The 66407-nt window shown below is 38.7% G+C and overlaps 2 long non-coding RNA genes and 1 pseudogene across 5 annotated transcripts; 2 read left to right on the forward strand and 1 right to left on the reverse strand.

Annotated features, from left to right (window-relative positions):
• The first annotated feature begins 3530 nt into the window (after window positions 1–3530).
• Window positions 3531–44971, forward strand: LOC102024562. 4 transcript variants are annotated; one of them, XR_001233368.1, is made up of 9 exons: window positions 3531–5532; window positions 7003–7141; window positions 11903–11990; window positions 12848–12957; window positions 13400–13460; window positions 14435–14742; window positions 15909–16025; window positions 20801–20841; window positions 44888–44971. It is a non-coding gene; the product is annotated as an uncharacterized LOC102024562 (long non-coding RNA). The 4 variants fall into 4 exon arrangements; XR_260450.2 differs by lacking the exon at window positions 44888–44971 and adding an exon at window positions 21469–23075; XR_001233366.1 differs by lacking the exons at window positions 15909–16025; window positions 20801–20841; window positions 44888–44971 and having other exon boundaries at window positions 14435–15433.
• A 15527-nt stretch (window positions 44972–60498) lies between these two features.
• On the reverse strand, window positions 60499–63807 carry LOC102022595 (annotated as a pseudogene).
• A 1064-nt stretch (window positions 63808–64871) lies between these two features.
• Window positions 64872–65979, forward strand: LOC102024903. The gene is made up of 3 exons (XR_260452.2): window positions 64872–64942; window positions 65433–65755; window positions 65874–65979. It is a non-coding gene; the product is annotated as an uncharacterized LOC102024903 (long non-coding RNA).
• The last annotated feature ends 428 nt before the right edge of the window (window positions 65980–66407 follow it).

The raw sequence follows: 66407 nt of genomic DNA on the forward strand, positions 1-66407 counted from the left end.
TTTGTTTACATCTTCTTACTTCTTAAAAACATTTTATATATTTATGTAGAGTCGATCAGTCAGTCCCAGTTTGTTTCAAACTTGTTTACATCTTCCTGCTTCTTAAAATTTATTTATTTATATGTATGTAAAGAGTCGATCAGTCAATCCCAGCTTGTTTCAAATTTGTTTACATCTTCTTACTTCTTAAACACTTTTTATTTATTTATGTAAAGAGTCGATCAGTCCCAGTTTGTTTCAAACTTGTTTACATCATCCTGCTTCTTGAAATTTATTCACTTATTTATGTAAAGAGCCTGTTCAGTTAATCCTAGTTGTTTCAAACTTGTTCACATCTTCCTGCTTAAAATTTATTTATTTATGTATGTATGTGTGTATGTATTTATGTAAAGAGTTGTTCAGTCAATCCCAGTTTGTTTCAAACTTTGCATTTTCCTGCTTCTTAAAATTTATTATTTATGTAAAGAGCCGTTCAGTCAATCCCAGGTTGCTTCCAACTTCTTTACATGTTCCTGCTTCTTAAAATTAATTAATTAATTTATGTATGTATGTATGTAAAGAGCCAGTCAATCCCAGTTTGTTTCAAATTTTACATCTTCCTGCTTCTTAAAATTTATTCATTTGTTTATGTAAATAGCCAGTTCAGTTAATCCTAGTTTGTTTCACACTTGTTTACATCTTCCTGCTTCTTAAAAGTTATGTATGTATGTATGTAAAGAGCTGTTCAGTTAATCCCAGGTTTCAAACTTGTTTACATGTCCCTGCTTCTTAAAATTTATTTTATTTACATATGTATATAAAGAGCCGTTCAATCAATCCAGGTTGTTTCAAATTTGTTTACATTTTCCTACTTCTAAAAAAATTTATTTATGTGAAGAGTCATTAAGTTAATCCCAGTTTGTTTCAAACTTGTTTCCATCTTCCTGCTTCTTAAAAATTTATTTATGAAAAGAGCCATTAAGTTAATGCCAGCTTGCTTCAAAGTTGTTTACATCTTCCTGCTTCTGCTTCTCAGGAGGAAGTGTTATTATATGTATGTGCCTCCATGCTCCTGATAATTGTACATATTAAGATCTTAGTCTCAGGTAGACATCTTAGTGCAGGTGAATGTTACATGTATACGTATAAGTGTATGATTAATAATGAGTGATGTTTGTGTTAATATTGTGGCACATGACAAGTGCCTGTAGTGTCATGAAAACTTTGTGGGGTTCAGAGAAAACATTCATTTAAAAGTTAGGTAGATGACTCTTAATGTTTTTACTATATTGAATCTTCGTTTTTCTGGTAAAAAGTAATGTATGTATAGTTTTCCATGATTGGTTTATTTTAGTGTTTCTGATGCTAGGGTGGCACTGTTTTAGCCAGGATCTCATTACACAATTCATTCATGCTGGGCTTGAGCTCACTATCAAGCCCAATGGCCTCACACGCACAGCAATCTTGTCTCAGCCTTGTGAGTGCCAGGATTACAGGTGTGTGCCACCATGCCCAGCTGCACTGTTTAAACTGAAAAAAGTGAGCCAGCCTTACAGCTAACTGGGTTACATTTAGGAGTGTGCAGCTGTGTGAGAGGAGTTAGGGAACTTCTGATGAACTGTAGTCTTGACATGGATTCTTTGGCTGTGGGACTTTTGTTGGAACCTAGAGAGATTTGTCCATTAGTAGTTGGCTTGTGTTAATTCTTCTTTATGTATTTTATTTTTGAGTCAAAGTCATGTATGCTATGTAGTGTACATTGCAAACCTCTTGCCTTACCATCCTGAGTGCTGAGATTACAGATGTGCACCACCACACCTGGCTGATAATTCTTCAAAGATAATTTGAAATGTCCCCTGTTAATAAAAATCTTCAAAGAGATAAGCAGTTGCTGCCTTGGTGCTGGGACTCAGTGTTTCTTGGGTCTGATGACAATGTCAGTCTTTGGAAAGGGAATTTGCTGAGAGGATTGGAAGGCATCAGTGACAAATAGATTGCTGGATGAGTAGGGAAGGGGAGGCAGAGAAGAAAGAATCTAAGTTCCCAGTAGTTTAACATGCCCTGAAGTTGGTTAAAGAGAGTTACGTTCAGAGGAATGCCAGGAGTGTTCCACTCTTTGGCAGTGACAAAACTTGTACTATTTCTGTTTTGGAACATTTGGGGGTTAGTTGAGTTAGAATTATCATTTGCATCTGCTCATTGATTTTCCTCATGGTATTAGTCTTAGCTGTTTTCTATTTTTAATTTTTATTTTATGATTACATGTTTATAATACAAAATAGTTTGTCTTTGGGAGTTGATAAATGTACATATCTTACATCTGTTACCTTTCCTATCTCAGCTTCTGTGCCCAGTCTAGTGCTTACCGTATAGATAGTACTATATGTTGTGTTTGTTTTATTATGATGAGCAAACCATTCTGTCAGTTTCTGATCTGGTTGTTACAGTGGTAAAGGGCTATACATTTCTAGGCTACTTCATTGACTTGGTGGTTCTCAGATTTTAAACTACATCCAAATCACATAGGGTTTTGAAAACATTTCTGTGTAGCCTAATCTGAAGAGTAGATTTGGTTGTTACCAGTAGTGAGAGGATTCTTTTGATCATTTTCAGTGGAAATCACAAAAAGGCAAAGTATAACTTTAGCATCTCTTGAGCTGTGCGTGCCAGCAAGTCTTACTTCTTTGTAGTAGCAACTGTGAGCTCTGAGTTCCAGTAGTTTTCAGCCACACTAGGCAGGTCTCTGACCATGAACCAGAGATTGGAGTTCTTCGCAACTCTACCAACTATTCCTGACAGAGCTTAGCTCTTTTTCTTTTTTTTTGAGCTTCGCTCTTTGACAGCTGTCTGCTTGCTCATACTCATTGGCAGCCCTTACCTAGTGCCCTTACCTGCAAGCAGGTCAGTCAGTTCAATTTGAGAGGGAAACTATGGCTAGGCAGAATGAAGCTCTGTGATTGACACTTTGTTTTCTTCCTAATACCTTACATACCTGTATATATTTATTTCTTTCATACAATACTATCTTTAAATTTTTTACGTACTTTAAAAAATGGTTATAATCATAGTATTTATTTTAAACATTTTGATAACTTGTATGTTCTATAATGATTAAGTTAGAATACTTAGGATTTTTTTACCCAATTTATATTTGGGAACCTTTGACCTTCTCTCTTTTTTTTTTTGGTTTGTTTTTTTCTGGTGTCGGCAATCAAACTCGTGACCTTGCGCTTGCCAGGCAGGCGCTGTGTCGCTGAGCTAAATCCCCAGCCCCTGACATTCTCTTGAAGTTCTTTAGTAAGTATATAAACTCTAGACAAACTATATTAACTGTAGAACATGAGTCCGTATTTTGTTACCGGTTATCAATTCTCATTACATCCGCTCATCTCCACCTTGCCTACCCTACAGTGAGCTCTGTTTTTGCTATTGCTATGAAGTGAAAATTAGTTTCCACAGATGAATGACAACATTTAATATTTGTCTGTTTTTACGTATTTTGTCTTTTTTATTTTTACTTATTTTAACTTTTTACTTCAGGCTAGCCTTCAACTCACTATGTAGCCCAGGCTCCCCCTACCTCAGCCTCCCAAGTGCTGGGATTACAGGACTGTGCCATTATGCCCAGCTACTTAAATATCTTGATAAAATTCATCCATGTTGCCACAGGATTTTAATCATATGACAGCAAAATACTCCTTTGTTCTACAAACTCCCTATTTCTTGTATCCATCTCTTTTGATGAATGCCTCAGCTGTAGTAAACAGTGGAGATGTCTTTTTGATACACTGATTTCATTTTTGTTCAGTATGGTTTTAGTAGTAGTTTCTAATAGCTGAGAAAAAGGGGAATACTGTTACAATTGACTGTTTTTACTTAGAAACTTTGTAAAGTTAGCCACTTCATGAGATTTGTCCAAGTTTGCAGGCAATGAAGAATGTGGATATAGCTCCTTCAATCAGCTAATTCTGGTGATCTGCAGCTGAGGAACAAACAAAAACTGCAAATAATGACTTTCTTTGACTTGAAACTGAAGATAAGAAATCAAGGGGAAGGTTAAAAAAATCGTGCCTTAACAATTTTTCTGTTAATGTGTTAGATTAATTAATTTGTAAGTGGACTTTATATTAATTTGTATTTTCCAATGTGTAACCCTCTTTAGTGAGCTTGGCTGGACGTCTAATTTAAATTTTAACTAGATTGGTGATTTATTGCTACTGAGGGTATACTGGCCCTAAGTAATGTCAAGGGTAAACATTAGATAACGTGCATTAGAAATTCTTGAAGCAATAGTGATATCTACATAAAAATCAGATTAAGTAAAACATTTCATTTGACTGAGATAATTACATGGAAAATCTGGTTTAAAAGGCTGAAGTTTTGATATTCTTTATTCAGAGAACAAAATGATGAAAGGATCACCAGGTACATTGGTGTCCTTTCTTACTGCTCTGTCTCCAAAACCTTGCCTAATAACTGACACCTAGCATGTGCTTGATGAATAGTCAGCTTTTCTTGCATTGGCATATTGTTATCAAAACTAGTGATACAATTAACATGAATAAACACTGGGTACAAGAACTCTCACTGTAGTAAATTAGAAGATAAATTTGGGGTCCAATGTTACCCTTGATTTATTTTTATTCCTCATTCGTTGGGGGTTATTCACCAAACAAGGCCATTTTATTATATTGTATCACTTGAAACATAGATTTTAGGGAGAATTAATTTGTTTTAAACTACAGTTATATATTTTGTCAGTTATAAGTACAATGCATTAGCAGGTTTTGGATGGTGTTTGGTTACAAAGGAAAAAAAAAGGATCCTTAAAAGTTGGATGCCCCACTTGCTTCAGGCTAGCTCACTAGAGAATAAACCTAGGTCATGAAAACAAAATCAGCTGGTTTACTTGACCTTTTCTTTTGTGATAAATTCTGAGATGTTAAGAGGGTATTGCTATCGGAAGGGGTAAAACAATTTACATTTTTCTGGATAAGAGTAATTGTACAAAAACAAGTGAATCTAGCATTCTTTGAACTGGAAAATATTGGGTTAATCTTGTGATTATTGTAGTGATTATATGACATGAATATGATCTACATCTCAATCAGAAGAAAAGATTGAAAAATTATTTCTGAAATGGAAAAATATGGACAGATAAGTAAATTAATAATGTAAAATATCATCATGGACTCATTTACATACAGAAAACACTTACTCTAAATATAACATTGTGCTGTGAATTCTAAAGGGATTAAAACAATTTTGCCAGCTAAGAGAAGAAAGAACTTTCTGTCATACTTGTCCTATAATGGAGCCTAGAACGAGATGGATGCAGACATTTCTCCTAGAAACAGCAGGCACTCTTCATGCTCTGGAAGTGACTGTTCTTGTACCATGTCTACATCTGAAAAACAGGTCATCTTTCAAGTGTATTCACCAACTTTCAACCAGTTCGCTTGCTTTTAGCTTCAGGTACTTTCATCCATGCATCTTGTAGAACATCTTTTAAGAAGATGATAAACATCATGAGTTTCTCTTCACAGCTCTGAAGTAAGTCTTTTTTAATAAAATAGAAGACAAATCACACATGTAATATTTAGAGCATCTTTTATGACAGTAAAACTGGAAGTCTCCCACTTTTAGACACTGGACATTTGGATCCATTTGTTTTGTTGCATACCTTCAATCTAATCCTCTGGTCCTTAAAATCGCCAGAAATCTGTACCAATAGGAAAACATTGATTACAGACCAAGGTAATTTAGGGCAGATGTGAAGACATTTGTTCTATCAGTATAGGTCACCTAGAGCTACATCCTGAGTGACTGCCACAGCATTGTTAAAATTGTAGTTTGCAAATTGTTCTGGAACTTTTAGAGGGAGTACTTTCATTTCTGGACTGTTGAGAAGTCTAAACTTTGGCTGGAGAGCTCCTGAAAGGAGTTCCTAGTTTGGAACTTCCTGGAGGGCCATAGAAAATCTGTGTTTATTTGCCTGTTCCAGGAACATCAGGAAAACAACACTGATACCAGCATTCTCCCCAAAATGCACCTTAAATGTAGCGTGTGTCTTACATGGAAAGTATTCGTTGATTTATTTAATAAGCGTCAGAAAATTTGTGCTACTCTGTACAAAAGTAGATAAAACAACTCTGTAGAAATACATAGGAAGAAAAGGGCAACATTCATTGAATTCAGCTGAAAGCTTCAGTTGCAGAACTTCATAGGAAATAGAGATCAGTACTGCTGGAAAATGCATTTTGCCTTTTGATTATTTATATTTCATTGAATAAGGTAAATAGAGAAAAAACAATATGGGATTTTAAAGGTATGGGATATCCACCTGCTTTTGTAAGATTGAGCTCTAAAATTCTTGTATGTGTGATTTGTATGCATATGCAAAATTGTGTTTCAGGTAGAATTGTAAAACATCTCTGAACCTTTATAGTCTTATCAGTTTTCTGAATGTTATTAGTTTATTTCAGTATGTGAGAAAAATGATTGCAACATGGTATTTAGTTAGAAATCCAAGATGATCGTTGATGATGCATAACAAAATGAAATTATTTTACTGTATTCATTTATTTTTATTAACTTAATATTTCCAGAAATCAAGCTAGTAAAACCTACTAATATCTCTGGATTTTAAAAATGAATGTATGAAGATAGTAGTTTTTTAGGAAGATTTATAAAAATATCTTGGATAAAAAATGCCTTAAGTAGATTTTATAAGGGAATTTAGATGTTACCTTCATTTTTTTGAGTAGGTAAGGGCCATAGAATGGGACATGAGAAGTACTCTGTTTAATGTGTAAAAAAGCATTATTTTATGACATTTGAGAATCCATTCTATGAAGTATACATATATAATTACCTTGTGCCGTGGAGATTGCTGAACATTAATTTGCTAAAGTATGTTTCTAACATTAGTTTCCTAAAGTACATGGAAAATATGTGAATACATGAATATTTCTGAATGACATGTTAAATGGTTTTTTCATTGTATTGTTATTTCTTTTCCAGGGATGCTCTAAGTATACAGTTCTCTAATGTGGAGTTAAGACAGTATATGTGCAAGTGCGGTATACATAGTCAAAGGACTTTACATTCAATTTTGATGTCAAAAGATTGTTTGTGATAAAATTGAAGAAGACATGTACAGGTAGGAAAAGTAACCTTCAGGTTTGGGTGGGCCTTAGGATTGTCTTGTCTATATTAGACAAGAAGACTGTTAGTAAATATTACAGTGAAAATAATAGGTATTATTTTGCACTTGGGGTGATTCACTTATTAAAGTATGATATTGTCAGTTGCTTAAAAGAATACCTAAACTACTTTAGACTATGGGCAGGGTATTTTTACATTACTTTTTGATTTACTTCTTAGACAAAGGTTGGGATAAGCATGTCCTTTGTGAGTAGATACTGGATTGTAAAGTGCTGCTATTTTCTTGTGGTGTTGAGATAGAAAGACTTGCCAGTAAACATTGATTCCTTAAATAATTTCTCAAAATTAAACTACTGATAAATGTTGTTAGTTCTGTTACTAAAATATTATAACATTAAACATCTTAGTTTAATTGGTTATAGAATTTTATAATTGTACATACCTGTAAAACTACAAAGATAGAGCTATTATTCTTTGTTGAAAGCAAAGTGTTAATTGGATAATAGGGCTCAATTTTTAGGTGGTGGTGTATATTATAGAAATATGTATGGAAGTACTACATAGTCATGTAAAATATCTGTTTAAATATTGCATATGATAGAATGTTAATATATCTCTGACAGATAAAATATGTTGGAAATGGCATTCTAAATTTTGGTTAATACTTTCTGTGATTTCCAGATGTGTTTGTATATATAAGTATACTTGGTTCACTGTATCTCCACATTTTTCAGTGATGTATTAAATTTGATCATGGGTTGCTCACTGTCATACTTAATGCTATAGGTAACTATCCAAAGTAGCTACATTTCTCTAAATATAAGCAGTGGGAGATTTTATTTCCTTCCCTTTCAGTGTCAGAGGACCTGTGTATAATGTATAGCTCGTGTGAGTATTATTACACTATATACAGGTGTACATTCACATGTACACGTACGTATCATGTACTTACAAGACATGTTGATAGAAATTTTATTTTGCTGGATAATACTATATATAACTGATAGATAATATGGTAGAAAAAGACTAGTTTTTTACAATATTTGCATATAGATCGGAAGTACTCATATTTAGCAAATACTAGGCAAATGCAGAGAAATTTTTAATATGGTAATGGGTGGGCATGTATATTAGGTTTATTTGTGTATCATTTTGTATATATGTACACTGGATAAATATTTTATAAGGTATTTTGTATTCACAAATATCACGTATATTTTTTAAGGAGAATTCTACTAGCCAACCCTCCATTCTTCCATGGGCAATCATAGTTTTGAAGTACATATTTTTATTGAAAAAGTAGAGAATAATTGTTTATAAAATAAGCTTCTTAATGAGTTGTGTGTGTTTTATGGGTTTTGTTTTGTTTGTCTTTTGAAGTTACTTGAAATTCTCTATTCAATGTATAGAGAAATTCAATTTATTTATTTTTTATTTTTATTTTTATTTATTTTTGTCTTTTTGAGACAGGGTCTTGCTATGAAGTTCAGGCTGGCCTTGAGCTCACTTTGTAGCCCAGGCTGGTCTCAAACTCACAACGATCCTCCTGTCTCAGCCTCCCAAGCACTGGGATTACAGGTGTGTGCCGCCATGCTCTCAATTTATATTTGTAAATTTATATAATTTATTTTAATTCCATCCAGTTAATTGCTGACTTGTCCCTGCCAAGGTTAAATTCGTTTTTATTTGGTAGAGTGGATTTGTGTAAAGGGATTGAACAGGTTTCTTGTAGAGAAAGCAAGCTCCCTCATACAGAGTTTTAAGAATGTTGAACTTTTATTAAAATATCTTTTACCAATGTAAGTATTAAAAACAAATGATTAGTTTTTTCTCATTTTGAGGGGCCATGGAGGGGATTACCAGGAGTCGAACTCAGCTTGCCTGGCAAGCTGTTCACCACTGAGGTCAATCCTTGGTCCATCTTACTTGGTTTGTGTAAAGAATTTTCTTTGCCTCTTGGAGGTGTCCACATGTAACAGCTGTGGATTGTTCAGAATTATGTTACTATATTTTAAAATATAGAAAAAGCAGCTTGGTTTTTTTTGGTTTGGTTTTGTTTTCTGAGTAGAAGTTATGTTTGATTTGGATGTATAGTATGTATATTACAGGAAAAGAGCTTCTGTAGACTGAGTTTATAATACTATTACTTATAGTTTATAATACTACTGCTTTTTAATGAGTACATGTAAATTACATGGTTGTGTGTTCAAGTGCTGCATGACAAACCAGTACAGCTTTGTAAATAACGGGCAAATGTAACTTTAAACATCTAGAATTTTAGATGTATCCAGAGTCTCACAAAGTATAATTTTGAAAATATACTATGTTCTTCATACAATTGTGTTTTGCAATTAATATGGCACTGAAATTTATCACTCCGAAATAGTCTCATAGAACCCATACGGTGGTGGCACATGCATGTAATCTCCGCAGTCTGGGAGTCTGAGCCAGGAAGATTGCAAAGTTGGAGCACAGCCTGGCTAACTTAGCAAGACCGTGTCTTTAAAATAAAAGGTAAAAAAGGTTTGGAGATTTAGCCCCAGTACTGCCAAAAAGAAAAACAGACACATGGAGATGTACAAAATTTATCATTTATTACTTTGAGTGTTAGAAGAGAAAATAACAAGGCAATATGCATTTACCCCATTCCCATAAAATAATTTGCATTGTGTCAATTATGAATTGCATTTTTAAAACAAACTGACAAAAATCATTTGGCCTCTCTGGATGTTTGGGGTTTATTAACATACATTTCTATTTGTTTGCTTTGCAATTAACATTCAAGATATAAATGATTCTATCAGAGCAATTTTGTACTACCTCTTGGAACTATACAAAGATCTGTATGTGTTCCCTTAGTTGCATGACAGTATTCAAGACAACTTTGTACATAGTAAAATATAAAAAGTAATTCTAACATCTAGTCTTTCTAGATGAATAGAGTCTCACAAAGTATAATTTTGTAAATAAGTCATTGTAAATTTCTATGTTTTCATTGTTTTATTTTGGATATGAAATTGTTAGGTGCGGGTTATTTCAACTGTGTGTCTCTTTTATTTTTGGTTGTTCAGGGGAAGGAAAGTTTTTAAATTGTATTTTCTACTTTTCTTAGAGTAATGTTTTCCATATTTTCATTGTTACATTAAAACTCAAAATCATCATTTTGTACGTATATCTTTGGGCATTATGTAGATGGTTTTTATAGACATTATAGGCAATGTCCCATAAGGTAAATTTCTTTCTACCTCGTTGAATCAAAATAGTATTATATTTCTTTGGACTTCATGACAGTATTCAAGAGAAATTTGTAAATAACATACTATTTAAAAATACAGATTTTGTAAATGCATGAAGTCTCAACAAGGTATAAATTCCAAATAATTCATTGTAAAATATCATAAAGTGACTCTTACAAATGCTTTTTGCATTTTGTACTTAATTTCCTTTCAAAGTGCTTCTGGGTTTCAGGTGGTATTGATAGATTATTTCTGTACCTTCTGACTGATAGGATTTATTGTATATGATAACAACTAGTTATTGTGTATATTATGTTCTTAAATACATTGGGGTATATTTTTTACCTTTAGAAAGATGATGTAAGAATGGAATTGTTATTCTAAAATCTGAGACAGGTTGAGAGATTTCTAAATCAATGTGACTTTGGTGTGCTGTTTTTAATCTTTCAAAATTTTCATGTATTTGCATTTTTATTACATTCATGTAGATATTAGAAGTGATAGATGAGATACTGCTTTTTAAAAAATATAATTCTCAGTTATTTGCTTATTGCTTTTTACAACTTTTAGTAGTGGTATTTTTATTGCTTGAAGACATTTCTAGATTAAACATACTGATATATCTAAATGTATGGTAGTAGTATCATAGACAGCGACTTTTTAAGTTTAAATATACCTGAAAGAAAGAACTGTAATTACAAGTATATTTTAGAGGCATTTGCTGTCTCTAATGTGAATTAAGAAATGTCTTGTTAAAGATCCCTCTATTGATCAAAGTTTAAATCAGGACATCTTTCTCACAGTAATTTGGGAAAAACCATCATTGTGTGAGTGTGTAAAAGTTTTGAAATTATTGGGCTATTGTTTAATCTTTAAAAAGCTTATTAGGAAGAAAATTTTATGTTCTAATATCGGAAGTATCAATCAGTAAAAAAATCCCACAGAATATAGCATCTTCAGCATGAATGTAACAAAAATACTGAAATATTCTTCCAGTACAGTATAATCATGTAGTATTAAAATTTTAACAAGCATCAACTTCTTGTTTAAAGATGTGTATGCAAAAAAGGGTGTGTATGCATATGCCTCTTGTTTTCAATGGAAGTGTTTAGTTAATTATAACAATAGTTATATATACATAATAACAGTCTAACAAATAGTATTTGGTATTGGCATTTTCTTACTCTTTTTGAGAGTTTATGAGTTAAACACCAAAAGGATTATACAGATTTGCAAAGTACTATATAACATCTAGACTGAGTATATATGTGAATAGAAAATTGTGTGGAAGAATGAGCCTAAGTTTTAACACTCAACTTGTGAAACGAGAAGTACTACTTTTGTCTGCATTTCAGTTTTTATGAGGCTTAGACATAGAGAGTTTTAAAGAACAAAGAAATGTTAAACAGTTTGTCCCTGTTTTCATCATTCCTTGTCAACACTGGGAAAGTTTGGGGTATCACCTCCAACTTTGTATTCATATTGGCTTTTACAAATGAATTTTCAATGGTTTTCTAAAGAGTGTGCAACTCAAGAAAATTGTGCAGCCGAGTCGTACAGTGCAACAAAGAGTACTGGATTACCTGAGGAAAGAAAGGTGAATTTCAGGTGAGTACCAAACAGTTCTGTATTGGGTTGACAAATAAATGAGTTAAAAATATTAATTGAAAATTCTGTACAGTATAAATTTTCTGACTTGAAAGAACATACTTGTGTCTATTGACTAAAAAAATATGTTGTTGAAAGTGCTTCATTTGAGATAAATTGAAAGTTACCTTCACTTTTCATGCTGGGGATTGAAGTCATGCATGCTAAGTATATGTTCTAACCTTGACCTACATTGCTAGCCTCTTTCATTTTTATATAAAGTAGGGATAGATTATTTGCTTCATTTACTATGGTTCATTCTGTTTGAAAGTTTCAAGTAGGGTTTTTAAGTTTCTTTCAATCATATAGACTTACCAGTGAAAAAATTTCAGTATTTTCATCTTTTGTAACAAAAATGTGGTTTAAAGTTGGAAGTATGAGGGCTGGGGATTTAGCTCAGCGGCAAAAGCGCCTGCCTGGCAAGCGCAAGGTCGTGAGTTCGGTTCCCGGTACCGGAGAAAAACCAAAAACAAAAAAAGCAAAAGTTGGAAGTATGAAAAGTATGTGGAAAGCCAGGTGTGTTGGTGCATGCCTGTAATCCCAGCACTTGCACTCCGGAGCCTGAGGCAGGAGGATCGTTGTGAGTTTGAGACCAGCCTGAGCTACAAAGTGAACTCAAGGCCAGCCTGAACTGCACAGCAAGACCCTGCCTCAAAAAAGACAAGGAAAAAAAAAAACAAGAAAAGTATGTGGAAAGGCATATGTATTGTTGAATCTGATCTTTTTATTATCCCCAACCGTGCCATTTAATATGAATTTATACATTCTAGTGATATATTTCATTTAACCATTTTGCTATTGCATTTTTTATTTCTCAGGTGATGAAGATGACAGACATTTGAAGCTAAACTGAGTACAGCTTGTGATATCATCAGTGACCTCTCCTGTTGGTGTCCCTTAATTTATCGGTCTTAACTACGAACCAGAGGTGAGGTAGATTTTATGATTAGTGCTGAGATATTTCCTAGGCACAGGAAATTAATACAGTTACAGAGATTGTCAGTTGGCTCTCCATATATTTCAGACAGTTAGTCCTTTTGTTTCTTTGCAGTGGACCCAATGTTTGAGGCTTGCTAGGCGTATGCTGTACTACTGAGCTACAAAACCAGAACTTCATTAGTTTTTTTCAAAGATGTTTTATTAAGTTAATAATGATGCATAAAACTTTATTTATGACAAACCATGACAGTTTAAATTGTAATAAATCACTTGTCTTATTTTCACATACACTGTTGTAGTGTGAAAAGGTCAATTTTTCATGGAAAATGCAAAATAGCCTGATACTAAAAGATAGTAATTAATGACTAAAGTTGCAATATTGACTGAGCTACAAGATATATTAATGAGGAGTTTTATGTTACTATTAACAGAAATTTCTAAAAACATCCTGGAGAGCCCCTTATGTGCTACCTTAGCTGTTTCATGTGAGTGGTATGTATTTTTCTTTTTTGGTAGATGCTACTCTGATAAGTAAAATTATGTACATTTATTTTAATATATCAGCTGTAAGTTTTCTTACATAGTAGATATGCTTATGTAAATTTGAATTCTTTGGCTGAATTTGATTTTTTTCTGTAATTTAGAATCACCGTGTCAGACTATTTCAGAAGGCACTTTGTTATCTTTATATTTATTTGCAAGAATAACTATTACCAATAATTGACCTGTTGAAGTATTTCTTTTTTTTTTTTTTGGTTTTTCTCCGGTACCGGGAACCGAACTCACGACCTTGCGGTTGTCAGGCAGGCGCTTTTGCCGCTGAGCTAAATCCCCAGCCCCTCTGTTGAAGTATTTCTATTTAAGTGTTCTTCACTCCTTTTTCTTTGTGAAATGCTCCTTTACTGGTATTATCGTAAGGGCTATTGAGTGTCCATTAGATTGGGTAATAGATGATTTATTTGGATAGAAATTTATTGATATTGGCTGTTTTTCATAATCTTGTTGTATGGTGGTGGATAATTTTTTACATACATTATCTTTAATTAGTGACATAAAATACTCATTGTGTTAAGTCCATGGAATCTATGGATTAGTGTTTGTAATATTGACTAGCATGAGTTATTCATCTTACAAGTTGTATCATAATATTTATGTTTTTCATGTAGTCAAGGAATTGGCACGAGCACCTTATGTTATTTGACCTGGATTGTTCATGCATTTTTTTTAGAGTAATGTGTGTAGACTGCAGGTAATTTTGTGTATAAATGAGTGACCCAGAGATACAAACATGGACAGGGAGCATGAGAATAACGTTACAGAAATAAGTCACTATTAATAAGTTTCCAAAAGGAGGGCTAATACCTATCTTGGAGGAATTTCTTAGAATAGAATAAATGCTGCAGTGTCATAGGTGTTACTGTGAATGTTAAGTTAGCTTATAAACTCTTCCCATTGTGTCCTCGCAGGTGATTACTGAGAAGGGGCCCTTGCCATTGCTGCTACCGATCACTTCATCAGAGTCTTCATAATTCTCAGAGACTTCCCACGGTAACATGTTGCCATTGATGGTCATTGCTGCAGAGAAAAATTGGACTGAACTCTACTCTTTGGAAAGACCTAAAAGTTGTCATTGCAGAGTATATTTACTGGTCATAGGAATGATTTTTATTGTTGAGGATGGACTCAATCTTAGGAGTGAGAATGGTGTCTATATTACTACAGAAAGAAGTTTGACGTGATGGAATTCAAGGGCTTCATCTCAACGCTTCCATAAGTATGCAGTTTTATCACTTTTCAACAGCTATATTTGAAACTGAGTTAAACTATCTAAAGAATTGAAGGACGTGGGATTTTTAACAATATTTTTACTTAAATGACTTTTGGACATTTTAATTTAAACTTCAGTGTATTCTATCATTTAAGTGGTTTTGTCACCAACCTTTCTGCACATAAGTGCAATTATACAAATTTATTTTAATATATTAGCTATAAGTTTTCTATGTACTAAATATGCTTATGTAAATTTGAATTCTTTGGCTGGATTTGAATTATTTCTGTGGATTAGAATCACTGTGCTAACTATGCAAAATCTATATTTAGTACATTTCTCTTTAATTTGAATAAATGCTTGAGTGTTTAAATCAAAGTTCCCCATTTCCTAAAACTGACTACTGGATCTCAATAATTGATAATATAATACAACAAAAGTGGTTTTTCATAGTTAAACTATCTCATCTTTATATCATGTAATGTGAAGCCATGTTGTACTTTTTAAAAATATTTCATGTACCCTTGTAGTAATAGTCTGTTATACTGATTTTTAAGAGACCATAATTGATTCAGTATGTAAAGATTTATCATTTGTTGTTATTGTCAAATATTTTGTGTTTCTTATTTACTTTGGTGTTTTATTTGGTTGTGTAGAAGTTATGTTTTATAATACAGTCATTTTCTGTTTAATCATTTTTGAGTTTGTGTTTTTCTTTATAAATGTGTTCAATAGTATTGTAAAGTTTTTAACTTTTTCAGTCAAGTGATTTTTGTCATTTTATTCTTTTTCCATTAATCATTACTGTGATGTTAATATATTAGTCAAATTACTTGTCTTTACTGTTACTAACATTTGCGTTTCTTTCTTGTTTTTTTTTTTTTTGTTTGTTTGTTTGTTTTTTCTTTCTGGTACTGGGAATTGAACTCAGGACCTTGCGCTTGCCAGGCAGCCACTTATGCCACTGAGCTGTATCCCCAGCCCCTACTGTTACTAACATTTGGTCATAACCATATAAAGTATCATGTATATCGTGTATTTTTGTGGCTTGCTTTCCTTCTATTGGCACTTTAATTACTGACAGATGATATATAGTATCTAATCTATTTTACTGAGCACTGTCTCATCTCTTACTTTTTAGGACATTTCCTATGTTTGCATTTTTTCCTCAGGTTGATACAGTTCTTTTTCAAGTGAGAAAAATGCAGCTTTAATTTTACTCGCATGAAATGTAATAAATAATAGTGAGAATAGAGTGCTTTAAATTTGAGTCTTCCTATCCAAACAAGGTATGTCTTTTTTTAAAATGAAATTACATTCAGATACTTCTAGTAGAGTTTTAATATTTTTTATTCTGAGGCATTTAAAAAATTTTATTAACTTAATGATTAGGATTATGAGAATTGTTTATCTTTTCATATGAGCATTTGATGTAACTTTTTTCACAGTTTATCATCATGTGTATTACTTTTGAGAAAATATATCAGTAAGTAGAAATTGCTATTGGCTTTTTGACTTGGTGAGAGGTTCATAGTTTGAGAGTGTTCTTGGTTTTTTTGTTTTGCTTTGGTTTTACTTTCACTTTTGCTTCTTTTATACTGAGGATGGGCACGTTACCACTAGGCTACCACCTAGCACAGTGGTGGCTACCTATGGCACTGGCGCCTCAGCCTCTGTTTGTATCACTGAACACTGTAAAAGGTTTGTCATCACTGCCGTACCATATCAAATTTTAAATTTTGAGATAAGATCTCATTAAATTATCAGCCTTGCCAAAAACTTGATTTTTTTTCTGTCTCAGCCTACTCAGCTGGGACAAAAACATATGTGCAACCCTGCCCATCAGGTACACCTCTTAAATTAAAAGATTTTTGACACTTTGCTTCTTTTTTCCTCCTCTCATTTGGAAGTCTGACTGTATGGTTTAGGCTGCCCTGCAACTCGGTGACCCTCTAGCCTCAACCTCCTGAGTGTTGGGATTCCAGGTGTGCACCACCATGAGTAGCATTTTCAGTCCTAATGTCAGGTCTGATACCTTTGCATGTTACGGTCTCGCACGGATACTGAAACAATACAAAGCAGAGAAAAATAAAATAAAAGTAGTTATTGACATGCAAATATCATTTCAGACATTCCAAATAAAATTTTAAACAACTAAGTTAGGAGTTACATATTGAAAAAATTATAGTTTAGTCACAGGATATAAGAATACTCTATTTTGAAAAATCCAAGTTTTGTACTAACCAATATGTTGAAGGGCATGTTCGAAAAACTATAACACTGACAAGAGGCATGTTGAAGTTGTGCGTTGTTGTCTGGTGAGATTTAGTGCTCTGTTGTGCAATCTTCAGGCTATTCAAATTTGTGCTTTTTAAAAACTTTTCCTACCTACTCTTTTGAATACCCAGGAATCAAACTTGTGTCTGTGCTTTCCAGGCAGGCGCTTGTGCTGCTGAGCCAGATCACCAGACCCCCTACTGACTTCTTCTAGTACAAAGTGCAAATAAAAATTTAAACTGAAGTAATATGTTTCTTAATTTTCCTAGTGAAGTGACTTTGATTTGTTTTGTTTAAGGGTAGGGAATTTTCTTGCAGAAAAGGAACAGGGAATAGTAAGTGAAAATAGCAATAGCTCCTGAGAGGCAGCGGGATTCCAGGTGGTTTGTCTGTTAACTTTTTTTGAGACAGGGTTTTTTTGTGTAATTGAGGGTGGCTCTAATTCACTGTGTAGCCCAGGTTGGCCTCTAACTCACAGCAATCCTCTTAGCTCAGCCTCCCACATACTGTGGTATACATTCAACCCAGTTTCATGGCAAGTTAATTACATTTGTGTTTTTTAGTTTAGCGATGAAAAGCATAGGCTTGGAACCTGACATATATCCTCCTTATTGAGAATGGATTATCTCTTTTATCATTGGTCATGATAATTTCTATTTGTGTAGCCTCAATATCTTAGTCTTGTGAGTTAAACGTTGTAAAGGTAACGTTTGTGTTAAACATCTCAGACTGGCCCTTTGGATGTTGCAGGGTCGAAATCTCACCTTTTAACTCAGGGCAGGTAGGGAGACGACCCGCTGAAAGTTTTATATGCCACCTACATTCTAAACACCTTTGTGTTGGCTTATGCTTAGCTGGTCTACTTGGTGTGAGTCCTGTTCATAGGACAGTTTGCTGCTTCATTGGGACGTCTTAATTGACTTGCTACTTCTCTTCACTTTGCCTTGGGTGGGACCACATAGGCATTGAGCAGTCAGCCATTTGGCAGTCCAGCAACTGAGTAAATTGGTTATTTCCAAGAGGTGTGTTTCCCACAGCAGGGTGATATGAAAGAACCATTTGACAACGGAATGTGTGCTTCTGGGGCTGGATGCCATGTGTAGTGAGTGCTGAAGTTAATAGACTTTTTGTCAAAGGGCATTAAACACTTCCATGATCCTGGGCTTGATCCCCAGCTGTACAAAAGAAACTAAAATTTGTAGTATGTGTGTAATCCATATGTTATCTTTTATGGATAAGACGGATGCCTGTAATCCCCCAACTCTGGGACAAGGAGGCAAGAGGATCCCAAGTTCAGGCTCAGCCTAGGCCACTTAACAACTCTCTCAAAGTAACCACAATTTTAAGAAGGCTCCAGGTACATAGCTAAAAAGACCCGTTTTTGTTTTTGTTTTTGTTTTTTTTCCGGTACCAGGAACTAAACTCACGACATTGCGCTTGCCAGGCAGGCGCTGTGCCGCTGAGCTAAATCCCCAGCCCAAAGACCCTGTTTTGAATCCTCAGAATCAAACATACATACAACACACACTCATACACACAAATAATCTGTGGTGAGCGTAGATTTTCATGAGTGAAAAGTGATCTGTCACTGAGAATTTGAAGTTAGCATGACTTCAAGTGATTGTAGATGGGAAACTAGGAATTTAAGACGAATGCATAGAATTAGGGAGAGTTGAATAGAAGGATAGATTGGTGTAAGGAAAGGTGGAAGATGGTAATGAAATTTGGTATGTGTTGTGTGCTCATGTACTAGTAGATGAAGATATGTAAAATTTTTTGGAATAAGATTCATAAGATGTATATAAGAATAAGACTCTTTTGTGGAATGCAAGATTCAATAGTGGGAAGATGCATGCAAAGTTGGTCAGATGCAATAATGTATGGCTTACACAATTTAGTATTAGAGTGCATTGATCAAAGAATCAAATATGTATAGATGCATAAATGGAATCATTATTGTCTGAAGACATGATAGGTCTAGATGTTGGAATTCCAAGTGAAATACATAGATTCCAAGTGAAATGTGAATGGGTCACATACAGATACATACAGTTTTAAAAGATTGACTAGAAAAATGGATACATGTAGGGATCATTGCATAGAGGAATAGGTTGCATAATTGATCACATCACTGATCACTGATCAGTGGTTTTAGAGTAGCTTGGTAGATGTATTGATGCATTAATAACTTGATCCAAAAATGGATAATTAAGGAAATTCATCAGTATGTGCCTTACACTGCTAGAACAATTCACATGTAAATTTGAAGGCCAGTATTGCAATTAAGGCAGAAAGGTGTGGTCTTTCTTTTGGCTCATTGATTACTAATGAGTTCAGAAATTTGTGTTCATAATCTGAAAATATTGTGATAAATGACACTACCTAATATCTCAAAGTAATTTCATTGTTGAAGTGATTATGGAAAATACTTTCATAATGTGGGGACCTTTACAAGATTAAAGAATGAGCCACCTCTGCCTTTGCGTATGACCATCAAGGTATATCACATTTTTCCATATTTACCATAATTTTACTGAAATACAATTAGTTTAAGAAATTTTGTTTTTTTTGGTTTTTCTCCGGTACCGGGAACCGAACTCACGACCTTGCGCTTGCCAGGCAGGCGCTTTGCCGCTGAGCTAAATCCCCAGCCCCTAGTTTAAGAAATTTATATGCTTTGCCTCATGACATTTCCCTGTCATTGTACAATTTTATTTTTGTGTACTTTCACATGTGTATATGTTGATCATGCTAAATTATGTTTTCCATGGTTTGTAGCAAGGTTCTACTTATTTGAGGAGTTAGAAGTTTTATATTCTTCTCTGCCTAACATCCCTATATAAATCCACATCATTGCATGTACTTTCTTGCTAGCAAGAGACAGGAACTTTCAGTTTGAAAACGAAACCAGCTTGTTTTATAACATTTTAAATGGGTGTGAATGCATATTTATACAGACTAGTGCTGTTCATTTTGCATACTTACGCATGGATATAAAGTACTTTGATAATTTCCATGCCCAGAATTTCCTGTTCTCCTGATACCCCTTTCCATTCTTACGCTCTTCCATCCCCAATTGTCCTCATACCTCCCTCCTTTTTATATTCTACATGAGAGTATGCAATATTTTGAAACCCAGTGAACCCTCTAAGCATTGCATAAAGCATATAAACTGTCACTATGTAGTGTTTATCACTTAGATGCGATAGAGCAGGGTGTTCCTGTTTTATTATGTGTATCATATAGATTTTGATGTATTAGTTGTACTTTCTCTGACCGTAGAACATGTCATGTAAACCAGGCACAATTGCACAGTAGTCCCAGTTATATGGCATACTGTCTCTCAGGGGTAAAAAGTGACATGATAGGAATAGAAACCTTAATCTGTTTTTGCTGTGTACACAGTAAATGTTACATTTTCTGACTTTCATGAATGTATTGTAATAAATGTACCAGTGGTGGATAGTTAGAGGGAGACAACGAAGAAATGCACATTAGAGAACAAGTACAAGTTGTCTAAAGCGATGTCTGAGAGCAGTTAGTAGGAGGCACAACTTGTTGACTGATAATGACTGATAATGACAATGGCAAGTTGAATATTATTTCCAGCTTGATGATTAAAGATAGTGTTACATTATTAGTAGACAGTTGAGGTCAGCATATTGGAGCTGTAGATAATCCAGTGAGAAGATTCTAAGACCATTTCATTTGGTGAGTGTGTGAAGATTCTTTAAATACCATCGAATATTACAGTTTTCTTTTTTTTTTTTTTTTCTCCTTTCACAAGCTTCTTTTACAAGCCAAGGACCAAAAAGATCTTTCTTCGAGGTAAGAGCAGTAAAGCCTCTGTTCTGATTTTGTAAGATACTCTTTTGGCCACCCTGGTTATAGCTTAAATTCTAGTGGAAGTTGTGCAAAATGTTTTTTTTTCATTAAAAATATTATTTTGAGGTTCTTTTAATCAAGGTTTTCACAGTTGTCTCTTACTGTTAGACTTTTAATTAAATTGGATGTTGACTTCTAGTTATGGTGGTGCATGTCTGTAGTAAGCCCAGCAATTGGGAGGCTAAAACAAGAGGACTGGAAATTGGAGATCAAAAATTGCATGTGAAAAATTTAGAAAAGCAGAGAGAAAAGATGTGCACTGTTTTATAATGCACTTTAGCTTTTGAGAAAGACTTCCATGAAGTACTGTGGAATATAGACTGTCATTATTATTTTTCAACCCCTGAATTGGTCTATGAATTAGCACTAGGAAACTGCACAGGAAATGCAGATTGAAAGAATGAATAAATATTTAAAGTAATTTGGAATAGGAGATTATTTAGTGTTAAGATTGCGGGAGTTGTTTTTTGTGGAGAATCAGTAACTTCTCAAGGATAATAGCTGTCTATCTTCAAATGCAGTATGATAACCTGTTATTTCCATTTGCAATCTCCTTCTGTATTCTCCTAGGTGGCGCACGTGTTCAGAAGTGCAGTATCTATATATATATGTGTATATGTGTGTATACCTTCTGCACTGGTTTCATCCACAGCATCACCCAAATATTTCATTATGCCTCCTATCTGGGACCTTTTTGCTGTCACAACTTTTATAGAAGCATGCCAGGAATAGAAGTGACCTGCTTTTTGGCAAACGATTGCCTGGAATACTCAGTACTTGTCTCTGTTCTAAATATGTCTTTATTTCTATCTCTTGTGATACATTAAAATTGTATTTTTATTTTGCAATTGAAAGACAGTTGTTTGTGTGTGGGAATTGTAATTAATGTGACCCCATGGACAATTAAATTATGTCGTGTGTTATAGGTAGGCTTTCTCACTAGCTCAGTGCCTTCTGTATGCCAGTTGTATTTCCATTTGTATGGTACTTTCCTACACATTTACATTAGAAACACAGCTTTTAGGAAGCTGTTAAACTTAATCTGAGGACCTTGATTTATCTAGCCTAGATTGTATTTGCCCTTCTGGTGATTTTTGTGGGTTGGAGTCTGGGTTAGGATCTGAGATTGACTGCCATTCTACTCTGCAGTGCTGAAGGCTAAGATGTGTTGTATGAGCAGTGCAGCTTTAGGGGAAAGCTAGGTCTTTGCACTGATGTGTAGAGCTTGGTGGTATGATTTTGTACAGCATGCGGTGCCATCATTCTTATGAGTACTATAATGTGTTCATTTTTTGAGGTTGGAATAAAAAGCAGCAGTGTACTAAAGAGATTTTAGTATATAACATATTAACTTGATTTCTTTTTTCTTATTTTTTTTCCCTTAACCTAAGTGAGGGTAATATAAATATGCTTATATTAAATTTTATTAAATTTTAATTGTCTACTTCTGGATCATAAATTGCACTTTCCATTACAGAACTAAGTACATTGCCCAGTGTATCTTAATAGACTGGTTTGTACAATGGATTCATCCAAAAATACCACCTCTTGTGCCAGTCTTAGAAATACAAACAAGATTTTAAGATATATGATAATCCTTTAACTTGAAAGGCTGTGGTTGCACAAATTTTATAAATGTGTGGGGATCCCTTGTCTCCTTTCTCATTATATTATTTTGTTCTGCTAGCCTGTATTCCGAGGGATGATTCCATTTCTTTTATAATATTTATTTTACATGCAGTGAAGTTATTTTGTAATGTCAGTATTTCCATTGTTTCTTATGTTCATGTTTTTCAAGATCAAGCGTCATAATCAAATGCCTTCAAGTTGCATGAAATGGAAAGTAGTAGCCAGCAATACCTTATTTTATATTCTATGTTGTGCTTCTGCACTTGTTAACATTGCAGCTAAGCAGATGGGTTATTGTAGTGTGAAAGCAGATCTGACCAGTTAATAAATGGATGTGTATTATGTGTTACAATGAAACTTAACCAAGGGAAAGGAGCAGGTAATGGGCCAGCTTTAAGCCCACAGGCTATAGTTTCATGACTCTTGACCTAAAATGCGCATTTAGGTTTATGTTGATAAGTGCCTAGACTTAGAAAGCAGAGGAAAAAGAAAATCATTCCTTTGTCAGTTTTATGAATCTTAAACATTAATAAAATTGGAGTTAAAATTTTAAAATGAGAGAAATAAAACTTGAATCATTTGAATTGTTGTATCTTAAAGCTGTTTTTTTTTTTTTTGCACTTAACCTTGTAGTATATTGAGACACAGTTACAAAGGATGAATGATGAGGTGCTCACTGGTATAAATCTTCATCCTCCATTTTCCTTCTCTGTTGCTCAAGGATGAGAAGAGTTAGTCATTTGTAATATACATTTATGTAGAATTTACTTACAAATGTATGATCAGTATCATAGGAAGTATTTTGTAACTTTTTGCTTACGTATAGCATTGTTGGATCATCAGTCATGTATGTTTTAGTTATTACATTTTTGGGTGAGTATTTTTTTTTTTTGGACAGGGTCTCACTATGCAATTCAGGCTGACCTTGAGCTCACTTTGTAGCCCAGGCTGGCCTCGAACTCCAAATGATCCTCCTGCCTCAGCCTCCTGAGTGCTGGGATTACAGGCATGCGCCACCATGCCCGGCCTTAGTTATTATTGTTTAATTGCCCTTTAGAATGCCACAAAGACATGATATAATAGCAGTGCTAATTTTCATAAATATGTAAGTTTGAATATTAGCAGCTTTTAAATTTTTGGTAAATCGAATAGTTGAAATGGTATTTTAAAAACTTAAATATAATTTAAGTGATACATGACTGTAGATGAAAGCAAAATAATTATATCATGTATAATAGAAGTAATACTCTACTGATGCTCCAATCCCAAGAAACATCCTATTTGTTAAAGTATAAACTATTTCATAGGTATTTAAAGCAGTTGATTTTTTTTTTTACTTTGTTTTTGAAATCATGTTAGATTTGAAGAATCACTTAGACCAAACTCACAGTATTAACCGAGACAGAATTTTTTTTGTCTGTCCTTTCTCTTCCTCCTTTCTTCTCCCTTTTCCCTTTCCAGCCATCTCATTTTGTATTATGCTGTGGACTGTGTATTTGCAGACATCTTGTCTCTTTAACCAAAAAATCATTCAGCATTTGGTAAGACTCAGCATGTTTCTATATTGACTGTGGTTAAAATTTCAAAACTTTGAATTGCATCACTAGTGTAAAAGTATCACATAATATACAGTGCATATTCACATTTCACATATTGTTGTAATCATATTTTTGACATAATTTCTTCCCCTTATCCAGGGTTCCCTTATTTACATACTGTATTATATTCAGATATAATGGCTTTTTAATCTTAATCAGAAACAGATCCTCTGTTTTCTTCTTTTTATGACATTGGTATTCTTGGAAATATATTACTAGTTTTAACAAGATTCCTCATATTTTGAAATCTGCTTTCTCATGAAGAGTTAGCTTCTGCATTTTGGGAAGGAATTCTTCAGAATTGATGTATTTTTTTCTAAATGAATCAAGTCAAGTGAAGCTTATTTTATCCCATTAATGGATGTCAAAACTTAAATCACTTGGTTTTATTGAATCTGGCTTGATTTCACTTGATAAATATTCTAAAAAAATCATTTCACATTATGTAGATGTTTATTATCTTCCCACTTTTATACTATAGTTTTAGTACTCGTAAGCTTATCTTTCCCATGCAGTTTTTTATTTTGTTGGTATTCTAGAAGGAAGAGTGTGTCATAATTTAATGTATGTCATAACTTATGACAAATATTCAAGAAATTACTTTAAGTAGTGATAGTGTAGGGAAAAATAAATTATCAGGTATGGGGCTCAGAATGAATGGAAGTTGTTAGGTGTAAACTGTAGAATGTGACATGCAGGACTACCGAGGTACCTGATCCAGATTTATTTATATGTTGTAAGAGCAGCCTATTGTTAGTAATAGGCTTAAGGTAGGGAATACAACCTTTTTTGGTAAATTCATTTATTAAAATTTTATTGGTATATTCTAGATAAACAGTGATCACATTCATCACAGGTAATTTTGCATTTTAATTAGAAATAATTACATAGGTAATTTGTACTTACATGATATGTCTTGATTCTTCCTTCAATCCCCTGCCCTGACTTCAACCCCACTTCCCCAGCCTTCCATGCTTTTTCTTCTTCTTTGCTTTTCCTTTCCTTCATTAGCCTCTCTTCCCTCATGTCCTTGCCCATTTGAGCATTTAGTTTGTATTCCCCAATATTTGTTATACATTTTCTCCTTAATTATTCTGAGTTTTTCACATCAGAAACAATGCAGTATTTAAATATGTGTGTTCATTTTATTTCACTTAAGAGTATGGTCTCAAGCTCCAGTTACCTAGAACTGTCTCCAATTTATCTTTTATGGCAGAGTAATACTCCATTATTTAAAACAACGCTTCTTCCATTCATGGGTTGATGAGCATTGGAGCTTTTTCCAAATTTAGCTGTTGTAAACCATGCTTCTGTAAACATGGTTGAACATATATCATTATGTTATGATACTTTTAGTTCTTTTGGAAAGATAGCAAGAATGGGAATAGCTGGGTCAAATGGAACATGTAGTTTTAGTTTCTTGAAGAATATCCACATTGCTTTTCAGAAAGGAACAACATTTTTATTAACAAAAGTGTATTTAGTAAGTTTGGGGACAGTATAAAGCATGCTAGTGTTGTCTGGAAATTCAGTTTCTGGTTTTGCATCTCATTGGAATCCATAGATCTTTTTCGTGGATATGAGGGCAAGGAGATAGCATAACTGGTTCTGTTTCAGTAAGAAAAGAGCTTTCATTTGAGCAATCTATGAACTTGAAATGATGAGCAAAAGGATTGTCATGTTGAAGACTGTGCTGTACAACACAGGAGCTGCCGTGGAGAGTAGTCCAGAGTGGTCTGTGTAATCTTACCAGTGAGCATGCAGCCTTTTCTAGTGGGTGCAGAATGAGACAGACCAAGGAAATTGTGGGGTTTCTGCACTCTGATTTCTGCTTAAATCCTTTGGAGCTTCATTAGTCTCTGATATATTATTTGAATGGAAATGTAGGCCTGTGATGCTTTTTACAATTTGTTTAATTAGGATATGACATTTAGTTAATTTAGTTAGGAGAAATCATATGTTTGGTTAAGAATACTTTCTGCATATTTATATGATACTTAGAATTACTATCCGATAAATTTCCTAGTTTTGCCCATGGGGTTTTTCACACTAGTGAACCCCAGAGGAGCAATCTCCAAAATGTGAGGTAGTTCTTACAGAGAGCTTGTGTCCTTCATAGGGTGGTAAACAGTAGTTGCAAGAATGAGATGAGCTTTTGCTGAACATTGTGGTACAATTGGCACCCTGTGGTAAGCGAAGTTGTATGCAGCAAGTTGTTTTTAGCACGTTCACAGAAGTTTCAGTTTGATAACATCATGTGATTTAGTTGAATTCAGTGGCAGAGAACAAAATGACTAACTTCATTAATCAAAACAGCTGCAATTTGGATTTCTGCTTAATTCCCCCTCTTGATGCTTCTCCCAGCTTCACCATCTGACTCTATTAGGGAGTGTTGTGTAGGCAGGACTTAACTACATCAAATTTTAAACGTAGGAGAGTCTGTCCTAGAGAGCTTTCTCAATTAACCTTTGAGTTAAACTATGCATAGGAAATTGTACATGAACCTATAAAAATTAGAATTTTAATAGTAATGGTCTAGGGGCTGGGGATTTAGCTCAGCGGCAAAAGCGCCTGCCTGGCAAGCGCAAGGTCGTGAGTTCGGTTCCCGGTACCGGAGAAAAACCAAAAAAAAAAAAAAAAAAAAATAGTAATGGTCTAGAAGTACGAATGGAAGCACTTAAGCTCTTCCATTTGTCAAAGCATTGCTTCATTAAACTTGTAAAGGAGTCATTAACTCTAGGATTTTTGGATAGTTTTTCTGCAGGGTTATTAGGCCTTGGAGGGCCTTGGAATTTGTGTCATCAGACCACTGTTGTTTGGGATAAAAGTACAGTAACGGGCTCCTATCATAACACAGACATCACCTTTTTCTGTTAGATTCATATCCAGAGTGAGTCTATTATTTTAGATCATCTGGCTGGTAAGTCTGAGTTGCTCAGCTATTTTCTTAAAAGTATCCTGGGTATTGATAGTGACCCACCAGAACAGTGAACTTTTAAATCCTGCAGCTATTTATTTTCCAGATTTCAATTTGTTGACCTCATATGGGACCCTGATTGCCTCCATGTTGATAGGTAGAGTCAAAAGAATGTGGGGCTGATTTATTGAGCAGCATTTCCTGGATTCATGGGAAGGATCAGGAGGAGAGATGGACCTCTGAGCAATTATGAAGAGAATATCCAACTGGACTAGGGCACAGCTTCCAGTCCAGCCATTGTTAAAGGTCAGGTAAAGAGATTTGTTACATAACGTCCAGGCATCTTTCCATGGAATAGAGAGATCCACAGGCTGCGTTAGGGCTAAGCCAATGAGGTTTCTAGGGTATGTACCTCCTGAAGTGTCACCTACATTGGGGTTCCTGTGATGTGTGTGTTGAACTGGTTTGGGTTGGGTGGCATGACTTAGTGAAGAGGTTGACAAGGGTAGAGTCTGATAGGCCTAGTTTAGATGCCCCATGTTCAGGACTGGAAAACAAAGTAGCAAGGCAAGTCATCCCTTTAGGGTTAGTTGGTTCCTTCTTGCCCCTGGAAATAGCTGAGGATAGCCAATCCCAAGACTGATAATTAAACAGTAAAAACATGCAGTTTTCTAGTTTTCCCCATCAGCAAGTGTGACAGTCCACAGTACTATAGCAAAAAGCAAAGTTAAGAATTTAAGGAGTCCTACGAAGAATCAGGCAGGCAATAAAACATTTTAAGATCAGTGTCTTCAGGCTTCAGCCCTGCATAGACTGTCAGCTTTCAGGTGTGACAGGAGCAGGCTTGGAGTTGTCCAGCGACAGAGGGTGGTCTTAAAGGTGTTGTCAGGATGAGGTGATGCCTCTTAGTTTTCAGTGCAGCATGGTGAGCTCTCTTGATGCAGCTGTGTTTTAGACAAGGCTAAATGGGGGAGAATCCCCTGGGCCCAGGTGAGCATTGAATACCAAGAAGGGCCGTAGGAAGGAGGACAGTCATGGGGCTTTTGTTTCATGGCAGAACGTGGTTAAGGTTGTCTTCAGGTCTGGTTTATCTGTTCCATCTTTCCAGAGCTCTGAAGCAGATGTGCAATATGTAGGTTTCATTTTATTTGGAGCAGTTTATTGAGGTTTTGAATTATTTCTGCCACAAATCCTGGGCCATTGTCACTTCTTATGAACAGAGGAGTTCATATTCAGGAATAATTTCCTTGTGGCAGTGCTCAACTAACCTTGAAGGAATTTTTGTTTGGGTGGGGAAAGCTACCACCTAACCAGAGAAAGTAAAGTTTAGGACCAGAAGATACGTTTATCATTTATGTTTGCCTTCTGTGAAGTCTATTTGCATATCTTTAAAAGCTGATGCTGCAGGCAGTTGTATCCCCAGAGGGGATTTAGATCTCTGAATCTGATTATTTTGAGCACAGATTTGGCATTATTGGCAGACACTGGAGCAGATAGACGCTGACCAGGTGAGGGATGTAATAATAGCAGCCGAGGAGCTCTTCCATTGCTATTTTTCCTTTATGGAGTAGATTGTGGTCTTTATGAACCCAGGCATACACGTCTTTGTGGGACAACAGTTTGTCCATTTAGGAGTGTCTACCAGGGGCTGGGTCCTTTAGTGGCTTGGTCTTGTTTTGCGAAGTCATCTTTTTTCTTTGTTTATGGAGGCACTTGATCTTTGATTAGTCTTAGGAGGGGTCCAATAGAAGTTTAGGTTTGCTTGTATGGTTTTTTTTTTTTGTCCAATTTCATCTGTTTTATTGTTACTAATAAATGACATTTTTGACTTCTTGATGTCTCTGGGCTTAGATGATTGCCACTTTGTGGGTTTTACCACAGAAACAAGAAGCAGAATTTTTTAATGATTTTCATTTTGTTGTGTGTAATCTTTTGTATATATATAATTTTATAAACGTGACCTGTGGCAAAGGCATATGTAGAGTGTAGTGTTGACTTTTTGTTTTTGGATCAAGTGGGATCCTGTATGAGGGTCCATAGTTAAGCTTGCTGTGCCAACCACTCTTGCAGTAGAGCTTTGGCTAAAATAACTTGGTCCAAGGTGACCACAACATATCTAGCCTGTCAAACTCCATTCCTAACAGAGCTACTTCGATGTGTAGACAGGGTGTACTCAGCATCTGTCAGAGAGTCCATCTTTTTAAGTCTGGTCTGCTCAACAACAGCATATCAGTTTTAGTTCCAGGCAGTCATGCTCAGGAGGTCCCTGCTTGGTGGGCAGGTACATGGCAGGACTGAGAGGTTTTATTGTGCCATGATTCAGGTAAGGATGTTTGCATGAGAGTTCTTGGTACTGGGTGCCCTGGTTGTTGGGGAGCCAGTGTCCATGGCTATTCAGGAGGGTTAGTACAGCATGTGGTACCTGACCAGGTAGGCCTTGGCCTAGGCTGAGCTTCTGATCTTTTTTGATCAGAGGGGCAGTGGCTGTTAGAGCATGCAGGTGGGGGTCGGGCAGCCCTTAAGGACTGGATCCAAGTGTTTGGACCCGTAGGCCAGTGGGTGCACCCAGGTCTGACAGTTTGATTAAGGTCTTGTCGTTGTTCATCAACAAACAAGTTGGGGCTGGGGATTTAGCTCAGCAGCAAAAGCACCTGCCTGGCAAGCGCCTGCCTGGCAAGCGCAAGGTCGTGAGTTCAGTTCCCGGTACCGGAGAAAAAACAAAACATCAACAAAAAAGTTGAATGACTGAGTTAGGCCTGGGATTCCCAACATTGAGGCTATAGAGATAACCTTTTTAATGTCATTGAAGCTTTTTTTTATTTGCTCTGGGTTTCAGTTCAAAGTATCAGTGTCTTTTCTAGACAAGGCATTGTGTAGGGGCCTTACTTTCTTCTGCAAACGCAGGTATCCAAATTCTGCAGAAGCCAGCATCTCTAAGGAATTTGAAGAGTTTCTTTCTTGTGCTTGGGATCAGGATGGAACAGATGATCTCTTTTCTTTCACATTGAAGGTCACAGTGTTCCTGATTAAAGTCAAGTCTGAAATACCTGACTTTTTATTTGCAGAGTTGTGCCTTTGCAGAGATTTTGTGCCTTCCCAATAGGCTGCTTTGGTGTCATTAGCCAGAAGATCATCAGTGTATTGTAAGATGGTGCAGTGATATTCTCTGCTGGAGAAACTAGTGAGTTCAGGTGGGAGGGCTTTTCCAAAGATGGTAGGTGAGTTTTTAAATCCCTGGGAAACCAAGTCCAGGTTAGTTGACTTTCAAATCCCAGAACCGGGGTCTTCCCATTTAAAGCAAAGAGTGTTAGCTGAGAGGAGCCAACTGAAGGCCGAAGAAGGCATCCTTTAGTTCCAGCCAGGTAGCAAGCTGTGGGTGGCAGAAGACTTGAGGAGAGTTTAAGGGTTTGTGCCTGCATGATGGAGGGCTATCATGGCAGCAGTGATGGCTCAGAGATTGTATCCTAGATGATATTCCCCTCTAGGTTTCTTTATAGGCAAGAGGAGGAATTCCAGGGTGATTGATGGTCTTGAGTATTTTGTAGTTCTGAGGTTTCTAGTTGAGTGGTTAAATTTCTAAGCCAGCCTCTTGTAGCATGAGGTTCTGTTTGCTGGAGGTGGGATTGTCTTGGGTTGGAGTTTTACAATCAGAGGTGGGAAGTGTATGGCCCAAATTTAGGGAAATAGTCTTGAGAATTTCCAGGTTAGTGTCATCTGTGTGTGTCCATCAATCAGTATTCTTTTCTTGTGGGACTGGGATGGTAAGCAGGAAATGTGGTTATGGAGCTGGAAGGGAGAGAGAAGCAGACTCTCCTAGAGAGAAGGTAGTGGTGGCTTCTAACTTACATAGGATCTCTCCCCAGGATTGGGGTTGCGTACTTCGTTCAGCAAGTAGAGGAACTCATGTGTGAGTCAGTGTCATCCTAGGCTACAAGTTTGTTCCTGCCCAGAAGCGGCAAGAGGCAAGAGTCTCAGTTGCTCTGATATTGGCAACCTTTCTCTCTGACAGGGAAAAAGCAGTAGGTTGGATGTTCTGTTTCACTGTCTTACCAGGAAACTCATAGGTTGCCTCCCATTATGGACATGGGCTGCCAGTGGCGTAGACAAGAAAGAGAACCAAGTTTGGCCTAGTTTAAGCCCATCAGACTGATAAAAGGGTTCCATGTGATCCCGGTTGAAGCTCTTGAGATTTCTTATCTTGTAGTATGAGTGGGCATTTATTTTTGCAGTGTCCAGTGTTACATGTTGCATATTGGCCTTTGACTAGAGGGTATGGTCTCTACCACACTGGATTTTCTTCTGGATGTCAGGTGCTGTTTGTGTAATGAAGGCTGCATCTACCATTTGTAGATTTTCTGGGGCTGGAGGGTCCAAAGGAGTGTAGACCCTGTAGGTTTTATAGAGCCTCTTGTAAAAGTTTGCAGGGCTTTCATTGGGCTTTGCCCCTCTTTGATTCCTTTGTGAAAGGCTTTGTGGGATGTTATAATCCTAGGTGGTGAGAACTTTGAGAAAAGCCATGGCAACCCATCCTTCAGGGCTGACAGTTTTAACCGTTTTTTTTCTGCCTCAGTGAAAATGTGTTCTTTCTGTGTGAGAAGGAGTTTCTGACAGTCATCGCAAGTAGGCACTGGATGACACTACCTGATCAGGGTAGGTGTGTAAGGAAAGCTTAAAGCAGAAGGTGCTGCGGGATGGCCCTGTTGGCCTAACTCAGGCAATGACTGATTGTACTCTCCAGAGTTAGAGGTGCAGAGGCAGGCGGGCATGGTAGCAGAACTAGTAGGGGTGGGGCGGTGCTGAGAACTAGTGGCTGGAATCGGTTCAAGTGGATGGGCTGCAGGCAGGAATAATTGATAAGAGGAGGGATCTTCAGGGAAGATGGGCTTTCTCTTGTCAGGCACTGTAGGTGAACTAGTGGGTCCCTCTTTGTTAGCAGGGACATGACACTTCATCACAAGGATGGCGGCTGATGTGAAGCCTGAACCAGTGCAAGGCTGGAAGTAGACAAGTCGGGAGCAGGAGTAGGAGGGCTGCTTAGTGGAACTGCACGTGTTGGTAGCAGCTGCGCCGGCCACTAAGGGGTAATAAATCTGCCCTGGAGGAATCCTCAGGAAGGAGGGAGTCTGTTCAGGTACAAAGCTGGTTTCATTATAATTATGTAATTATCAGAAAAGCCATTAAAAAAAAATTCTTCAGGAAACATTCCACAGTTGTAAGCTATGACTAATTAGATCCTATTCTGACTACATATGTGTGTTGTTCCCTTGTCCAGTGACACATGAGACAAAGATGGGGCGCCCTCTTTGATAGAGTACCTGTCAGATGCTGGCTTGTCTGCTCCCTCTCGGGGATGAAATTCTATCTTAGCAAGAGGCACACCTGTATCCCTAGGCCAGGTCTGTATGCCAAGCCCACTTGAACGCCGTAGCCAAAGCTGTGGAGCTAGTCAGCCATCTGAAGCAGCTGGATTCACCAGGGGTATCAGCTATTCACTCACATTTGTTCAGAGGTTAAAACATTCCAGCATCTACCCAGGAAACAGAAACTGACTAGATGGTGTTCAAGCTCTGAGTCCATCCATCACCTGGGCCAGGCTGACCACCTAGAAAACTTTTAAAATCCAGAATGACCTTACCACGATTCAGAAAGTCTGGATGGTTTCCTTGTCCTTTAGAGTTGGTGATAGGGGGGATGTGTCCCAGTCCATGTTCCCGAGGCTATGGAAGCGACCCCAGACGTCAGAGGGGCGTCCCTCCTGTCTAAGTGCTGTAGAGAATGCAATGACTTCAACTTTATTAAACAAAATGGCTGCAGTTAGGTCAGGATTTCTCCCTCAGCTTCCCAAGTGCTGTTATTACAGGAGTGAGCCACCTTGCCTGGTTCATTCACTAAATTTTTAATCCTTGCTGTGTCTGTTTAATTTTAACAATAATGAGCTCCTGTTGACAGGGATATTCTCCCATTCATATTTAACTTCATTTCATTACCTTACAGAGCCTGCCATGAATCAGTATCTTGTTTAGACCATGAATAAATTTTTGTTGCACAAGCTCCTGTCACAGTGAGGAAAATGAGGGTTTAGAGACATAATATAAGGTAGCCATATTGTAGAAATATTATGACATCCCCAAAAAATCAGTAATTCTGTAGATCATGTTACATTGAACTGCAAAAGAAACATGGTACTGTGGATGTAAACATCAGATAGATTAGACATCTATGGCAAAAATTAGAGATTTGTTATAAACTCCATTGATAGTTATGAATACCTATAACAACCATTGTTTCGTTTTTTACCTGCTTTTGTGATGGTGTCCCATTTGTTTTATTTTATTTTATTTTTTTGTTTTTTTTCCGGTACCAGGGATCAAACTCATGACCTTGCGCTTGCCACGCAGGTGCTGGGTGTGTCCCATTTGTGTCTTTCATTTTGTAGAGATGCTGTGAAAGGACAGTGATAAGGCTTGCGTTATAGAATATAGTTACTGGTTTTAAATCATTAGAGATGATGATATTGTATAATCTCTGCTGTTGAGTTCACTGACCATGTGTTACTATAATACTGTATGTACTTTACTGTCTTAGACCATTCTAATTTTGAAAAATTATTTCAATTTTGAAAAGTTAATCATCTGGATATCATTCTACCATGCTTAATATGATGGGTATTTCACAAAGGTGTTTTATTTTCATTATTGTGACCTAGATCACAATACTGGTTTTCAAGAAGTGCTAAAGAAATGTATATTGATTCCTGACAGATGTGAAGAGCATGTGTGTTTCTAATAAAAGACCAAAAGAGAGAGACATTGCTTGTGAGCCTTTCATGTTTGTCTTACAATTGCAAAATCCAGAGAAGAAATACTTGCCATTTTGGAACTTTTGAGACCTGAAAACACATAGAAAAATGCCCTATGCACGAACAGCGAACCATATCGTTAGTGTTGACTTTTAAAAGGACATTGAGTGCTTTCTTAAATAAGATATATGCATTTTTTTCTTCCTTTCCTTCTGGGTTCTAATTACTATTTCTCAGTAAGTTAAGCATTTTTTCTCACTTTATTACCTTTAGACTAATGCTTGTTAGTTAACTTTACAGTGGTATATATCAGGTTAAAGAAGAACTTGCTGATGCATAATACACTCATTATTTGGTATCCCCAACCTACGTCCATCTTATAACAATTTTTTTGTTTGTTTGTTTTGTTTTGGTACCGGGAACCGAACTCATGACCTTGCGCTTGCCAGGCAGGCACTGTGCCACTGAGCTAAATCCCCAGTCCCCGTCCATCTTATATTTATTACTAGAGAGCCTGTGATTTGGAAAAAACATACATTTGTGCTCAAGTGGTAATTTTGAAGTGAGACTGTTGTTGAATGACAGACCTGAAGTATCATAGGATTGACCACTGTTCCATGCAGATAGTCCTATTGGCTTTCATTCTCCACTTTACAATCTTTTTTGAATAGGGAATCCCCCTCAGGACCCTGTGCTTGCCAGGCAGGTGTTGGCCACTGCGCTGTCCCTCTGGCCCCCACTGCACAATTTTTTTTTCTGGTACCGGAAATCGAACTCACGACGTCGCACTTGCCAGGCAGGCGCTGTGCCACTGAGCTAAACCCCCAGCCCCTGCACAATTTTTTTTGTTTGGTTTTTGGTTTTTTTTCCATTATCGGGGATCGAACTCATGACCTTGCGCTTGACAGGCAGGTGCTGTGCCGCTGAGCTAAATCCCCAGCCCCTTTTACTTTTTTGTTTGTTTGTTTGTTTTTGCCCACTGCACAATTTAAACGTAGTTTGTACACACCCTTGATTCATGTTTTGTTCAGTGATCTGTCTCCTTTTCACAACATAATGAACTTCTTGACATGGATTTTTTATATCATTTTATAATAGTTTTAAAAAATAATGTTTCATTAAAATTTGTTTGATAACCAAATTTGGAAAGAATGAATAAGAGATACAGAGATTATGAACAGTGAGGGAATATAGCAATAGAGGGCCATATTCTGATAGACATGTCTCTTAGTTACTTTTCTCTGGTTGTGAGACAAAATACCCAACACTGAAAGTTAAGGCAGGAAAGGTGTAGTTAGCACACAGTTCAAGAGAGTTTTCAGTGCATAATCATCTGTCTCTAAGGCAGCGTGGTGTGGCAGAGGGGTAACAGTTCATGGCATCAGAAGACAACAGCAACAAGAGCCAAAAAGGGAGATGCAAGGCCCTTTTTCTTATATTGTATGCAGGCTCCCCACTCTGGCGCTCACACCCCCAATCCCAGCACTAAACAGTGAACCAGTCACAAACTAGATTCAGCCACCTCCAAAAAGTCTGCCCTCCATGACTGAATGAGGCTTTGGGGGGACATCCAGTTACAAACCATAACAACGTGCAGTGTCATTTGAGTTGAAAATGTGGCGTGTGTGTCAGTGTTGCAAAGAGAAACAAAATTTAGTGATGTCCCCCTCCATGGTTTTAGACATACAATAAAGTATGATTTTAAAAAAATACAGCTAATGTTTAAATTTGTAAAATTTATTTTCTTTTTTTTTTTTCTGGTCCCAGGAATGGAACTCACGACCTTATGTGTGCCAGGCAGGTGCTGTGCCGCAGAGCTAAATCCCCAGCCCCCTAAATTTGTAAAATTTATTATAGTGAATATGCTGCCTCATTTCAAGAATAATTGTCTCGTTCTTACCACTTTCTGAAGCACTTCTACAAGTCTTTTTTCATGAATGTCTTTAGTTGTGCTCTGTGGCTGTGTTGTGTCCTGAGTTGATTCAAAACCTCTACCTTTTATGGTCATATTGGAAGAAACACAGATGTTTCATGATGTCTGATACAGTTAATAAAGCGGATAAACAAAAATCAGAGTATTTGTACAAGCCTCTTTCATTTGGATGGCACTTGGTGACAGTATTCACTGAGTTTTTTTATCATACCTTATAAAATACAAAGAAATGCTTAAGAAAGCAAGAATGATTTACATGTGCTTGAGGCAAGTGGGCATATTTTCAGGGAAATTAATGGTAATGTGTCTTGTCTCAGTTACATTTCTTGTTGCGGAGACAAAAATACCCAACACCCAAAATTAGGGAAGGAAAGGTTTATTTAGCACACAGCTTGTGGACGTTTTAGTCGCGTGGCACAAGGCAGAGGGCAACAGTTCATGGTGGCAGAAAACAGCAAAGGCAGGAGAAAAAGGGAGGAGCCACAAAGAGCAAGCCTGTTCCGCTCCCATATGTTGTAGGCAGGCTTTCCACCCCAGGATGGGTGTAGCGCTCACATCCATAATCCCAGCCTTGGCTTTAGGGGGACATGTAGACACAAACCATAACATTTTGCTCCTGGCTCCCGGAAGAGTCATGCACATCCCTGTATGCAAAAGGCATTTGGGCCTTGTGTAAGGGTTGCCAAAGTCCCAACAGTTTCAGCATTGCTGAAAAGTCATTTCTCTGAGATGTAAGGCAAACGCTTAGCTGTGAGCCACTGTACAAATGAAAACTTAAACACTTCCAACATTCAATGGCACAAGGTAAACATAACGGTTCCAAAAGGTGCGAATGGGGGTACAAAGCACTGGCACAAAAGCAAGTCCAAAATCCAGCAGGGCAAACAGTAAGTCCTGTTCTACAGGCAACATCTGAGGTCAGCTGTGGCGAATTGTGAGTTCCATGTGACTCCACCTCTATGGCACTTCTGGTCGTTGTAGCTCCCATGGCTTCTGTCTTAGGCCTGCTTGGCCCCCTCCTTGCACCTTTTCTTAAACGACCCCTGTTCCTAGGTTTTCCAACCTTCTGAGGTCTCCACTGCGCCTTGACTTCTCACTCGTAGATTCACACACTGACCTCGCAGGGGCACACTACTTGGCCTCCCAGGCCTTCTGAAATCGGGGTGGAAGCCTTTTTAACCTCAGAACTCTTGCATTCTGCATGCACCTAAAACCAGCACCAAGTGGATGATGCCAAGGTCTGCTGCCAGCTGGAGCAGTAGCCAGGCTTTCTCTTAGCTGTAGGGGTCGAGTGCCTGTAACGCTGGGCACTCCGAATCCAATTCTGAGGTACAGATTTTCTGTGTTGCCGCCATTCTGGAACATGGTGCGGCCACTGCCGCCATTCTGGAACCTGGCACTCCTGACGCTTTCTTCTCAAAGCAGTCTCTTACCTTTCAGTTTTGAGGCTGTGAAGGGTGGAGACTTGCTGCTGCTTTAGATGCCCTCAGGCCATATTTTTGATTCTCCTTTTCCTCCTCAGCAATCAAGATCTCCTCTGCTCTGTCTTTATAGTCTACAGCTTTATTGGAGCTTCCTTTCTGGCCAAACAACATTTTAAATGATTCTGCTGGGCCCTTTGCTCTTGATGATGAACATAAGTCTGGCTAAAAGCCCCCCCGAAAATAGCTATGCCACAGCCTCAACATTCAACTCACTTGAAATATCTTCTGCCAGGGGCTGGGGATTTAGCTCTGCGGCAAAAGCGCCTGCCTGGCATGCGCAAGGTTCAGTTCCCGGTACCGGAGAAAAACCAAAAAAAAAAAGAAAGAAATATCTTCTGCCAGATTAATGAGTTCACCACCCTTAATCTCAGTCTAAGGCAGTCTCTGGATATGAGCAAAATGCCAAGCTATAACACACATCATCTGGAGTCCAACAGCCATTGAAGTCCTTTCCAGGACAAACCTCCCAAGCACGGTCTTTATCAGCAAGATTTCTCTCAGCCTCCTGGTTTTCTGAGCTCTGACAGGAATCTTCCATACAGAACATGCAAAGACCTTTTAGCACTTCTCTTTCAGGCAAAATCTTCAAACCTTTCCAAACATTTCTCACAGGCCATTTCCAAAGGCTCTTGAATCATAGTTATGATCATCTCTATGGTCATAGTCACAACAATGACCCCACTTCTCTGGTATGAGATTTTGTCTTGGTTATTTTTCTCTCATTGCTGGGACAAAATACCCCACACCTAAAATTAAGGAAGTAAAGGTTTATTTAGCTCACAGGTTGTGGGGGTTTCAGTCCATACTCGGCTGACTTCAAGGCAGAGTGGCACATGGCAGAGGGCAAGAGTTCATGGTGGCGGAAAACAGCACAGGCAGCAAGAATTAAAAGGGAGGAGCCACAGAGAGCAAGCCTCTTTCCCTCCCTTATATTGTATGCAGGCTTTCCACCCCAGGGCAGGTGTAGCACTCACACCCATAATCCCAGCATTGGACCATGGATCACTCATAAACTCTAGAAACCCACACCATTACCGCAAGAGGCTTTGGGGGCACATCCTGACAGAAACCATAACATTACTGTACTACATTTGAAAAAATTAAAAATTCAGAATATATTTTGCCCACCCTTTGTAGCTCTAAGAGTAAAGTGATTTATAATAAGTAATGGGAAATGTCTGAATTTGGAAAGTTAGAAAGGTTTTCTATTGAGTCTGTTGTCTGTGTCTGTTCTCTACCAAGATAAACATTGTATAATCCTCACGTACCCATGGTAACATCTTTGCTGATGCTTCTAATGCTCTGCAGTGACAGAAAAGAGCCCCGCCAACAATACTTGGTGTTTGTCTTCAAATTTTTTGGGAATGTGAGGACCGTTCACACACAGAGTTAAGAAATACTCTCTGTGTCACCACTAGAAATGATGGGAATTGTTTAATGTTTGAGAATTGTACTACGTTTGTTTGTAACTTGACAAATATGAACGTATAGTTATAAAATTTGAAAAAAAAATTTTTATTAAACTTTTAGTACATGTTAAGTACACATAATGATCACTCTTATGGTAGGGACTTTGTACTTGTGCATGACTTCCCTCTTCCCCCCTTGTTCCCTTATGCTCCCGTAAATCTTTCTTCCCCTTATTTACAAAAGCTTTTTTTGCCTGTTCCTTCTTTTCTTGTTTTTTTCTTTCTTTTCCCTTCCTTCATTTCTCCCTCCTCACTCTGTAGTTCCCCTTCTCAATTAAACATTTTCTTCCTTTTTCATGACATCTAGTGTATATTCTTTCTTATTTACACTTTTGATTTCTTACACTAGAGAAATAGTGTGGTATTTATGCATGTATTTGATTTATTTCCCCTAAGTGTATGTTCTTAAGTTCCAAAAGTCTGGTGTTTGTCCTTCTTTATAGCTAAGTAATACTCCATTGTTTAAAAATACCACATCTTTATCCATTCGTCAGTTCATAGGCATTTGTGCTGTTGCCAAGATTTAGCTATTCCAAACTGTGCCAGTATAAACATCACTGTGCATACTGTGATGTGGTATGATGTTTTAAAAGGTGATGCCAAGAAGGGGAATAGCTGGGTCAAATGGAACCTCTAGTCTTAGTTTTTTGAATTATCTTCATTTCCACAGTGGTTGCACCAGTCTGCATTCCCACCAGTGGTGGAGAAGAGTTCCTTTTTCTCCATATCCCCGCCAGCCGTTTGTTTCTTTCTCTCTTTCTTTCCTTCCTTCCTTCCTTCCATCCATCCATCAGGGTCTCACAATGTAGTTCAGGCTGGCCTCGAACTCACAGGGATCCTTTTGCCTCAGCCTCCCAAGTGTTGGGATCACAGGTGTGTGCCACCATGCCTGACACTGGATCATTTCTTGATAAGTGCCATTCTTTCTCAAGTGAGATGGAATGCTAGTAGTTTCTTTTACTTGCATCTCTTGTATAACCAGTGATGCTGAACAAATTTTTTAATATATTTACTTTCAGTTTGTACTTCATTATCTGAGACATATCTTTTCATCACAGATCCCCATTTTTGGATTGGGTCTTTAAATTGTTGAGTCAAAGTGTTTTGAGTTCTTTATATCTTCTAGATATTAATAGTCTCTCTGAGGAACATGTAGCAATTTTTTTCCCACTTAGTGCATGATCTTTTCATGCTGTTGATTTATGCTGCTGTGCAAAACTTTTTAATAAAATAAGATCACAATTGTTGATTTTCTATGATGTTTTCCTTGTGTGGTTTTTGTTGATAAAGTCTCTGCCTGCACCCATGTCTTCAAGAGTTCTACCTACTCTGTCTTCCAGCAGATTTAGTGTTTCTGTTTTAATATTTAGATCGTTGATTCATTTCAATTGTAGTTTAGTGCATGGTGAGACACACGGGTATAATTTTTGTCTTCTGCATGTGCAAAGCCAGTTTTCCCAGCACCATTTATTAAAGAGGCTACTTTTCTTCCAGTGAGGCTTTTGGGCCCCTTGATAGTGTCTGGATTTGTTTCTGCATCTTCTAATCTGTTCCATTTATTCATTGGTCTGGTTTTTGTTTTTGTTTTTGTTTTGCCAGTACCATGCAGATTTTATCACAGTAGCTTCATAGCATAATTTCAAGTCAGGGATTATGATGCCGTCTGTCTTGCCTTTGTTACCCAGGATTGCCCTTGCTATTCTAGGTCTCTTCTGGTTCCAGATGAATTTTAGGAATATTTTTTCTAGTTTTGTGAGGTATGCTAATAGTATTTTAATCAGGATTGTATTAATCTGTATACCAATTTGGGGAGTATGAGCAATTTTCACTGCATTGTTTCTTCCCACCCAAAAGCAAGAGATGTCTTTCTATTTTCTGATGTCCTCTTCAGTCTCCTTTTTCAGACTACCATAATAAATTCAGTGTAAAGATCTTCATTACATTGATTCCCAAGTATTTCATTTTTTTGGATGCTACTGTGAAGGGTGTGGTTTCCTAATTTTCTCTCAATGAGTTGTTTGTATACAAGAATGCTACTGATTTTTGAATGTTGACTTTATATCCAGATATGTGACTAAATCTGGAAGTTAAATCTAGAAATCTTTTGGTGAAGTTTTTGGGGACTTCTCTATAGAGTATCATGTCATCTGCAAATAATGATGTTTTAACTTCTTCCTTTTCTGTCTTTATACCTTTTAATTGAGTGTATAGTTTTGAAGCTTTCTTCTCAATTTTTTTTCTGGACTCCAACATCCTTTTCACAGTTTTTTCTTGTGTATAAATATAAAAACATTTCCAGTCTTCTGTGTTCTTTACAATAGGTCTATCTCTAGCTCCCTTAGTACATGTACTTCAGTATGACTGGTGGTAATTTTTCTTAGTATCATTGTGTTTATTTCCCATATTTAAATATATCATTTTTGATCTCTATTGAAAGATGCTGTTAATCAACACAGAAATATGGTTTGCATTTTTTGGGTGACTAATACCCTAGCCCATTGATATATATATATATATATATATATATATATATATACATATATATATATATATATATATATATATATATATATATATATATATTTTTGCCTTTTTGAGACAGGGGCTCGCTATGCAGTTGAGACTGGCCTTGAACTCATTTTGTAGCCTAGCCTGGTCTTGACCTTGCACTAATCCTCCCAAGTGCTAGGATTACAGTGTGCACCACCATGCCTGACAGCCCATTGATTTTGATTTGGTGTCACTGATACTTGTTTTTTTAAATTTTTAAAATTTTTCTTGATGTCACTAATACTTGAATCATTCTTCTTTATGTCATTGTTCCATTTTTCTTTGACCCCTTTCAAGATTTTCTTAGTATTTTTGCTCTTGGTGATAATGTGTGACACACTGTGGTTATCTTTGTATTGTTTGATGAATTTCTTGAATCTGTAAATGTAATTTTTTATCAATTTAAAAAATATTGATATCAATTTTAAAAATATTTTGTCTCTTTTTCATTGAAATGTCAATGTTATATGTATGCTTGTTAGATTTACTCATATTTCTCAGAGATTCCTGATACTCATTTTACAAATCTTCCTTTTTATTTTTTCACTTTGACTCATTTCTAATGAAATGACCTCATGTTCATAATTTATTGTTTCTAGTTTGCTTTTAAGCATATCGTGTGAATTTTTTATTTCAGATAATTTACTTTTCAGTTCAGGATATTTATATGTGTGTGAGCATCCATGCATGTGTGTGTGCAGGGTATTCTGTAGTATTAATTAGATAATCCAACTTACTTGCCATAAGCATATTTTTGTCTTCATAGTAATAGGAATGTCACTTAAAAATCCAGCATCTGGGCTTTTTAAAGATTGGCTTGTACTTACTGCTTTTTGAGCGAACATTTTGAATTTGTTCTACAAATACCTCCTCCCCTTCCCCATTCCTTTCCCCTTGTCTACTATGATCTCCCTTTTACTTTTATGTCATCATTTTTTAGATTCCAAATATTAGGGAGAATGTGTAATACTTCTTTTTCTGAGTCTCGCTTATTTCATTCCATATTATGACATTGATACATATGGTAATATTATCATATGTGATATATGATGTATTTATATTTTCTTTATGCATTCATCTGTTGATGGGAACATACCCTGGTTTCATACATTTGCCATTGTGAATTGGCCATAATAGACATGAGTATGAAGGTATTTCTATAGTCATATGCTAATTTTAATTCCTTCGGGTATACACGAAGGAACTGTATAGCTGGGTCAAATTATAGCTGTTTTTTTTTTTTTTTAATTTTTAGAGGAACTACCATACTGACATCCACAGTGGCTACACTAATTTACATTCCCACCAGCAGTGTACATAGAGGTTTACTTTTTCCCCCCATCCTCACCAGTATTTATTTATTTATTTTTGGTATCCTGACTGGTGTGAGATGGAATCCCAAAGTAGTTTTGATTTTCATTTTACTAATACCTAAAGATGTTAAAATTTTTATGCATCTATTTCTATATCTATCGATATATATGCCATTTGTAATTGTAAGAAGCGTCTGTTCTCTTTGTTTGCCCACTTGATATTTTGGTGTTGTTTTTTGAGTTCTTTATATATTCTAGATAGTAATCCACTGTTGTAGAGTAGTTGGCAAAGATTTTTGTTTCATTCTATGGGCTATATCTTCACTCTGTTAAATGTTTCCCTTATTGTACATAAACCCTTTCTATAATTTTAATTGACCAGTCTAGCTTTCATGGTATTTATAGTAAAAATGAGTTAGTGAATGGATGATTATTAACATAACAATAAAAAAGGGTAAAAAAGGGTAAAAAAGATTGAGGACAATTAATGTTCTAAATACATTTAATTAATGAATTGGAAGTACTATTATCATGGCTAAGTATAGACATCAAATATTTGGTCAGTTATGGGTAGGCAGTTGGTATGATTTCTCTTAACATGGAATTAATTTCACTTTTGAAATTCACTTTTTTGTTTTTATTTAGTAGGATATAGAGTCTTCATAGCCTCCAGAATTTGATAAGATAAATTTAATCTTCCAATTTTATCTATTTCATTTGAATTTTTTTTACTTTTGTCATTCATTATATCCACATCATCTCTTATGATGATCGTGCTGGAGGGAGGAGCTATTATAATTTTTCTGAGGCACACCACCCCTAAAGAAGTTGCTGTCTTTGTACAGTCTTAGGAAAAAGCCGTAAGTGTTATTCCAGTGAAGATACTTAAGCTTCTGTGGAACAAAAAGTGCTTTAGTTTGAGCAACACTGATTGATCTTGTATGTTTGTTATCAGTTATTATCTACCATGCACCCAGACCCTGTACATAAGAGAAAAAAGTGCAGTGGAGACCAGAGGAAGTTTCTCTCCTGTGTGCAGACATTGCAGACAGTGGTCTGTGAGATGAGTTGTACAGAAAAGGAAAGCTCAAGGGAGGGGGACCACTGCCCAGCAGTTCAGGCACCCTGCTTCACAGGATGCCTGGCCTTGTTAGAGTTTTCAGGAATGTCATCTTGGCATAAGTAAACTGGATGACCATGTCCTTCCAGTCTTTCTTTAGTTCTTATTTTATTTTATTTATTTATTCAGTTTTTGTACTGGGAATTGAACTTAGGATCTTGGAATTGGACTTTTGCTGCTGAGCTACATCCCTGGTCCCTTTAGTTGTTATTTTAAAGCTTAGTTTTAATTATGTAGAATTATCACCCTAGCCCTTGTTAAACTAGGCCATCGTATGTACAACTTTCTGTAGATGTCTAAATGAACATTTTCTGCTTTGAAGGTCTTACTATCCCCATTGAAGATGATCTATGTGCTGTTGTATTTTTGAAAGCAGCATAGTAATGTGTATTTGAATAATATGCTGTGGCTGTGTTCTGGGAAGACCCCATTCACCACAGCAACCTGCAGGTATAGTTTTGAAGCTTTGAAGCATGCAAGGCCCTTCACTAAAGCATTGGTTAAGTTCGAAGCTGAAAAATCTAATTAATTCAACTACATGATAAAAACACCTGGGAATTATTATGACATTTTATTTTTATGAAATTATTTTATTTTTTAAATTTTTATTGTCTTATTGAGACAGGGTCTCACTATGCAGTTCAGGCTGGCCTTGAGCTCACTTTGTAGCCCAGGCTGGTCTCAAACTCTCAACGATCCTCCTGCCTCAGCCTCCCGAGTGCTGAGGTTACAGACATAGACCACCATGCCCAGCTTAGCAAATTATTGTAGGTCCTCTGTCAAATCCCACAGTGATACAATTGACCTCCACATTCTATTGTCATCATGCAAGCAATGGAAAATTAGGAGTGTATTAGAATCTGGAGTGATAAGAACCTCTTCCTAGTTTTACCTGACATATTTTCTACTTGAGCCTGTTTATTCCACACTCACCTGTAAAAGTTGCAAGGAGTTAGTGTCCAAATCTTGCCTGCTTTCTTTTCTGTTCAGCAGAGTTAAAATCCAAATTTTGTTTTCAGTATCCTTGGTGTAACCCATATCATTTGAGTGGTGACTAAAACCCATTTTGACTTCATCTAGGGAGTTGTAATCAGAGTAGATTTAACACATTTCAATATGTTGTTTAACAGTATACATAACCATGTATATGATTTTTATTTCAATCATTATTTTCCAGATTTGCATATTTGTCCATGCTATCTGCATTGGAGGGTTTAAGTAGAAGAAGAGAGAGTGCGTAACTTGCTTACTTGAAATTAAATTGGCCTGTAATCCCAGCACTTGGGAGGCTGAGGCAGGAGGATTGTTGCAAGTTTGAGACCAGTGTGAGCTGCAAAGTGAGTTCAAGGCCAGTCTGAACCATATTGCCAGACCCTGTCTCAAAAAAGAAAAAATTAAATTGGGGCTATTTCTTATTTAGCAGTCATTTATAATTATATATTCATGTTTATTTGAAATATATATGACATTCTGAAGATAAGCATTCTAGAAGAAAGTGGAAAAGCACTCAGTGATTCTTGAAGGAAAAGCATGTGAATGGCCAACAGTATATAAAGCTGTTTAACCATATCAATCTGTATAATTTAGTAATGAAAAATGCATATATGATATATACATATATGTATGAAATAAAAATCAGTAATAATTTACCTTTTTTGACCTATCAGATTAGCAGGCGTAGGTGTTAACAAAATGTGAGGAATTTGGAACTCCTGGTGTGTTCAAATCTTTCAAGAAGCCAAAGGAAAAGTTGAATTTGCACAGTTTGACCAACAATTTTCCTGCTAGAAATTTACCTGAAATAAGCAATGTTCAAAGATGTAATGTGAAGGTGAATAAGAAATTGTAATGTGAAGGCTACTCATAGTAAATAAAAATATACTTGTAAAATAGCTAATCATTGAGTACATCAGGCTAGAGAAATTAGTGGTTATATATTTTGAATATTTTCATTTGCAAACATTCGATAAAGTTGGTTTATTTCCATTGGTTAATGTGATAATGTATGCTGAAATTACTGATAGGAAAATTGAATTTTCAAAATTTCACCTATTTACCCATTACTGAATACTAACGATGTGTGAATTGATATTGTATTTTAGTCATATGAAGTGATACATGTATGTGTTTGTTCTGATATGTTCAATAAAAGCAATTGTTTGGAAGTATACTTACAAAATGTTCATAGTAAGTTCTGGTGATTATTTTGTTTTTTTGTTTTATATATGTGTATAGTTTCAATTACATATATATTTAAACTATATACACTTCTTATTGCATTCTGAGTATATATACTACATGTGAAGAGACGCTTATACATGTATTATTACCTCAATTGATGCATATAATAACCACATGGAATTCCTTGTTGTAAATGAGTAAATTGAAGCTGATTGTTGAGTTATATTATGTAATTTATCCCATTATTCACAAGTTTTATAAAGTATTCTATGGTGCCCTAACCTCTATATTTAGACATACTTATAATTTGCTATATCTGTTGTACAAAAGCATATTTTGTTGAATAGCACATTGTCAGAAGTAATTTTTATTTTCTCTGTGTCTTTAAAGACAGTGTCATGTGAATTATTAAGTGAAGTTTCTCAGTTCAAAAGTAAGTGTTGGAATTTTGGAGATAGAAGAGAAAAAGATGAATAAGAAATTGATTTATGGAAAATTGCATGGTGTGTACCTTCAGGGCATGTGACCTCTAGAAATGTGGTGTGCTAATACTTAGGAGATGGCACACTGTGATCTTGGGGCCCAAGCACTGAAATGCCTCATGGGCACAGCCAAAATCCACAGTGAAATAACCAATCAAATATGTAATCACAATAGAAGTTAACTTTAGAATAGCCGTAAAGATAGGCAGTACCAAGTTAAATACAGCAAAAAAAGAAGAAAGCCATTCGAATCCATGTATCAAAAAATAATTGGCAACTGATGTGTCTTTATCTCAGCTGTTATAATCCATTTGTAATTTATGATCCTATGTTGTGCATTCTAAACAATCTCTGTTGTTGAAACGTGTTCTATCATCAGTTTACTTTCTCCATTTTCACCCCTCTCTAATGACTGCACGTTGTAACTTGCGTGTGTAGTTGCTTAGCAGTCCTAAGAGGGTAACTGAAACGTTGGCCACATGACATGCAAGAGGAATCGTGACATAATTTGGCGTTACTATGCCTCAGCAGTGCCAGAAATGTATTTAGAACTTCAGTTTGTTTGTAATCAAAGGAACGTGCTATGCTGTTGTTCATTTTATGCTATTTTAGTGTGTGTCTGTGAATTAACTGTATAAGATTTTGCAGTTGGAGTTCTAGAATGCTGCACATGCTGAGGAGCAAGACGAGTGCAGAAGAGAAAGTCTGAGATGGGTGAGACTGCATCTGTAAAGGTACCACTGGAATGAAAGTCGTGAACCAGTGCTGGTTTACTCTGACAGCATTCAGGGATAGTTGGACCCGGTAAGTCTCCTGATGGAGGAAAAAAACTGATTAATGATGGTAAGATGTTTAGATTATTATTAAATTAGTACTTTGAATGAACAAATGAATTAATGGATAGCCAGGTGCGGTGGTGCACACCTGTAATCGCAGCACCCAGGAGGCTTAGGCAGGAGGATCATTGTGAGTTTGAGACCAGCCTTGGGCTACAGAGTGAGCTTAAGGCCAACTTGAACTGCGTAGCAAGACCCTGTCTCAAAAAGACCAGAAAAAAAAAAAAGAATTAATGGATAAATACGATAGAAGGCAAAGTTATTTTTAAATGATAGAAAACGCACTTAATGGTGTTTATGTTGTGTGTTAATGTTTGTTTATATCAAAGATATAAACACACAAAGTATAGTAGGTTTTTAAAGTTTAATATTTGGAAAGTCTTATAATTGTGGCCTGCCAGAATCTATTAAAGGATGTTAAGACTTGGAGAAGATCTGAGGAGGTACTAGGTGCAGAGTCTCCAGTTGCCTTCTCCGTGAGATATTTGTTACTTAAAAGGAAAAGTAGTAGTGTTGTGGTAGAAAACCTGACAGGCAGATCTAAATAAAGAGGTTAAACCTAGTGTCAGTAATAGGAATATTTGAAGCACAGATATGATGCTAGAGAAGAAAGCGTCAGCCTAGCAAGTCTAAGCTTGGGGTAAATTACATAAAAGTTTAGGTTTTTTTTTTTTTTTGGTTTTTCTCCGGTACCGGGAACCGAACTCACGACCTTGCGCTTGACAGGCAGGCGCTTTTGCCGCTGAGCTAAATTCCCAGCCCCCATAAAAGTTTAAGTAGATGGCTTCAAGCATGCATACATGCTCAGGAAATAGGAAATTGTAGAAAAAATACATAAATATTTTGATTAAAGTTGCCCCTGTGGGTATCTGAGATATTTACGTTAAAGGGAAGTTTTCACCCCCAACAGTTTTATCTGCTTGTTTCCAAGGTTCAGTCATGTCACACCTGGCATTAGAACTTTCCTTCTGATGGATGAGTGATATTCTGTTATGTAGATGTACCGCATTTTATTTATCCATACAGCAGTTATAGGCATTTGGATTGTTTCTATTTACTTTTTGGCTACTATGAATAATCTTAATAGGACTCTATAGCTGGAGGTTTATGCATATACATATACTATCAGTTTTCTTAGACTAAGAATATGCTAATTATAAAGACTGATCAAAAAAATACAATGTGTATTTTAACTTTTAAAAAAGTTTATTATAGTAAAAGTCACATTGCCTTAATTCATCTTAAAATACTCCCCTTCACTGTCACCACACTTGTCCAGCCCTTCCTCCTGCTTTCTGAAGCACTTCTGGAACTCTTTTGTGGTTGATTTTATGAGGTATGATAAAAAGAAGAGTTGACCAGCAGCCCCTCACATCTGAGCACTACTCAGATTGCCAGCCTTCCCTTTCTGGAGTCTGTGTACAAACCACCCAAGTGGAGAAGAGGTCACCGTCAGTCCTGGGGCTTCATAGCAGCTGTGAGCAGACAGTTTCTACACTACACAGTGCCCCTGCTCGCTCACTGGCACCTGCCTGGCAAAGGCCGACACGTCTAACTGTGCCCTCTCACCATGCTGAAATCTAGCGCTACCACAAGTTGCATAAATGTTATCTAAACATTGAGTACTTGTAGAACATAGAACTGCTGATCTCAGTTCCCTCTGTGATGGCAAGTGCAGAATGTACAATTGAGTGGTGTTATACCTCATATGATGTCAATATGATACATGTGGTTGTTTTCAGATCTTCATATTTGTGAGGATTCTGTATATGTCGCTACTGCTTCCTGAGAGAAGAGTGGTAAGAGTCTCCATCTGTAGCACTGTGTTTTCATTTCTATCTTCTTGGCTTCCTTATGAAGTTGTTGGTTGCATATACATTTGGAACTGTAGTATTTTTGTTGCCAAATAACTCTGTAGGTGTCCCTCCCTTTCCATGAAAGTTTTCCTGCCTCAGATCTACCTTCTGCTCCATCTTTCTTTGGTTTATGCTCACATGAAAAACATTGCTGCTATACCCTGTAATTTTAACAGACCTATGTCATTATTTTTGAACTGCGTTTGTTGTAAACAGCAGATAGTGTATACCGGGTTGTTTAGTACCTCATAAACAGTGTTTTTATAGTTTGTCTTTCACCCTCCTCACCTCCTCAAATCCATGTTGGGAAATAATAGAGAAGAGGAAAAACAGCAAAGATCCAGTGTTTCATGCAGTTTGTGTTCCCTAGTTCACCTGAAGCATCATTCCATGGTATCCTGTGCTAGCAAACCCTTGCCTTCCTCCCGGAATTCTTCCTCGAGTTCCACTGTGGAGGAAAGATGGAACTTGCTCACTCCATTTTACTTCTTTTGTTTATGTTACACTACTGTAATGTCCTATCCTGTTTTAGTTCTTTTTGCATAATATCCATTATTGTAAAATTTCTCATCTTTGTTTCTTTTATTTATCATGTCCTATATAAAATTTTCAAATATATTTAAGATCCTATACAGTATAAATGTCTATATACTCTTGAAACTGATTTTTAGGGGCTGGGGATTTAGCTCAGCAGCAAAGCGCCTGCCTGGCAAGCACACGGTCGTGAGTTCGGTTCCCAGTACCGGAGGAAAAAAAAAAAAAAAAAAAAGAAACTGATTTTTGGATTTTATCTCTTAGTTTCGAAATACTGGTCTCCCTGTACCAGTAGTGGATGCTTTTCCTTTTACCTATTATAAGGCACTTTTCATGAAGTCTTTATTAGGCAGTTAAAACTCTGGAGTATGTCACGGGAGAAAATTATTGTGCCACTAATTGCGTAGCATAGTTAAGATGATCATTGATGATTAATGGCTGCAGTATTAAAAATTGAAGGTGGAAATAAGTGAAATAAAATGACAAAGGATCACCTGGGACTTTTGTACAGATAGTTGTATGATAACTACTGTAGAAGCTCATCTTTTATTTCCTTCAGAATTTCGTGATTTGTTTTTATGATGTTTTGTTGCATGTTTGAAATAAGCCATGGTCAGTTAGGGAAATGAAGTGAGACAAAGCCGTGATGTTTTTGAAATTGTTTATGTGTATTCTAGTGATATCACACTGTCAAGGTTTGTGGGTGCATGATTTTTCAGGCTGAAGAGAAAATATTTTTATGGTAGATTTTCACCCTATGAGAGTCCCTACTTTGTTAAAAGAATTCTAATTAGTATTTCTTAGCTTTTTACAATTTACTTCTTTATTTTTGGTACTGGGAATTTTTTAAAAAAAAATAAAAGGAGGACAATATTAACAGACAGACAACATTTTACAAAACAGCAAAGGAACAGTACAGACAGTACAGAGTTACAAACAAAATGGTAGGAAGTTAACAATGCTTGTTGTATTACATATTGATATCTTCAAAGTGGTTTCTCAGGAAAACAGATAGAGACATGCAATGCTTATCAACCAAGGGCTCATTGACAGTTTCTTTCAGCAAAGAAATACAAGACAGCGGAACAGCCATGTTGACTATCCTGCCTATACATACATACACACTTTCTCCTTCTTTCCCTTCACTTTTCCCACATCCCAGTTGCCCTTTACCTTTGAGTGCTTTCCTATCAATTCACAATGTCTGTCATATCTCCTAGTTTAAATTAACTCTTTCAGGTTTTACACTAGTGACACAATGTGGTGCTTGCACATGTATGTTTGATTTATTTCACTTATGAGTATGGTCTCTAGTTGTGACCATTTACCTATAAAAGCCTCGAGTTTATCTTTCTTTACAGCTGAGTAATATTCCATTATATAAAAGTACCACAATTTTCTTATTCAGTCCTCAGTGGATGGACATTTGGGTTGCTTCCACATTTTAGCAATTACAGATTGTGCTGCTATGAACATAGGTGCACATATATCACTGTGATATGATGTTTTTAGATCTTCTGGGAAAATACCCAGCAGGGGGATAGCTGGGTTGAATGGGACCTCTAGACCTAGTTTTCGGAGGAATCTCCAAACTGATTTCCACAGTGGTTTCACCAGTCTGCATTCCCACCAGCAGTGGAGAAGGGTTCCTATTTCTCCACAGCCTCACCAGCATTTGTTATTGATTGATTTCTTAATGCTAGCCATTCTTACCGGGGTAAGGTGGAATCTCAATGTTGTTTTAATTTGCATTTCTCGAATGACTAACGATGTTGAACATTTTCTCATGTGTTTATTTGCCATTTGTATCTCCTTGTTTGAGAAGTGTGTATTCATCTCAGCTGCCCATTTTTGGATTGGGTCTTTGATTTTGGAGGGGCTGATATTTTTAAATTCTTTATATATTCTAGATAGAAGCCCTTTGTCTGAGGGACAATCAGCTAAAATTTTTTCCAAGTTTGTGGGTTTCCTTTTTACTTTGCTGGTGATTTCTTTAGATGTGCAGAAACTTTTCAGTAGGATGAGATCCCAGTTGTTGATTCTTTGAAGTGTTTCTCGTGCAATTTGGTTTTTGTTCATGAACTCTCTGCCTACCCCTATGTCTTCGAGGTTTTTACCTACTTTCTCTTCCAATAGATTTAGTGTTTCTGTTTTAATATTGAGATCTGTGAACCATTTTGACTTGAGTTTGGTGCATGGTGATAGGCTTGGGTCTATTTTCAGTCTTTGGCAGGTGGCAAGCCAATTTTTCCAGCACCATTTGTTAAAGAGGCTATTGTTCTTCCAGTGAGTTTGTTTGGCCCCTTTATCAAAGATTAGGTGGCTGAGTGTGGTTTTGGCTGTGGCTGTTTGTTCCAGTCTGTTCCACTGATCCTCGGGCCTGTTTTTTAGCCAGTACCAGGTGGATTTTATGACAGTAGCTTTATAGTATAATTTCAGGTCAGGGATTGTGATTCCATCTGACTTGTCCTGGGAATTGAACTCAGGACCTTGAGCTTGCAAGGTAAGCGCTTGTGCCACTGAGCTATAGCCCTGGCCCTACGATTTACTTATGAAGTACATTGAATAGTTTCAGAAAATCCCTGATCTGTTTACTTCTTTTATCATTTTGTGTTGCTTGAAGGTAATCTTTCACTTGATCCAGGTGTGCTAAATATTGAATGTTTTTATCTGGCATATTTAAAATACAGAGGTTTGTATACATACTTTTGCTGTAATCATACTAGTTAGTAATTTTGTTACTTCACTTTTAAAATTTCAGTGGATTAAAAGGATTTTTTCAAATTTAAATATATTTTATCAAAAAATAAATATATTTTATCTAATTTTGTTATAATAATCCAAGGTTATATTTTTCATGCTATACATATAAGCCTTCCCTTATTCAGTCTGGTTGCATATCTTGGCTATTGTTTATTGTGTCACAATACAAATGGATATGCTGGTATCTCTCTAGTACGTATGCTTAGTATAATAACTTTGGATATATATCAGTTAATATATCAGTTTATTTTGTTTTGTTTTTTTCCTGTACTGGGAATCAAACTCACGACCTTGTGCTTGTCAAGCAGGCGCTGTGCTGCTGAGCTAAACCTCCAGCCCAATATTTGTTCTTAAGTAGAGTTTATTTACATTTAATAAAATTATTATAAGGCAAACTTTCCATCTGCCATTTTTCTATTTGTTTCATATGCCACATGTTTGTTTTATTTTACTAGTCTTTCTTATTACTGTCCTTTACATTATATGGTATACTTAATAGAGCACTATTTTAATGCTTCACCCTTTAATGTTTTTATATATTATTCATTTTGTGAATGAGTGCCTATGAGATTGAAATTAGCTTGCTGTTTTATAGCAATGTTAGGTATGTTGTTAACTTAATCTTAGTGGTATGTCAAACCTGTTGCAGTTTGGCTGAAATGTGTCTATGTTCCCGAATGCTCTTTCCTGGAGGTGTTCCATTTTAACATATTCTCATTCATTGTCGTCTCTGGCCTCCATAGGCCTGGCTGAAGTTGAATTAATCCAAACTCATGTGGACATACTCCTGGTGCTGTTGTGTTCTGTCTGTGGGCTGTAGGTACCAGGGGGACAGTTGTGTCGGGTCTTGGGGATAATGAAATTCTCCATAGAGGTCCAGTGAGCAGGGCAGTGGGTGTGAGTCCGGCTAGGATCTGGAAATCAATTTTCTATCCACCTCCCCCAACGGCCAGCAGGCCTATGGGACCTGCATGGCATTGCCTCAGTCCACTGGGGATGTCCTAATACGGCAGGGTCCCGTGCTTCAGTGAAAGGAGATTGTGTCTGTCTTGTTGTGGGTTGGACCCTGGCTGTGCCCTCAGGTCAGTGTCCCTGGCATAGGTGTCTGCATTAGTGGCTCAGGGTTCTCCTGCTTGTGACCATTGTTTGTCTTCTACAGTCAGTTTTCCTCTTAGAGGAAACAAGTTTGAAGTCTCACTCTTAAAAGTACACTCCATCCCATTCCTCTGTCCTTCAGAGCATGCACATGCACTTTCACTGGGTGTGCAGGACCTCCAGTGGAGGTCTCTTTTGCACAAGGAAACCAGGGCCCTGAGTGGTATGCCCAAAGGTTGGTCTTGATGTGCTGCTGCTCCAGGGCCCTTGGTGTGCTGCTGTGGCATGGGAGGGGCCAGGGCAAGGTGTCAGGCCAAGCTCTTGGCCAGAGGCAAACACATGCCCAGTCCAGCATACATGACACTCATCGTGTGTGCACAAGGAAGCATAGTCACCCGTGTGGGAAGATTCTGAGGTATCTGACAAAGCACAGATACATGACAGAGTGAAGGTACAGGCTGCTGTAGTGTGGTATCACAGAAGTGGGTGCCTTCTACTAGCCTCACTGGTGGTTTTTTCCATCTACACCACTCAGGGCAAGTTGCTGTGGTAGGCATGACTTCAGCTGCATGTTCCTGTTTCCTGGGCACTGGAGGAGCTTGGAACACTTACAAGGCTTCTGTCCTCATGACGAGTCCAAGGCCTGTGGAATGCTGAGGAGGCTAAGCTTTTCCTGCCGTAGCCTGTGGCACAGGTCTTTGTAAAGACCTGTGGAACCCTCAGGACTTCAGTCCTGGCAGGCTGGAAATGACTGTGGGTGTTCATTCCTTGCATGGTTGGTGTTCCAGGGGCGTAAGCATGGCCCTGAGTCCTGCAGGGCCTTCAAAGTCTGCTCGTTGGGCTTGCCCAGGGCCCTTTGGACTGGCGGGCACGTGAGGCAGCTCTGAATATGCGTGGATCGATGATGACACCCCAAAAAGCATTCCTTGGAAAAGCTGAACAAAAATGAGTGAAAACTCTAAACCGTCGTTCTCATCGTGACGGAGGTCGAGCACAGCGCCTCTCCCAGAGACTGTAGGAGCAGGGCTCCACGTCCACATCTCACATCCTCACACCATGCAGGAAGTATCACGGGTCAGCCCCTTGTGCCCAGGGGCCTCAGGAACATGTGCTCAGTGCAGTGGACGCAGGCAGGCCACACTTGGGTTGACCAGATCCCCACCTGCATTTGGTCTTTGTAGACGAGGGGACATTTAGGAAGCCCTTGCTGAGTCTCCCTCTGCCCTCCTCCCCCGTTTTAGGTGGTGATTTGCCGGCCCTGGCGTGCCTCGACACTGCTCAGGCCCCAGTCTTTGTCCTGGGCCAAGGTTGGGCGAGCCCAGGTTGGATGAGCCAAGGTTGGATGGGCCCAAGCCTTTGGGATGAGGTAGTGCTTACGTTGATGGTTTATGTGGAACAAGAACCAGTGACCAGACACAGGGGGCAGCTCCTCAGCAACAGTCCTTGGAAGGAAAAGCCATGCACTTATTGGGTCTCCTTTTACTGATGGGAACACACAGACAGTGTTGATGCCAGGAACTGCAGGAAGCTTTGACATCAGGGGCTGTGTCCAAGGAATCCCAAGCATCATGGAGACATTGTGTGCAGCTCCCTATGTTGCACTTGGCCCTGTTCTTACCCTCTCCCCCTGCACCACCCGGAAGGTGCTCTTGATTTTTCTGATGCTGGCATTCTGTGCATGACCCCAGTTCAGATGGTCTGTGGCTCCCCCTGGTGGCTGCTGTTGTATTTTGCTACAAGTCGCAGAACATTGTGCTTCAAGGTTCTTTTCCCGTTGTCTTGCAAACAGAGGTCCTTTGGTGTCCTCCTCCGGCCCAGTTGCAGTCCCAGCTGGAAGACTGCAGGAGAAATGTGGCCGTGTTTCCTTGTGGTCTTTGAAGAGATCTCCCTCTGGGTGGGTGTTCCTATTTCATGTACCCATTTTGTGGTACTGTTGGCCTGGGTGAAACATACATTCGAATCAGGCCGTGCTCAGCCCACTGACACTGAAGTTCCACCCCCTCAGGTTGGGCTCCCCATCGGGCTCAGCATTTGACTAACCCAAGGTGATATAAAAAAAAATGGGAGGTGTTGCAAGAGCACTCTTGTTTTCATCCTGACACTATCCTGCTGGATGGACAGTAGGAGGTATCCCATGGTATGCGGAGACCTGGGATCCCCCAGGTCTGTCTGGCCAGGCTGTGGAGCAGAAGGTGGGCATGAACCAGAGAGGTCACAAGTTCATAGTCTCCACTGTGTGGTGGTGTTGTGTGTGTGCATGTGTATTGCAGGTAGTAGGGGCCCATTTTGTCAGGCTTTGTGGGTGATAAAACTCTCAGAGGATCAAAGGAAAAGGGCATTTGGTGTGGGTAAGGCAGGGGTCTAGAAATCAGTTTTGTGTCTCCTGCTGTGGCCAGTAGAGCTGGGGACATCCTGTTGAGAGGCTATTTCCCATGCTTTGGTGGAAGTAGGTTGTGTCCATCTTGACAAAAATCAGCTCTGTGCTACCACTCTCTGATCAGCATCTTTGGCAGAGATGCGTTATTGGTGTTGCTGTTGCTGCTTGTGGCCATTGTTTGCCTTCCATGTTAAATTTTCTCTTGTGATAGGCCTCAAGTCTCATACTTGCAAGGACACTCTTTACAGTTACCCCTCCTCTACCTGCTCCACTCCTTTAGAAGTGGTGTGTGGCCGTTCAGTCAGCCTGGGCTCCCCCTGTCAGTGGTGTCCTGTGTCCAGGGGTACTTGGAAATGGTCAGTGTTCCCAGGAGGCTAGAAGTGGCACACACTTGTCTAGGCCCCTTGGTGTGTAGCTGTGGCGTACCAGGGGTTGGGCCCTGGTCTCGGGTACAGTGAGGGCCAGCAAATGGGCCAGGGGAATCCTTCCCCAGTGCCTTAGCCAGAGCCAGCAGACACACAGTGAAGCCATACACAGTCAGGTGCAACTGTACTCATTCTCTGAACACATGGAAGGACATAGAACTCCTGTGGGTGGGAAGCGTCTCAGGGATCCCAGGCCAGGGCAGCCAGGGATGGGTGAAATGGACGCTTTCCCGGGCCTCACATGTGCTTTTTCCATCTCCACCACTCAGGGGGAGTTGCCCTGCACGCATGCCTTCTGCTCATGTTCCTGGTTCCTGGGTACCAGCTGTGCCTTGGAGGACTGCAAGCCTTGTCACCTCCTGATGAGCTCCTGGCCTGTGGATGGTTCAGGATGGTGAGGATTATCCTTTGCAACTTGTAGATGTGTTGGTAAAGATCTATGGAGCCCCCAGGGCCTCTGTCCTCACAGGCTAGAAATGGCCCATGGCTTTCACATGTTGGGGATGGTGTTCCTGGGGCACAGTGGTGGGGCCCTGGGTCTTACAGGGCTTTCAAGGTCTTCTGGTTGGAGGGTTTGCCCTGTTCCCCGTCTACTGGCAGGAACCGGAAGCATCTCTGCATGTTCTTGGATCAATGATGACACCCCAAAAAACATTCCTTGGAAAAGCTGAACAAAATGAGTGAAAACTCTAAACCCTTATTCTCATCATGATTGCGGTCCAGCACACTACCTTTCGCAGAGACTGTAGGAGCAGGGGTCCACATACACGTGCTCGCATTCCTCAGACCACACAGGGATACATCGAGGGTCAGCCTCCTGTCTCCAGGGCATTCCAAACATGTGCTCAGTTGGGCAAGACTAAGTAGGCAAGACTTGGGTTGAATGAATCCTGATCTGTGTGTTGTTTATGTGGACAAGGGGAGGCTCATCAGGCCTTGCTGAGTTTTCCCCAAGTCCTGTTAGTGCCTCCCCTGTGGTGGTCATTGGGAAGCCATGAATCTGCGTGGCCAGGTTCTCATTCTTCTGGGAGAGGGCAAAGCCCAGCACTTGTCGAGACAGTGGTGCTGTTTGATAGTGTTTACTGTGCACAAGGCCTATTTGGTGGTGTATGTGCAACAGGAATGAAGAGCTTGACTTGGCTGTTGGATTCCCTACCATTGTGCCATGGAGGGAATACTCTCCCATCAGGGTTCATCTTTGATAGAGGTTGATCATGTGAATAGAACAGGAATAGGAAACTCGAATTGGCTGGAGACACCCCTGTAGGGATTAGTGACTCACAGAGGTTCACTTACTATGAGTCCGCTGCCCATCTCCAGACAAGGAGCCTAGGACAGACTCATAAGTAAACATGAAATGCCAGTTGGTTAATTTAAGTCTTGCTCATTGTTGCTTCATGGTCGTCTCCATCAGCCATTGTCCTTAGGGCCTTGTGGTGTCGCCAGGACCTGGATCTCCACTGGCTGGAAATGGCCTATGGGATTTCATGCCTTGTGTGGAATGTGTGTTCTGGGGGGCCTTTATCATCTCAGAGTGTGACTGGCAGACGAGCCTGTGGTGTTTCTGAGTATGCATGGATGGGCGATGACACCCCAGTTGTATCCTTAGAGCTGAACCAATCGAGTGAAAACTTTTAAATTGTTGTTCTCATTGTGACTGAGGTCCAGCACATTGCCACACACAGGGTCTGCAGGAGCAGAGCTCCACTTTGAGATGCTCACATTCCTTTCACCATTCAGGGTTCATCAGTGGTCGGTTCCTTGTCCCCATGGGCCTTAGGCACATGACCTCAGTCTGGGCGGGCCTAGCTAGGTGAATTTTAGGTTGGCAAATGTACAGGCACTCAAGCACAATCACATTTATCCTAGGTGCATCGAAGGAAGCACTCGTACACTTAAAATGCTCCTGAGGTATCCCAGGAAGGACAAGCGCATGATGGACTGAAGGCACAGGCCATGATGGCATGCGATCTGTGAATGCATGCTTCCCGTCACACCCGTGGGTAGCACCCCTGGGGCTCCACTGTCTGAGCAGCTCACTGGGATCATAAACTCAGCACCAATAACAAATTAAGTAGCAGAGTTTAAGGAAAGGAAGACTTTATTTGCAAGAGGGAAAAGGAGAAGATAGATAGCTACCTAATCAGGACCAGGGTAGGGGTGTCCAGAAAGACAGAGAACCCATGGACCCTTTGTTGCTGGCTGCATTTATTTTGTGTCAGGGCCATTTTCCCTGCCTGGAACTTGCTATAACCCAGTTGGGGTTTGCTGGGCTGTCTTTACATTAGATCTGGCCCTCCTGTCTGTGTCATTTATTTTGAGAGGCTTTGTGTACCTTCTTTGTGTCTGTTTATTTGTCCTCAAGAGGACCTTATCTCTGTGATGGGTCATTGGCTGTTCAGGAGTGCCTTATTCATGGTTAATTTAGAGTTAGTAAGGGGAATTGTGAGTATCTGTTGTAATATAGTGACCCTAGAGTGAATATATGTTTGTGCATGGATGTGAATATATATTTGTATACACTGTATAGGCGCCTTCCCCAAAGTTAGGTAGTCTCCTTCCCCTTCTGTCTCCTCTGCATTCTTTTAGAGGTGGGGAGAGGCAGCCATCTCAGCTTTTTGGCTTTGTACATTGTGCTCTGAATCTCCCTGTGCTCTGCCTGTCAGCTTTTCCTCTGGTCTTTTGGTATAAGTCCCAAGGATTTTGGTGCCTTTTTATTCCTTCTCTATCCTTGTCCTTGAAACTGTCCTGAGGTGACCTTCTCTAGTAAGGTTTTAACTCCTTCTTAAGGTTAGTTATAAAACTAATGAGGCTCCGACCTTCTTTTCTTCACACCTAGAGACCCATGCCTCTATATTCCCTAGCCTGGTGTGTGGATTTTTTTTTTTTTAAGATTTTCTTAAATTTTATTATCAAATCTCTACTATACAAACAGTGAACAGAAAAAGGGAAAACATTTGGGAAATGTCTCACTGGAGTCAGGATGACATAGTGGTTAAAAACATGGCCTATGGACCCACGTAGTCTCAGCTCTGTTGCTGATTAGCAGTGGCCTGGGGCACGTACCTCACTTTTGCCACTTCAGTCTCCCCATTCGTAAACCTGGGATGATAACAGCACCTACCTCATACAGTTAGAGGGTTTGAACAAACTAATATTTGAAAAACATTTAATACAAAGCCTAGCACATGGTAAGTGCTATGCTTATAAAACAAAACAAAACAAAACATTAAATTAATTGGGTTAGGCCGGGAATATAGTTCAGCAGCCCAGCGGCTGCCTGGCAAATGCAAGGTTCTGAGTTTGATTCCCAGTACCAAACAAAACAAAACAAAACAAAACAAAACAAAACAAAACAAAACAAAACATAACGAAACAACTAGGTTAATTTCTCCATAAATCTTTTGGATCCTTATCCCTACAGTCTTTTTAGATCTGCTATAGTAGGTATGGGTACACAATTCTGTGTCCTTTTTATTCCTCCATGTTACATCTACTAATACTGTGTCCATAATTACTGTATAATTTACAGGATTGCCTAAAAGAAGTGAGACTAACTGTCCAAAAATTTAGTAATGTGCACACAAAAGACAGTGATACTCTGGGTGATTTAGTGTCACTTCTGTACCAACAATATCACCCTCAGACTTCTACAGAAATCTTTCCACCATTAGTAATCTCAGTGACTAATTGTCTCCTATGGAGGTTAATCTTGTTCAAGAGTAAATACCCTACTCAACACTGTACTATTTTCTTTCTTAAATTCATATTTAGTGTTCTTTATCCTAGCACCTAGACCCTCCTCATATAGTAGCAAAATCTATCTGCCTTTCTAAAATTATGCACAAAATGTGAATGTCTCCATTCAGTACTCTGGCCTGATGAAAAACTATTTCCAGTCAAACACCATTGTTGGCATAGGATTTTCCCTTGGTGACACACACTGATCTACCTATATAACCGGTAAAAGCATGTGCTGAAATCTGCCTCACTGCCTAGTTATGTTACTTAGTTAGGGATTCCTGGCTGCCACAGGGGTGTTTATTTTTTTTTCTCTAATTACATGATGTTGAATAAAGGATGTAAAAGTGCTGTAAGCTTTTATCTATTGATTTTACTCCAAAGTTTCATATTGAATCAGAGAGGAAAGTCTTACTGAACTCTTTAAAACTTTCCCTCTTGCTTTTATTTATACAGTATCTTCAGTATGTTATCAAATACACAATAAAAGAACTCTGGTCAGTTCAAGGGCATTTTCTCCTCACCATGACTCTGGTGCTGAAGCGGGGCCAACTGACCACTGAAGGCTCTTCCACAGTCACTGCATATGAAGCACTTCTGTCCACTGTGCATTCTCTGGTGAATAATAAGGGATGAGTTCTTACAGAAAGCCTTCTTACAATGACTGCGTTTGTAGGTTTTCTCCAGTATGGTTTCTCAGGTGCACAATAAGGGAAGAACTCCCATTAGATGCTTTCTCACATTCATTACACTGATACGTTATCTCTCCAATGTGAGTTCTTCGATGTGCAATAAGGTGAGAGCTACAGTTAAAGGATCTTTCACACTGATTACATTTATAGAGTTTCTTGACAGGGTGGGTTCTCCGATGAGCAACTAGGTGACAGCTCTGACTGAAGGATTTCCCACATTTATTGCATTCATAGGGTTACTCTCCAATATGAGACTTTTGATGCCTAACAAGATGAGCCATCTTGTTATATGACTTTCCACATTTATTAAATTGATAGCATTTAATTCCAGGATGAATACAGTCCTGGCAATTGTAAGGTTTCTGTCCTGTGTGAATTCTCTGGTGGGCAATGAGATGGGAGCTCCAGCTGAAGGCTTTTCCACACTCCGTACACTTATAGGGTTTTTCTCTTGAATGAGTCCTTTCACATTTACTAAAAATCTAGTGATCCTTAAAAGCCTTTTCACATTCCTCACATTTAAAGGGTTTTTCTCCCCTGTGCATTCTTATGTGAGCAATGAGATGGGATCTCCAGCTGAATGACTTCCCACATTCCCTGTAGTTGTAAGGTTTCTGTCTAGTATGAGTTGTTTGGTGTCCAGTGAGATGGGAGTTCCAGTTGAAGGCCTTTCCACACTCATTACAAACATAAGGCTTTTTTTCCTGTATAAATTCTCTTGTGTACAATCACATGAGAATTCCAGCTGAAGGCTTTCCCACATTTGTTACATTGATGGGGTTTTATTCCAGTATGAGTCTGTTCATGTTTGGTAAGGGCTGAACTGTTCCTAAAAACTTTTACGCATTTATCACATTCATAGGGTTTCTCTCCAGTATGCGCTTTCTTATGTTGAATAAGAGCTCTAGATGAAAGATATTCCACATTCATTATACTCATAGGGTTTCTCTGCTGTGTACATGCTTTTGTGTTGAGTAGCAAGAGTTATATCCAAAGAATTTCTCCCATTCATTGTATTTATGTACTTTCTCTAAAGTATCAATTTTTTGATGTCCCATAAAGGCTGAGCAGTAAAAGATATTTTTATATTCTTTGTAATCATACTGGTTTTCTCCAGTATGAAGTCTTAGGTATTTATTAAATTATGGGTTCTGGTTATAAATTTTTTTTTTTTTTGGTTTTTCTCCGGTACCGGGAACCGAACTCATGACCTTGCACTTGCCAGGCAGGCGCTTTTGCCGCTGAGCTAAATCCCCAACCCCTCTGGTTATAAATTTAATGGCATTCCTTACATTCATATAATCTTTTCCTGTGTGTATCCTTTATGATCACCAAAATGTATGACATTATTGAAGGATTTCATACCATCAGTACATTTGAAAAGATTGTTTCCAGTGTGCATTCTTATAGGATGAACAGGTTGAATGGACTGGGTAAATGCTTTGTCACATTATTGTAACCAGTAATTTTATCTACATACATTATGACCAAGTTTCATCTCTAACTTTCAGCCTGTGTGTCTGGCTTATAAAAATGTTCTAATTGTGAAACTTTAAGAGATGGAGCAAAGTTTAAGCTCTCACTATATTCTGCCCCAAGTTCACAGCATTCAGAACCTCTTTGACACAGTACTTGTTTCTTGCTTGAGGAGCATTCACCTCATAGCTCTACTCTGGTTCATGTGGTTCATTTCTAATTGGTCTTTATATCTCCAAACTCCTAATATGGAGAACCAAGAATCATCCCATAGTCATCTTCCCAACTTCATGCCATGGGGTCGTTCTTCCTCAAAAATACTCTGTGCTGAGATCAGTGCTTTGCTTTCAAAATTTATCATCCACTTTAATTCACTTTTGTGTTATTTCTTCCTGCTTTTCACCATGACATCTGCCTGGACAAGAGTTCTGAGGATACACAGGCTCCACTAAACATAGCTTCTCTCCTCCCTCCAACAGTGGGGTGACCTCAGGCTTGGTAATCTGGTGCCCCTCACACAGCAGGTGCCTGAAGGTTTCAAGCATCACTTCATAGTATGGGATCCTCTGTGTAGGGTCCAGGTATCCCACTTCTCCTATATGAAGTCCACAGCCATGCCCCAAAAGGTCACTGGCGCTTGGACCTGGGCTGTTGGAAGCTCAGCTTCCCTTCTCCCCTCCTCATGCCTTAGAGGGTTAGAGAGCCCAGGAGGTCCATGGGTCAATAGCTGCCATCCCCCAGGACTAGTTCATAAGGGGACCCCATGAGCTTCAGGGGTTGATGGCTGCCGTTCTGCAGACTGATCAACCAGTCTCCAGCCCAAGAATACAGGAAGTGTCAACCTGGGATGCGTGTCTACACCAATGCTGGGGAGGGCACTGAAGAGGGCACAGAGGCTAGAACCAAGGATGGGCACACATGCAGAGCCCTGTGGGTGGTTAACATTAGGTCATGTGCTGACGGCAGTGGGTCGGGAGCAGGAGGACTGCAGCCTGTGCAGCAAGGGCACTGTGGGAAACTTGGCCCACAGGCCTTCCACTCCATGCCCACACCCCCGACACGCTTGGTGCCCTGGTGAGGCCTCATGGGTTTTTTCTGTTTTTACTATTCAGGGCGAGTTGCCAAGGCCATCTCATACTCAGTTACCTGTGACCAGATCCTCAGAAGTGGTGGCACCAGGCAGTTGCTGCCAGCCTTATGTCCTGAGAGTGAGCTGCCTACCCGTGGACAGATGAGAATAGTAAGCATTTCTTTGGGTAAGAAGTAGATGTTGTCCTGAGGACCTTGGAGTGTCACCACAGCCTCTGTCTCCATGCGCCTATCATGGGCCCATCATGGCCTGGTGTGGACCATGTGTTCCTGGGACACGGGGTTGAGGCCATGGTCCTCCAGGGCCTTTGGGCTCTTCTGGATTGAGCAGTGCACCTGGCTGTGGCGTCCTCAAGGGTACACAAATCAATGATGACACCCCAATTGCATTCCTTGGAGCTGGACAGAATAAGTGAAAATTCTTAAAGCATCCTTCTCATCATAACTGAGGTCCAGCATATTGCCACAGACAGGGACTGCAGGAGCAGTGTCCCATTTTGAGATCTGCACGTTCCTTTCCTCACTTGGGTTTACCCCTGTTCAGCCCCATGCCGGGGCCCTTCAGAGCATGTCTTCAGTGGGATTGGCCAGGCTAGGCTAGTTTGGGGTTTCAGTGATCCTTGAGATGGGATCCCTGAGATGTGATTGGATTTTTGGAGAAGGGTACTGAAGACTCAGTGATTTTCCCCCAAGGCTGTGTGTGTGTTGTCATTAGTGCTTGTGATTGAAGAGGTTGGTAGCCTCACTGTGTTCAAGTCCAGGTCTTCATTTTCCTGGGAGAGGGCAAGATCAGCCCTTGAGCAGGAGGTCCTGTCTGAGTTAGCTGACTGTGGACAGGGTCCAAGTGGATGGTGGCTGTGGAACAGGAGGCTGCTCTCCACCGCTAGTCTATAGGAGTGAAAACTCTGCCCTTCTGGGCTGAGAATTGCCCAGTGACATGTACACAGTCCAAACGTTGGGTATACAGGAAGCCTTGACTTTGGGCCCTGTGCCCAGGGGATTCCAGAGCAGGTGTCATGGAGAGTCTGAAGCTCTTGTCATCTGGTTGGCTAGATCTACCATCCTCCAGATCCTGCCCCATCAAAGTACCCTTCATTTTTGTCTACATGGAAGTCTACGTTTGGCCTTTTGGCTTTCCCTGGGAAGTGTCTGCTTTGGTTTCAGGGTAGATATAGCCTAGGCCTCCCCTTGGTGGTGACTGTTTTTTGCTGAAAGTTACAGTGCATTGTGTTCCAACCTTGTCTTCCCAGTACCTTGCAAGAAAAGGTTCTTGGCATGCCCTTCAGGGCCAGCAGTCCAAGCTGCATGTTTACGGTGCAAATATGGCTCTGTTCTTGTGTGCTCTTTCTAATCTCTCTGTGGGCAGGTGTCCATCTCTTCTGTCTCTGTCCTGTAGCACTGTTGGCCACCATGCCCCTGCCTGATGTTGGCATATATTTGAATCAAGCTGTGCTCAACCCACTGACCCTGAAATTCCTTCTCCACAGGTTGGGCTCCCCATTGGGCTTCCCATTTGTCTAACACTGAGTGATGCTGACAAAAGTGAGAGATGTTGGAAGAGCTCTGTCTCTCTTTGGTTTTCAAGCTCTCCTGCTAGGTTGAGGGTGTGAGGCATCATAGGATGTGTGGAGGCTTTGGATTCCCCACACTGAGCATGGTCTGTCTGGCTGCACTCCTCAGAGAAGGTGGGTTTGAGATGTAGGTGTCATGTGCACGTAGTCTCTGTGACATGCTTCATGTGTCCATTGCAAGTACAAGAATACCCAATATGTCAGGCTCTGTGGTTAGTGCAATTCTCCTTGGAGCTCCAGCGGACAAACTGCATGGTGCCAGTGAGGTAAGGACCTGGAATTCAATTTCCGTCTCCCCATGTGGACAACTGGACTGAGAGACCTGGGCATTCTTAGTATCACTGGCCTCCACTGAGGAAATACTGATGAGGTGCTAGGGTGCCCTTCTTCAGGGAGATGGGGTTGTGTCTATTTATGGTGGGTCAGGTCCATACTATGGCCTACAGAGCAGCATCCCAGGCACAGATGTCTCTATTCAAGGCTTTGGACTCTGCAGCTTGTGGCAATTGTTTGTTTTCCATGTTAGGTTTTTCTTTTGGAAGAAACAAGGTTCCATTCTCACCCATGAACACTCTACCTAGTGAAACCCCTTCCCACTCCACAGGTGGTGCATGTCCATTCACCATGAGGTCCCTTGCCGCCTTCTGTCATGTCCTTGTATGAGGAATGTGCAACCCTGAAGGATGTGTAGAAGACATTGGAGTTGTCCTGCTGTTGATCGAGACCCCTTGCTGTGCTGCTGTGGTGTGGCATGGGGAAGATCCGGGTCTAGAACATGGGGTACAGTGAGGACCTGATAACATGCCTAGTGAATCCCTCACTGCGCTCTTAGACAGGGTAGGCAAATCCACATGCCGTCAAGTACAAGCACATTCATCTCATGGCCCATGGAAAGAAACAGAAGTATCCACATGGGACGGTCTTGAGGTAAATTAGAAAGAGCAAGGGGAGGAGAGAGTGAGGCCTGGCTGGGAGAGCATAGGCTCCACGAAATGGATTACTTTCCCCATCCTCACATGTGGTTTTTTCTGTCTCTTCTACTCAGGGGAAGTTGCCTGGCAGGCCTATCTTCGCCTGGGCATATGTGGTTCCCGATGACCAGAAGTGTCATGGAATCCTGCAAGCCTCATGTCCTCCCAGTGATCTCCAGCCTGGTGTCTGATTGAGGGTGGTAAGCATTGCCCTTGGAAGCCTCTAGATGTCTTTGTGTGGACTGTGTGGAGACCCAACACCTCTGTCCCTGTAGCCTGAAGTGGACCATGAAGTTTTAGCCCTTGTGTGGACTGTGTTCATGGAGAACAGCTGTGAGACCCTGGGTCTTTCATGGCCTTCAAGGTCCTCTAGTTGGAGCTGTTCTCTGTTCCCCTGGACTGGCGGGTACCTGAGGCAGTGCTGCATATGCTTGGATGGATGATGACACCATAATAACATTCCATGGAAAAGCTGAACAAAATAAGTGGCATCTCTAAACCGTCGTTCTCATTGTAACTGAGATCTTACATGTTGCCTCACACAGAGACTGCAAGAAAGGGGTCTGCAGAAAAGGGGTCCATGTCTGTGTGCTCACAGTCCTGGGTCT

The sequence above is a fragment of the Chinchilla lanigera genome, unplaced genomic scaffold (genome assembly GCF_000276665.1).
Source record: "Chinchilla lanigera isolate Chin_1 unplaced genomic scaffold, ChiLan1.0 scaffold00015, whole genome shotgun sequence".
NCBI classification, from domain to species: Eukaryota; Metazoa; Chordata; class Mammalia; order Rodentia; family Chinchillidae; genus Chinchilla; species Chinchilla lanigera.